At 32.1% G+C, this 72,089-nt stretch overlaps 2 protein-coding genes and 1 pseudogene across 2 annotated transcripts; 2 read left to right on the top strand and 1 right to left on the bottom strand.

Moving 5' to 3' along the window:
• The first annotated feature begins 1,050 nt into the window (after positions 1–1,050).
• On the top strand, positions 1,051–5,567 carry LOC126704682 (CMP-sialic acid transporter 2-like; annotated as a pseudogene).
• A 33,339-nt stretch (positions 5,568–38,906) lies between these two features.
• On the top strand, positions 38,907–53,004 carry LOC126706752 (auxin response factor 19-like). Its single transcript, XM_050406293.1, has 14 exons — positions 38,907–39,534; positions 39,828–39,943; positions 41,194–41,292; positions 41,389–41,445; positions 41,609–41,764; positions 41,838–41,922; positions 42,058–42,148; positions 42,251–42,415; positions 42,578–42,700; positions 43,052–43,127; positions 43,225–43,363; positions 43,715–45,570; positions 45,667–45,857; positions 52,350–53,004. The coding sequence occupies exons 1-14, from the start codon at positions 39,486–39,488 to the stop codon at positions 52,483–52,485; spliced, it is 3,339 nt and encodes a 1,112-aa protein (XP_050262250.1). The 5' UTR covers positions 38,907–39,485; the 3' UTR covers positions 52,486–53,004.
• A 3,022-nt stretch (positions 53,005–56,026) lies between these two features.
• LOC126704681 (putative F-box protein At3g23970) lies at positions 56,027–71,836 on the bottom strand. The gene is made up of 3 exons (XM_050403710.1): positions 71,162–71,836; positions 57,876–58,503; positions 56,027–56,115 (listed from the first exon to the last, which is right to left on the bottom strand). The coding sequence occupies exons 1-3, from the start codon at positions 71,834–71,836 to the stop codon at positions 56,027–56,029; spliced, it is 1,392 nt and encodes a 463-aa protein (XP_050259667.1).
• Between the last annotated feature and the right edge of the window lie 253 nt (positions 71,837–72,089).

Below are 72,089 nucleotides of genomic sequence, written 5' to 3'. Positions count from 1 at the left end.
ATAAAGATGAAAATTTTCAAAATCTTTTTTTTTGACATTTCATTTAACATTATTTATAAATAATAAAATATATAAAAAAGTCCTTAAATGCTTATATTCTTCACACACCATGACTTTTAAAATCTAATGAAAGATTCGAAGAATTTAACTCTCATTTAATGCCTCTATTATGAAAATCAACAGTCAGTAAAATATGATAATAGTAAGAAACGTTATAAATGAGAATATGAAAAAACTAATTAACCACTATTATTATGGAATAGATGTCTTTTTTTTATGCATCTAAGAAAATGAAATGTAGAGAGTTTACTTATTAAGGTATATGTAAAGATTCACATTAAAAAAATATGTAAAGGTTTTTTGAAAAAAAAAAGTAGATGTAACGTTTTTATTAACTTAAGAGACAATGAAAAACCAATTTTTAATTACTACAACCATTGCTACTCTATAAATCACACACAACACTATATTCAATATCCTAAACAACATAGTTAGGCCCTTTTGGATATACACCATCATATTCAACTTATAAATTACAACCCAAATCAATCATACAATTACACAATCAAAGCATGAACATGTAACATGTATTACCTTCTAAATTATTGCTTGGAATTTTCACAAATATTGAAAGAGAATCTCCAAATTTAATTTTTAGAAAACATCAAGACAAGGTGAATTTTATTCTTTTTAACTTCCATAGAAAAAAAAATTACGCACATTATTTCAACCCTTATAGAAAAGAAGGTTTACATGTAGCATGCAAAACGTGTTTAATTGACTTAGAGATGTAAAAATTAGTCAACCAACTATGGTAGAATTAAGGTTTCAAATTTTAAATAAAACAATTCTACAATAATAAAAAATTATTTTGTGATAAATATGATTATGAAATGCATTACTTTTCATTAAATTAGTTCAAATTACAAAATAATAATAATAATAATAATGAGATCACCATAAAAAATAATCACGCGCAACGCGCGGGTCTATGACTAGTTCATAATAGAATCTGAGACAGAGAGAGATAGAGAGACATGTCTTGAAGATATGGAATACACAAAACTCAATGTTCAGGTTCCTTTTCCTCTTCACTCGTATATATTCCATATACCCCATCAATTTATATATATGTTTGTTTTTTGTTTCTGGGAAAAGGATGAAGATGGCAATGGCCGGAATGCTCTTTCAGTGACTAACAATGTGCCCACTTTGGGAGGTACCACCATTGACTGGTCCAAATGGAAGCTCAAGTATGAGTTTTTCTTTTTCTTTTTCAAATTCTAAGCAAAAACCCATGTTGTAATTCAGAGGGATTAGTAAGTAAATTATATAAATTTCGTTTTTTTTTTTTTTTTGTTTTGGTTATAGGATCATTGTGATAGTTGCATTGAGACTTCTTACGAGTTCGCAAAGCATACTTATTGTGTGGTCTAAGAGAAATAGCAAGTACAATTATACAATTACCACTACAAATTTTATGGTAATTAAGCATAATTATAATTTTAAATGCTTCAAAGTGTAATTTATGTTTAACATTCAGTTTGGTAGGTCTCAGGTTCAAATCTTAGCTATCAAATGAATAGATATATGTCATTTTTTTAAGGTAATCAAAAAATGGGTATTGATTTAATTCCTCTTTTTATTGAATTAGGTGGAGACTTTGAAATGAGGGTTATCACTTTTAGCCTTGGCAAGAATATGGAGAAGTGAAGGTGTTACTGAAGATAACAGGTATTCCTTGTTTGTTTTTTATGCTAAGTTTTCATAAAACTTGTGATTTAATGCTCTCAATAAGTCAAAATTATCATTTAGCAAAAACTAAGTTGGAAATGAATTATCATATTCTGGAGAAATGATTTTGTACACTCGATGTGCTTCACATAATGGTGGGTCCCATCTGTAGGACCCACATGTAGAGCTCACTCTGACACCTAGAACTAGGGGTGTTCGTGGTGCGGTGTGGTGCGGTTTTGGGCCATTTTTAACACCGCACTTTACGGTGCGGTTTAGCTAAAACCATAACTGCACTGCACCTTATTTTTGCGGTCACATGTGTTGTGCGGTGCAGTGCGGTGCGGTTTAAAGTTTAGCCAAAACCATAACCGCACCACACCTCATTTTTACGGTCACATGTGCGGTGCGATGTGTAAGATGCAGTTTGAAGTTAGTATATTTTTCAACTTTTTGGCTTTTCCTACCCAGCTCAAAACTAATTTTTACTCTTTATTTTGGTCCAAGTTTTAAACTATTGAGTTAGTTTTTCTTTATTTTGGGCTGGCTTTCCTAATCAACACTTGCTAGGGTTATCAAACTTTTTTTTTTTTTTGAAAACTAGGGTTATTAAACTATTAATAATATATTTAATATATTAATATATAGAGAGAGTGCAGTGCGGTGCGGTTTGTACGGTTTTCTTATTATGAAACCGCAAACTGCACTACATCATGCGGTGTGGTGCGGTGCACTATTACTTGTAGTACGGTACGGTTATGTCATTTTGTGGGCGGTTTTAGTGCGGTTTTTGCGGTTTTTTTATTATAAAACTGCAAACTGCACTGCACCATGCGGTGTGATGCGATGCGGTGCACTATTACTTGTAGTGCGATGCGGTTATGCCATTTTGCGAGCAGTTTTGATGCGATTTGTACAGTTTATGTGGTTTGGTGAACACCCCTACCTAGAACATATCTTATACGCCCGTTTATATAAGACCTATGTAAGACTGATGTGGGGCCCACATATCAGTCTCACATAGGTTGTATACCCCGGGCATATACAGGATTTTAAGAGGGCATATTACACAAAATGATTTCACCATTTCTAAGAAGAAAGGCACATTTTTGTTTCATCCCAGTTATTAAACTGTGTTTTTTTTTTTAAAAGTCACATTCTTATTCCAATCATATCTATTTATTATTGTTTCTTGTTCTGCCTTTGAACTAGGTTGAGAACAACATTGGATGAAGTTATTGTATACCCCATTCCTGCATTACTTTACCTAGTAAAAAATCTGCTCTAGGTTGGTCGTGGTAATCATGTTTTTATTTTTAGTAGTCACAATTCCATTGGTATTCTTGCTTGCTGAAATTTGATTAATGCATATTCTTCGAATTCGCTTTTATGTTGCAGTACTACATCCTTGAGCATGTGGATGCCCCGAGTTATCAAATATTGAAGAATCTAAATGTTATCAGTACTGGCATTTTGTATAGAATTACACTTAAGGAGTAAGTCCTTACCATCATTTACATTGGATTTTTTTCATTTCATAATGGAAAATGTTTGCGAAAGCCCCTTAATAAATACAATGAAAATGAAAGAGTCATAAAAACTCATTTGGTTTACACGTCATCTAGTTGATACTCAGAAATCTTGGGAATGTGAAAAGCATCCATGAGCATGAACATATGTACTAATTCAGCTGCTCTTGGGCTACCTGTCTAAGAATGGAGAGTGAAAGATTAAGGAAAAAAAGTTAATTTAAACAAACTAAGAATTTTAGCCAAACCAATTAGGACTGCAAAATTTTTATTGAGCTTTGCGTTCCAATTATGAATTCTTTCAGGTTAAGCTATATTCAATGGGCGGCTTTAATTTTACTAAGTTTTGGGTGTAGCATATCTCAGATGAAGCCGAGGTAAGGTTTTGCTCACACAACTATATTGTTTGTATTTTTCTACTTTCAACTTATTGTCTGTGCCTTAGAAAATGACATTGTTTTTGCAGTTCTAATGTTTTCCAAACTCCTGCTTAAGGTTGGGTGATGGCCATTGTGAGTTAACCAAAATTTTAGACACTCTTAATACAACAATGAAGAAAAAAAAAAGCGGAAAACATTTTATAGCTTAAGGTTCTTGTTATCATAATGCGGGTGATTTCTTTGTAGGTCATGGCACTCCTAAGTGGTTTGGCAGGAGTGTACACTGAGGTTAGTTTTTTAAGTATACAGTTTGCACTATAGTTCTTCAGAACTACAATTCATGCCTGTCATTTAGTCATTTACCGTTTGAATCCTAACCCAACATAACTTGATCAATGATTGGGTTGAATTTTGTTAATTGATAGATTTTGTAAGACTGATTAAAGTTTTTTAGTAATCCATTGAGTTAAAAAAGTGAAGACTCTCATTAGAGTGATCTAGATAACTGTTCTGTTATTTATCTTGCTTATGATTCACAAGCTATAATGAAAAAGCGTCCTTCAAGAAACATAACTGTACAAAATTTCTCTTTGTACATCTTTGGAATCGGATTTAGCACTGTTGCTATAGTGACCCAAGATTTTGATGTGGTAATGAACAAGTAATTCTAGTCTCTGTTTCTGATTCTCCTCTTACAATTGGTCTATCCTCTACATTTTTACCCTGTGAAGTCATTATTTAAAAAATTCTTTACTGCCTTAGAAGTGAAATATTCTTCTTTTCTGATTAGAATTGAAGAAGTTTTAGTTCAGAAGTTATTGTTTCTTTTGTTCAGGGGATTCTTCTATGGATACTCATTTATTACAGTTCTCATGATTCTCAACCAAGCACTAAGGTATCTTAAATATTTTATTTGGCTTCATAAAATGTAGCTTATTTACATGCTTTAGGCTTTAGCATTGTCGTAAATTTCTCACTCCCAGTAATAAGGAATCCCTCATGATTTAGTAATTTTTTTTAGTTATTCTATAACTTCAATTTGTGATTCTAGGGAATATTATAAAAGTTAATTGACATTATATATCAATATTTCAGCACATGTTAGAAGGGTGCATGGTTATGCTTTTATGATTTTAAAATTTTTTCACATGCTGTTATCTTTGGTCAAGATAGAAAGTTTTCTATCAAACAGCAATAATTATATAAATAAAATCTTGTTACCGTCTTGAAAATCCAATTGCCCATAGACTGATTGAAATGCTACCTTTGTGCAGTGGCCTTGCTGTATCCATGGTAATGAAGTATGCTGACAATATTGTGAAGGTAAGTTGGGAAATGCATTTACGTGAATTCATTATTCCTCAAAATTTGTTTGAGTGGATAAATGCTTCGAGAGTATTTTCTTTTGCTTCTTTGCCTGATTTACTTGATCATTGTACTTTCCGTGTTTAATTTTGTGTACTTGTTGTATGCCCTTTGTGTACATTGGGTGGCAATCTTTTTGATTATCCAGCACTTTACGCAGATAAATTCGTCTTTGTAATTGTATTACTCAAAAGAAGCATAATTTACCATCCTGCTGCAAACATTTTCTGCACTTTGTGATTGAAGTTCCCATTTTTATTAGCTTCCCCATGTTGTGCAGGTATATTCTACTTCAGTGGCAATGCTTTTCACAACATTTGTCTTGTACTATTTATTTGCATTTGACATTTCATATGCCTTCGTCTTTGACACAGCGTATGTTAATTCTGGTTACATGGTTCATTTCCCTCCTATGTATTCTTAATCATATTATGAACATCTCGGTCATTTTTCTGTTAACGTTTTAATTACTAGTTTTTAACTAGTAGTTATGTTTTCTCTTGCTTTCAGCGTGGTGGTAGTCTCTGTATATCTACATGCTATTGGGAAGCAAAGATAAATGCCTCACCTCTCTCCTCCATGATGATTTATATACCTTCATTTTCAAGTTAGGATTAATTCAAGATCAGTAATCGAACAATTATGGTATCCAGTGTTTGCTTCGACATTTTTTTTGTAAAATTACAATAACAAGTTTACTCAAGTGTTGGTATATGATTTGAGAAGCTTCATTTGTGAAACCTTTTTGATCAATTACATCTAAGAATATATTTTGAGGCTTCAGCCTTCATTTTGCTTGTTTTGCCAAACCTGACTTGCTAATTGAGTCATGCTTGAGATTTGGTTTCAAGGTAGGAGTATGAGATGGAAGACTAAAAGCATAAAAATTCAAGCAAATCAATGATAATATTCACAATGGATAATATTGACTGACAACTTGGTGAACTCATCCGAGGAATTGATAGACTTTTTTTTTTGGGAGTAAAACGTTAAGTCACTTTTATTAATGTATATTGCGAAAATCATCACATATAAGCTTTGCCAGAGCAGAGGGGATTCCTCCAACTGCACCATATCAGTAACATTGGATTTAGTAGGCTAATAAAAAGGAGCTTTGCTTTGTTCGACTTTAAATCTTAGTAGTATTATGTTCGAGTGATGCATGGCTTTACTCAAAATTATAAGTAAATATATCAAAAATAGATTAATAATTGCTAATTGATACTTTAATAGAGTTTATTAAATATATTAAAATGTGTATATATTACCCATTTTAAAATTAATATGACTTTGTCACTTGACCCATTAATGCGCAAGCATAATGTGTGATAACTCTTCGCATAATAGCAAAGAAAATTAAGGAAAATCTTGTTACACACTCTCTTTGAAAACATGATTGTAACTTACATGACAATGTGTGATAATCATTACCCAAAAAATTCATACATCCTATCCCTCCCATCTCTCGTTGTGGTAAGTTGTTTGAAATACCATCCCTCATATATCAATTGAGGTATAAGACTACAAGGCTCTTAATGAAATCCTCCCCTCCTAATAAATGGTTGAAGGTGAATTTTTGATGCTACCAAACTTGAGGGAGTTTTTGTTACATAGGCAATATTTTCAAAGCGCATACCAGTAAATGTAAGTATTATGGCAGTGTTTGAAATGCAAAGCTTTGGGACACAACTATACCATCTTTGAAGGCAATTCTAAATTCCTAATCAAAGCAATCTTGAACCCAAAACTTGACTCCCGTGGAAATTATATTAGCAAATATAGATTATCTTTTGGAGGTCAAATTGGCCATTTACCACTTTTCACGGAAATTATTAGTAACATACCACTATTTACAAAAATAAGTAGAAATATATCACTTTTTTGAAACTCGAGTTCATGGAACTCGAGTTTGCTGTGTAAATCAAGTTTTAAATACTCGAGTTTCAAAAAAAAGTTGTGTTGGCGTGGATTTTTTTTATTGAAAAAATGCCACATGGAACTCAAGCTTGGTAAGCTCGAGTATTGTGTTGCATGGAACTTAAGTTTACCAAGATCGAGTTCCATGTGGTATTTTTTCAATAAAAAAATCCATGTTAACACAAGTTTTTTTATGAAACTCGAGTGTTTAAAACTTGATTTATACAGCAAACTCGAGTTTCAAAAAAGTGATATATTGCTACTTCTTTTGCAAGCAGTGATATATTGCTAATAATTTCTGTGAAAAGTGATAAATGGCCGATTTGGCCATCTTTTGGATGTTAACAATATATTATGCTTACATTCTTTTTGTGCTTTTGATTTTTGTTCCAAGGCAAACCAACTTTCTTTCTTGTCCATAACTTAGCAAATTGGGCTTCTATTTGTAAGGCTTGTGGGCCTGTTATTAATTCTAGCTAAGGCATGGTGCTAGATTCTGTGGCTTTGTGGTTTTTTTTTTTTTTTTTTTTTTTTTTTTGGTGGGGTTGTGTATATAATTTAGTTACTTTTTTTTTTAGAAAAGATATAATTTAGTTACTTGCCTAAAAACAAAAAATAAAATCAAATGTTCCTTTCAGACTTAATAATAAAGAATTAATTTGAAAAATGCAACACAATAGGATGAGTTCAATTAGCTGGCTGGCTTGTGACATCCAATCTAAATTGTAATCAAGGGGAAAAAAAAAGAACATGTTGAGTTGGCAATAGTTATATGCATTTAATTCCATTTTGGCTTATGCGAATCCAATCACATCAAAGTCACGTTGTGTTGTGGTGCTTTCTATCAATCTGATCCTCTAAGTGTATGGCACATCAATCATCAGAATGCATGAGAAACTTCCATCTTCACTTGAACACTTTACCCAAATAAATCAAAATAAATTCACATATTCCCCAATTATGTAATGTAATCAAGCTTTTTACCTTTTGCCTCTCGTATGTATATTTCTTAAATTATATTAGGTTATTCCTTTTCACTTTCAGGTAAGACATAAGGTCTTAACCTATTAATAATGCAAAATATTTCCTTTTTTTTGGTTGGGAATCAAAAACAATTCTTTCTTGTAAGAGATCTAAGTAATGTCAATGAATTATAAGATTATTGTCAAATGCAAAACAATTCTAAAGACTGAAAATTTTAATTAAAAATTGTTGTTGCTTCTTGTGATAAGATTCTCATATAGGAAATTAGTGGTATAATTTTTTTTTTCTTATTTTAGACAATTTTACTCAATTGGATAAGAGAGAATAATATAAAGTAGCTTTTATCTTTTATTAATTTTTTTTTTTTTACTTTGAGATAGAATTCTACTCTAGCATTTATCTTAAATATTTAGCATTTATGTCATCAATAAGTTTATAAATAAATAAAAAATTGTATAATTTTTTTCAACCATTGCAGTGATTTATGAGTGATAAATAATAAAGTAATTTTAAAAGTGAGTCCATATAAAAAGCCATAACAACTTATCATTCCATACAAGTTATGATAATCATTTTATCTTCCAAGTAAAAAAAAAAAAAAAAAAAAAAAAAAAAAAAAAAAAAAAAAAAGAAAAAAGGAAGAAAGTAAGCCAAAGTTGGGAAAATGATTTACCTTTTTGCTTCTTTTTCTTCCCTCCACTTTCAAAGAAAGGACCAAAGAAGCACTGAGAAAAAGAATGTGCTTTTTTTTCACAAAGTTATTCAACGTTGTCCCTATGCTACTTTGAATAGATAGAATGAATGAAATATGAAAGATCTATGAACAATGAACATGGGTTAGAAAGAATCCTTATTAATGGGCCACCAGAGAATTGCGAATTGCGATTGTGTGCCTAACTATCGATACGTGTCATATCCAAACTCAGGAGTGCTTATTAATTTTATAACTAGTACTAGTATGACTCGTGTCTTAACCTCTATCACCCAAAATGCAATGCGTGATTTTAAAATACTTATTATAAATATTAGTATATTATGAAATCTTTACGTATACTCAAGAAACTTGTAACTGAACTGGTCAATATTTCCTAGTATTTTAAATGGGAATATCTAGAATTCAAAAGACTAACAACTTACCGGATTGGAATTTTTTAGTGTTTTTAATGGAGATATAAAGAATTCAAATCCTCTCACTTCAAACTATTGATGTATCCAAAAAGTCTTTTCACATGCAATTGCATAATATGTGTTCAAAAGCTTTTCTGCTTTTTCAATTACAAAAATATACTAATATTTTTAAATTGTAGCTTGCATGAAATTATAGATCACATATAAAATATATGTTCTAATTTGAGAGAATTTTAGAATTTTTTTACTTTTAATATATGTATACAAGGGTGGTCTACAGGTCAAGTCAGATTAGGTTTGTGTCATCTTGACACTTGACCTGACCACATCAAGATATAAATTTTTGGATTTGTTGTTGATTAGAATGGTTGAAATCAAACTCAGGTTGCTTTAATTAGGATGGTCGATCAGATTTTGTCATCTCCAACAAATTTTTTTTTTTTTTTTTTAAATTATCATGAAACTAGAAGAAGAAGAAGAAAAAATTCAAAGCCCAGTAGATTCCACACAATTCCTACAAATTAATCACAAAAATCAATACAATGCTAAAATTTCAACAAATATTCAAATACAAACAATATATGTTGTTCGAATCTTGCCAAGGATGCAGTTATATATGAAGATTAACCCTAAGCTAATTAAAGATTAACTCTAAGATGTGCAATACAAGTACTTGTATACCACATTACTAGATGCATTGAATTGAACCTAAACTAATATTTCTAACATCAACAAAAAAGAGAATAGGAATCAAAGAAGCCACAACTCAATAATATTAATCTATGAAAGAATAACACCTCCAATTCACAAACCTATCACTATCTGCATCTCTTTCTCTAGGCTTATAATTATGCTGCTATATATTTTAACCATTCATGGATCCCACATGTCCAAAAAAAAAAATATGAAAATATCATTCTCTCCTATCCACCTTAGACACTCTACAATTAGCCTACATGACTAAACTTTCATAATTGGCTATTGGGCATGACTTTGCTTCACACAGCAAATCTGGTCCATCCACTAGGAGACATGAGGACCTCTAATTTGTAAAGATGTCAATAAGATTGGTTCCTAGTTACTATCAAGAACAAACATGGACCAACATGCTGACATCTTGTTCTTTCTAATTGACCACTTCATAGTTCATAGCCTCTGCAAATTCTATCCAAGAAACTCTATGATTTTACAATCGTTCTTCGTTTAAGGAAACAATTAAACATGGTGTTCCTTCTGTGGAATTCATTGTAATAATCCTGTTTTTGATTATATGTATGCTCTTTCTTTATCAATATAAAAGATATGGTTTCGGTAAGTTTAGTCTTTTGAGGAAAATATATTTCTTGTCAACCAAATCATTCAACATTTGTATATTATCATCCTTTATTGGAAAGAAAAAAAAAAATAGCTTCAATTGCTTTAAAACCTATTATTAGATACTATAACCCATATCATATTTTTGGATTTGTTTAATTCTGCTGATTTAGAGGTTTTTGACGGACCTATACGTGTGAGTTTAATGTAATAAAGAATAAAAGACTACTATGTTTGAAAATGGTTACACAAGGGAAAAGAAAAAAAAAATGTAAATAAACAAAAGTCCATAAATAGGACCAGCCCCAAATTCAGTTTGACGAAATTTTCAGAAGTAATTAATAAGGTCTTATCTCAAAGAATGAAGAAAACAACATGTATTTGTAAATTTCTGAACTAATTAATAAGGTCTTATCCCTATTTGTAAATTTCAAACTATATTGAAAGGTTGATGGACCTGTACAAGTAAGAATAAATGGATAATGTAATAAAGTCATATGTTTGAATGGTTCCACATATGGGAAAAGAAGAAAAAAAGTACACAAACAAATAGGATCAACCCAAATTCAATTGAAAATTTTCAACAGTAATAAAGTCTTATGACTTTTATCTCTAAGAATGAACATAAATTATGGGGACTATTTGTAAATTCTAAACTATATTTAATAATTCTAAACTTTAAAGTTGTGATTCAAGATTCAAGACGGAACTAAAATGTTAAGACTAAGTCCAAATAATAATAATACTAACGCTTAGTTTGTGCTTGTAACATATTTTCTGCATTTTTAAATGTTTATTTCATTGTAAAATCTTGGTTGATCGAAAAACGTTTGTAATGTCTTACCAAAAGAAAATTTTAGTAAAATATTTTCAAAAATATTTTCCAATTTAACAAAGTTATATAATGATTTCTCTTTATCATCACTTTATCAACCATCACTCTAAGATATCAATGGATTTTTGGTAAATGTGCAATTTGTATCTATATTTTTTATTCAACAGTAAGAGAATTTATTAGTTGAAAAATATGGAGTACCCAACTTGATTAAGATAGTAACTAAAAATAAAATAAAACATAAAACCGTTTGTGGTTGAAAAGTTTCAACCACCCCATACATTATTATGAGAGATTCAAAATATGGAATTTAATCACAAATTTAAATTTTGTGTTGAGGTATAGTCTAAACATAGAGCATTTAGATCCCCTAATTTTTTTTTTTTTTTTTTTTTAAATAGAGCATTTAGTTATCTTGCTACTATTTGCAATGTCTGTTTTAGGTATACTTTTTTGGACAAATGTTTTAATAGTATGAACTGCAATTAGCATTTTTTTTTTAATTAATAAATCTGTAATAGCATTTATATGGGCTAATAATAATTGCTCCACTGTGGTGAATATGTATATATTAAAAAGAGAAAGCCACTATCTTCTATCTCCACCATCATATTATTTATGTCAACAATGTTCTCTACCATCACTTACCTATTATTGACCTCACCTTCATCATCACAATTCACAAGCCACTATGATTACAATTTGTGTCAGTATTTACTTTATATAAACTAGCGTAGTCATTTAATAATGTTGTTAGGTTTAAAATTGGCAAATTCAATCGCATCAAAAATATATATATATATAGTTGGCAAATTCAATGATAATGTAAACTGTCAAATGTTTCTATAATCAGTTCATTCTAGTTCACTTAAGTTGAAGGCTTTTTGTACATGAAGCAGGTTAAGAAAAACAAGTCTATGAAGATTCAACTGTTCATAAATTAACCAAAATGTTGAAAGCTAAAAATTAATTCAATTGATCAGGGAGTGTGATGGTGAGCTGTTTATAATGGCCATTTCCAGTTTAGGATGTTTGATAGATGAGAAAGAGAAAGAAAACTCAAGAAAAACATAAATATGAAGGGAGTGTGATGCCACTCTACCTTTCAATTGGCCCCATATCATTGTTTTATAAAATTCCTTCTAAATCATATAAAACATAGCAAAATTACCAATAAATTTGGAGTGCAACAAATTGCACAAATGTGTGAGGTGGCAAATTGGTAATAGCAAATAATAAAGAAATATCAGTGATGGGTCCTTGTTAATCTATGACCAATTCAACAGACAACAAGTGTAAAATTTACTGTGTAAACTGTTATATCTGTAACCTTACTCGTCAAATAATTGAGACACTACAATTAGTCACAGGTGGGATCCTATTATAGGGTAGACCACAAGGAGCAATTGTTTTTATCTACCTCTGGGGGGACATTTTGAAGACATGTAGCATTAGGATTGGGCCCTACTCCTTAGAACAAAGACAACATAATGCTACTTTGTTCTCTACCCACATTATAGCCATAGAAATATAGAATATTTAACTTTCACTAAGAGATTCTCAACCAACCCTGCTCATTAAATGTTTTTCTTGACGGTAAAAAATTTAACAAAGTTTCATTTAAGGAAACATTTTGGAACAGTGTTGCCTTCAAGACACCTTTCTTTATATCAAAGGAAACATCATATATAAGTACACAACCGATCGATTACTTATGAATGTTAATTTAACGTCATCAAAATCTAGCATCTTTCCAACAAACTCAAATAAATATGGATCTTATTAATGAGTATACTAAGATGTTGTTTTTTTTTTTTTTTAATAAGTATGGAAAGATTTAAAATCTATAGCATCTATTTTATAAAAATAATTATTTTTTACTATTATATCAAAACAACACCAAGTTTTTCATTTGTATGGGTTAATTGGAACCTACTAAAGATATAATCATACAAGTTAAGTAATACTGAAAGTTTGAATAAATTATAATGTACTCCCTTTGTTCCAAATTGTTGATCTTTTTATAATTTAAAAAATTCAACTTTTTAATCATTTAATGTGTAGTTTTTTAGTTAAAACAGTACATATTTCCAAAATTACCCTCATTAATTTAAACTCTAAAAAAAAAAATGTATTGACTTTTTAAATAAAGTAAAGGTAAGTTAACAAGAGTCTTATAACTCAACTAGTTGATTCTTTATAGTATTTCTAGAAGAAACATTTAGAGTTCAAATCCCTCCCACCTCTCAGCTATCAATACATACAAAATATATATATATATATATATATATCAGAATTTCAATATAGTTTTGTATTTTGACATTTGTAGAAAGTTTAACTTCATTTTATAGAACAAAATATATAAAAAATTAATTGGTACAATATTAAATGCATCTAACCTTGTGTCTTTAAGCATTCAGTTAACAGAAACAAAAGATTAATGTTTCCATTATTTATGGTATCCCTTGTAATTTGTACCATGAAAGATTTAGGGTAAACGTATGTAAATTTTTTCCTAATCAAACCCAAATTAGGTTTAATAAGAATTGGAGAACCATAATATATATATATATATATATATTTTTAATGTTAATGAGAATTGAGAACCATAATAAAAGCCTGCCATTGAACCTGTTTTTAAATTTTGAAGTTGGTGCCCTTGATTCTGAACCATACTTTTATCACATAACAAGAACTTAAAAACTCAACTTTATACGGCTTCTAGAAGCGGAATACTTGTAGTAAATAGATAAAAATTCTAAGCCTTTATATGGTGAACCTGCGAGTACAAAGTTGAAATTCTTATTGGTTTGGAGTCATCTTGTGATCAATCAAGTTGAAACCACAGAGCCATCATCCGAGTGACATTCTCTGTGGTATCAAACCTTCAAGATGGTGCTTTGGAGTTGGTTAGTGGTTCTTGTTATAAATGTTAGGTTCTAAGTTTAGAACAATTGGCAAACTATGAGTATAAATTTGTTTAAATATAGATTCTTAAGTCTATAGGTATGATTAGATAATACTCAAGGTGCTGCAAATCAGAATACAAGAAAAAAGAAGCTATAGATTTAGGAATTCAGAAACTGCCTTGCTCGATAAGAGAACAAGTTTGACTGATCAAGACATAGATCTGTAGAATTTAATTAAAGTTCAACAACTCATTAAGACCATTAAGTTATTAGGGTTTCAAATCTAATTCTCCTAGTATTTAAAGAAAACTCTAAGGCACGTTTTAAGGATGTTTTAAAAAGAGAGAGAAGTGCATCGTGTGCCTCCAATTGTAGATCTAGGGTTTTTGTATCCAAAACTCTCTCAAATCTTTTATCAACAATATTCTTTGAAGAAACTTAAGATCTGGTATTGTAGAAGTTGCTACATACAAGATCAACTACTGCTAATAGTCTAAAGTTTTGAGTGGGATTTCAGAGTCACAAACGTGAGTGTTTGTGTTCAACAAATTCAGATAGAAGAGTTCATGAATACGGAGCTGCGTGTAGTCACGTGAGTGAGTACTACAAGAGGTAGCTTTAGATTTAGGGAAAAATCTATTGTAAAACTTCTATTCTATCATAGTGAATTTGTTGCCTTGAGAATAGTTTGGGTTAAATCCCTTCCAGGTTTTTTTACCTTGAAACTGGACTATTTCATTAGTTTTCCTGGGTCATTATATCGCTTGTCTTCTTTACTTTTTCACACTTAGTGATTTAATTGTTTGTGTTTAACCTAAATTTGTGAATAATAAACCTAAGTATCAACTTGGTTAATTAATTAGGTTAAACAATTTAAGTGTTCGAGGGTCTAAAAGAACAAACAATAAATATGGACAAGTTGTTCATAAAGGGATCCATGAATAAGAAATTCAGATGTTCTAAAGCAACTATGGGTTGCAATAGTGAGTTCATCTATTGGTTTAGGTAACAAATTTCTTTGTTTTAGATTGTAACTTAATTTCATATAGAAAATTACTTTATTTGGGGTGTGTCGCCCTTGGAATGTTTTTTCGTTTCGAGTTTTTCTCCGATGGTTTTTCACTTCATCATCGAATGTAAAATAGTTACAGGTTTGGTACTTTTGGTTGTGATTAAAAAATAATAGTAAAAAAAAAAAAAAAAAAAAAAGATGCTCAATATGAGCATTGACTTACGTATGGCAGAAGTTTAGGCCTGGCATATACCACCTGAGTAATCTGATTCTCTCCTGTGCAGGCATTTCTTTGGACTATGACTGTCCGTACCTAAATGGATTGTGTGACTACTGTTGTACTCCATCGATACTCAATCGGCTGATTCTTTTGCCGATATCGACATTTCTTGTAATTTTTACAATGACTGTTGAGTTGGGCTGAACCGGTAGCCCACTTTAATTTGTCAAAATACGTGGTGAAATTGATGTAACCTTGTGAAAATTTGGCAGTTTCACTTTCACCAACTCCAAGAAACAAAAGCAAATCTCAAAAAGCTCCATCCATCCCAACCCAAGTTCCAACTCAAGATTTCTTGCATGAATTCATAATGGAAACACTTCATCTCTATTGGGCTCTTCATAGAGGAAGAAAGTGTGACAGATTCTAATAACTATGAATAATTGAGTTCTATGTAATTATGTGTGCAACTATCTCCAAATTAATGCCATAGATGAGACTATCCGAAACCGAGTAGATACATTATTATGTTGAATTGATGGTTTTTTTTTTTTTTCTTTCTTTACTTACAATATGTCTATAAGTAGGGATAAGAGGATTCGAATGATGGTTCTCTCTTCGGAGAAAATGAGAGCACCGAATAATGTCATTTAATCACAATACTCTATACAATTGCTAGAATATTAGTATTTTCTTTTTGTTAAGAGATAGTTTTAATCTATGGTATTCTCTCCTAATCATTTTTTTATCATCAGACCAAAATATCAATTTGTTATTTTGGCATAGGTGGGAATCGAATCTCAAATCTCAAATCTTAGATCTTTAATTCCTAATGATTGACTTTTATCATTAAACCAAGATATTAATTGATTTTTTTTTATATAAGTTAAACTAACTGAAACACTGGAATACTATTATTAATAGTTTTGGCTAAATACATGTGGAAACAAGCATAAGAGTACTAGCATTGGTGGTGTAAAAACCTCTCAATTGCTATTTTAGCTACTAGATCCTTATAAGCAAGTTATATCTAGGTATGTAAACCCAAAAAATTATCCATCCTAGCTACAATAAGGTTGCATATTTGCAACCTTCCTATTCATGAGGTTGTAAAGAAAAAACTACTTTTTTAATCTCTCACACACTCTTTCTTCCTCTCACACGCTCTCTCTCTCTTCTTACTTTTTACTTCCTCCGTTTCAATTTGTTTGTCTTGTTTAAAAAGTTAAACTTTTTAAGAGAACATCATTTATTGTTTCTTGTCTGTTTTATAAAAATGTATAAGTTTACAAAACTACCCTTAAATAAATTTATCAGTTTTTTTTTTTTAAAAGAGTTATTCTTAATGAGGCAACTAAAAAGATGCACCAATTAGATTGATTTTTTAAAATATTTGTTAATTTTCTTTTCAAATAGTTTTGAAAATAAAGTAGGGGTATAATAGAAATATTAGTAAATTAATGACTTTTATTTTTAGAAACAGGACAATATTTTGGGATATCCCAAAATGAAATAGAAGACAAACAAATTGGGATAGAGAGAATATTTTTTTATTAGATAGTTTATATTATTTTATTGGATTATATGTAAAAAAATAAAAACCAGTATATTATTGGATGGATTTGGTAAAATAGATAAATTAGTTTTTGAGAATGTAAAAATATGTGTTTTTTTTTACATCTTGCGTTGTTAGTGCTCAAAAAAAAAAAAAAAAAAAAAAAAAAGATAAAATAATAGTATCTTTGAATATGGGCAATCACCATAAAATTGCGTTGTGATGAGATTGACATTGAAAGGTGATCCAATAAACATTTGATATATTTTAATTGAATGCAAGAATGTTATCATTTATTAGCTCCTACCGAAACCATGTTCTTGCTCCGAAAGTGTCCAATATTTTCAATCGGTATAAACATCCTTTTAAAATATTGTACAGATTGAAGACCACTCTACACATTTGCATGTGCTTCGCGGCTTAGGTACGGCCAGTGTGGGCCATCTATATCCCTGCAAAAGAGGGATATGAAAATGAGGTTCATTGACTATAAGTGCTTCATCATAAATAATTCTTGTTGTTTCTTCATTTTCATTATCTGCACAGTACTCTAGGTAAGAAAATGTGCTACAATGGTCAAAATACTTTGGATTATACGAGCTTTACTGTTTGTTTTAAAAAATAAAGATGCTAGTTCTCTGTTTTTTAAAGAAAAAAAAAATCACATTATGTTTAACTTTTTAAATTAAAAATTTTTTGAGTGCAATTGAAGTTTTGACCATTTTCAACAAAAAGATAATTCAATATATACACTTTGTGATTTTATAAGTGATTTAATTTAATTTTATTTTTAGTTTATATTACAATTAGTCGCATTTTATTTTCTTCTTTTGTGAAACTATTGGACCAGAAGACTATTAGAATAATTATTTGATCATAAATTTAAGAATTTATGCATTATTTAAATTTTATCTTTGAATATTTTATTTTCCTTTATTTGCTCCGAAAGAAATATGGAAAAAAAATGTTAAAAACTATTTTAAAAAATTTTCCTTGAAAAAAAAAATCATATAAGATTGATCCAAACGGACAAAAATCAAGTTAGAGTGAGAGAAATAAGAACCTATTTTAGTCAAATAAAATTCTCACATTTACTTTATTTAACCCATACCTAATCATGTTGAATCCAAACACTTTCAACCGAACCCATTGGATATGTCTAACAGGCTAGGAGCATTCCCATGAGCTCAACAAACCAAAATTTTACAACAACTATAGCTAAACTCACCTAAAATCGATTTGCATCTAGTTGAACAACTTGGGGCTAGTTTGGTTAGAGATTTTTAGTATTGTTGTTTAAAATGATGTGAAAACTATAGTTTAAAAAGTGTTATGAAAACACGTGTTTACGGTATTCATAAAGCAAAAAAATGTATTTGGTATCATGTTTCAAATAACATGTTTTCAGTATGTGAAAAAACATAATGGTATGTTTGGTATGTGTGTGTATTTTTTTTTTTTTTTAAAGTTGACAAGTGGGCCCCCTGGTTGGAATTGAAGAATGAAGCGGGGATGGCAATTTTGCCCCGCCCCGCTTTGACCCGCCCCTCCCCGCTTCGCCCCGTGCGGGTTTTCCCTACCCCGCAAAGGTGGTGGGGCAGGGATAGGGCGAAATTTTAGACCCGCACCCCAGGGCGGGGCGGAGATGGGTTTACACTTTTTAGACCCACCCCACCCCATCCCCACCCCGCCCCGCATTAATAAGGATTAAATTGTAATTTTTTCATAACCTAAAACCCTACTATTTAAACAAAAATATCATTAGCTTATTTTATTCTACTCAACGTGACTCTCTACCTCTTTTTTCTCTCTAGCAAAGTTGGAAATAAGATACCAATTTTAACGTTTTATTTTGTCTTTATTAGAAACAAATTTATATACTATTGAATTACTGATTTCATTCATGATTCATTCGTCTTTCTCAACTTACTTTTCATCATGAACATAATTTTTTTTTTTTTAATGTGGTACAGGTCTGGGCCTGAGTCTGAGACTCTAAATATTTGTGTCTGTGTCATTGTGTGTGTGTGGGCATTTGGCTGTTATAACTTATAAGGTACAGGTTTAAGACTTTGTCTCATTCTCTATGAAATAGTCACAAAATGGGGGGACCTAAGTGTGCTAGTTTTTAAACATGCGTAGGAAAAAAAGACAACCAATACTTCTTATAGTTTTCTTTGTTTGGACACAATCTGTTACTTTATTTTATTTTATTTTTTGGAAGGCTGTTGTCTGCTACTATCCTCGCTTTTTGTAAGTTTTTGGGCTTCAATCCCTTTTTTCAATATAATTCTATCTTCGAAGTCAAAAAAAAATAATACACACTACTTAGTAATTTATAACATTTATTGGGTTCAAGTATATTTTTATTATTGAAACATATCATTTTATTTGAAAAAATGTAATAGTTGTAGGAAATATTAACAAGAAATAAAGTTTTACGGGGTGGGGCAGGGTTTCGCGGGGCATTAAGGGGCGGGGATGGGGCAAGAAAAATCCATGTGGGACGAGGGCGAAAACCCCATCCTTCGGCCCCGCCCCACCCCGCCCCATTGCCATCCCTAGAATGAAGTTTTATATGTTGTCTAATCAAGTGGGCCCCATGTTTTTCAAAATATTTACAAAAGTGTCATTGAGAAACATTGTTTGAAATATGAAAATTGGTAAGAGAAATTTTCCAAATTTAGTGTTTAAATACCTTAAAACGAGCAGCGTAACTCAATCATTCTTAAAAAAACATCCTTACTAAATGCGTTATTTTTTTTAGAATCACAATTTTTAGTGTTTAAACACTAAAATTATTGTTTGGAATTACATATCAAACATGCCCTTGTTAACTAAATTAATTTGTGAATAGTACCTCGATATACTTGGTGAGATACTATTCATCAATACCTCAAACCAAATTATTATTTCTCCCTCTCTCTCTCTCTCTCTCTCTCTCTCTTTATAGACGAGAATGGCGAGATTGTCAAGTCGCCAAGACAACAGAGATAACTATTTCTCTTTTTCACTATTTGTTGCAGACAACATGTTATACAAGTCTCTGTTATGAAGATCCCACATGATCATTGATGCAGTGTATGTGAATAATAAAAACATTCACATCGGTCTTTCTAAAATAGAATAAGAGACCAATTTAGAAAATTAATGAAACAAAAAAAACAAAAAAACCAGGTTGGTTCCCTACACGGCTACACATTCCCTAAAATAACATCTTACATTCTTTTTCTTTTTTGGTTAAGAACATCTTACATTCTTACTACAATGCTTCCTTAAATGTAGGGAAGTACTTTCTTACAGCTCCTCAAAAAAAAAAAAAAAAAAAAAATCTAGGGAAGTACTATACTATTATTCATTCTCAAACAATTATTTTATTTTATTTTTTGTCTCAATGACCAAAATATAGAAAAGTTCAAGTTTTTTTTTTTTTTTGAGAAAGGAACATCATTCATTAAATCATAATAAAATCAAATCTTGATACAAGGCTTCCAAAGCTGATGGGGGAGAATCCTCCAACCAAAACAAATCATAATCTAAGTGCCTAGCATGTTGAGCTAAAACTTGTGCTACCTTATTGCCTCTCCTCCTAATCTTACTAGTTGAAGCCCACTGTAATCCCGACATCAAATGGCGAATATCATCCACCACATTGCCAAGAAAGGAATAGTTAGTCGCATTCGAAGAAATTGCTTGCATAACATTGGAATTATCTCCCTCTATCACTAGTTGAGTAAAACCAACTTCCACAGCAAACTCAATTGATTGCCTACATGCAAGAAGCTCAGCCTCTTCACTTGTATCCACCTTCGGCCCAATAGCAGACATGTCAGGCATGACCTCACCTTTATCATTCCTGATGACCAAAATATAGAAAAGTTCAAGTTTTTTTTTTTTTTTTTTTTTTTTGAATACAGAAAAGTTCAAGTTTTAAAAGTGAGAAAAATAGAAATAAAAATAAATATATAATGTTATTTTAATAATATATATATGATAAAAAAATATATATATATATATATATGATAAAAAAAAATCAGATTTTGGTGTTTTGAAGAACGGTTACTTAAAATAAAATAAAAAGTAAATTCTTATTCTAAAAAAGGAAAAATAATTTTGAGTCTATTTAGCTATTAATTAAATCTAGGGACACAATTTTGCTATAACTTTTTAAGTATTTTTCACAACTTGTTAAAATAATATGTGACTGTTGGGAAAAAAATTATGGATTTATGTAAAATTGATTTTCCATCCTTCATAGTTGACCGCTTTAACAATTTATGTACTTAATTTCCGTCAAAGTTATGTCCCTAAATTTATGATTTACTCAGAATTCTATAGATACCCTTAAAATAAATAAATAAGCATTACTAATTACACACTCCATAGTAGATGAAATTGTAGGTTCTAAATAAAATTTCAGTTAAATTTTTGAAAACTTGTTTTTAAGACACGATTTCATAATTTCAAATTTGGTTCTTGTTGAACACACGACTTGCAAATGCTGTGTGTAAGGCGTATACACTTTACGGCGTGCAACAACAAAAAAAATTAAAAAAAAAAAAAACCAAAAGGAAAAAAATAAATTAAAAGAATATTAAATTTGTAGGGATGCTAATCCCGAGGTTGGTGCACAAATCGGAAAGCAAAGGCGTGCTTTCAAAAAGTGAGCCCCATCGAAAAACACACGATTGCTAAATCAATTCTTCCAAAGTGAGCCCAATTTTTAATATTTTTTAATGTATAGATAGTGCTGTTACAGTGATAAATAGTACGTAAACAGTGATGGAACAGTGCATGAATAATGACATTTGTCTCACCCTTAAACGCGTGAAAGTAAAAAAAAAAATTTATTTTATTATTTAGTTTATTTTCATTATTATTTATGAGTTTTACTGTATTTTTTAGTATTATTTATATACTCTATTGTACTATTTTAACTAACTTTTACCTTTATTTACAGTATTTTCAGCAATAATTTTTCAATTTTAACAAAATAAACAGTACCCAAACACACCCTAAAAGACTAAAGAGCACGTGTCTTCTTTCTCTCTGTTTTTTTTTTCATTCTAAGGGTCTGTTTGTATTCAGCTTCTGCGTTTGGAGCTGCGTTTTGTTCCTTTTTTTTTTTTTTTTTTTTTTGGTTTTCACGCGTTTTGGTTTTCACGCGTTTTGCGGTTACTGTTCAATGAACAGTAACCACAAATATATATGCACTGTTCACAGACCCACAAATTTCATTTTTTATCAATTTTTTCATTAAAAATGGGTCCCACAGCACTATTCACACATTTAAAAATTATTTTGCTACAGTGTTTTCAGTTTTCAGTTTTCAATTTCAGCAAAATAAGTTCTATCCAAACACACACTAAGTTTATGGTAACCAATCCCACACGCTGTAATCCTATAGGCTATTATTTCCACATGGCAATATCTCTATGGGCTGTGACCGTCGCGTTTCCGTGCGTTGGGAATTCCAAGTCCGTTAAACCAGCCGGAAATTTGAGTGCTTACATGCACCGATGCACGCTCACCAACCCCACACCATTCTTTTTCTTTTTCTTTTTCTTTTTAATTTTTTTTTTTAACTTTTTAATCATTAAATAAATTAATAAATCAATGACTTGCCCATAATAATGAATCATCTCAAGTTTTGTCCTGTCATACTCATAACTTTTTAAACACGGACAAAATAATGCTGCTTTGAGATTTATATAAATGCAACAAATAAGTCATACTCTCTTACAATATGACTTGCCTAATGGAATATTTTATTTAAAAAAAATATTTTTACTCATTGATACTAACTTTAAAGAATAGTATTGTTTGTTTACAAACCTGAAGGGGAGTATTATTTTATCAATAGTTTGAGTAGGAATTTTTTGAAATGAAATATTCTTTTTTCTTTAAATCTTAATGGAGGTTGATGCAATGTACCTTGGAATTTTTGTCGACTGTTGAAAAATACAACTCACATAAAAGTTTATAAATTTCAAATATCCCAATAGTTACTAAACACTAGTGTCAAATCCTAAGGTAGCTTTCTCACATGCATCATCTCTATGATAAAAGATACTTAAATAAATCAATGTCTACTCAAAAACTGTTGCAACTCCTCAAGAACACTTCATCATAACCTAAATCCATTATAATTGATACAATTACTAAGATGTCCAAAAAAATTATTAAAATAAGTTATCCTAGGGACTAACTATTTTAAATAATTAGAATAAAAGGAATTTCTAGGGTGCTTACCTTAAAAATCTCAAAAAATCTCTAGTCTCCTCTCACTTGAATCCTTTCACAGTCTTTTGTCTAAGGTTATTTGAGTAAAAAACAACTAATAAATCTAAGGGTGGCTAGGGTTCTAAGTTCTAACCTAGAGCATATATATATTAGTAACAGCCAAAATTGCAAAATACCTTTTTCGCCGAAAATTTCCAGCAAAATGCCCCCTGTCTGAAACTATTTAGGGATATACCCCTATTTTGAAACTCGAGTTTTTAGAAAATCGAGTTTCAATGAAAAACTCGATTTAGTGAAAATCAAGTTTCTTGAAAAAACCAGCATGGAACTCGAGTTCCATGCTTTTTTTTTTCTTTTTTTTTTAAAAAAAAAAGTTTGATTGCCTATAACTTGATTTTCGCCAAGTTGAGTTTTTCATTAAAACTCAATTTTTAAAAAATCGAGTTTAAAACAGGACATATCCCTAAATAGTTTCAAATATGGGGCATTTTGTTGGAAAGTTTCAGCGAAAGGGATATATCCCCATTGTGACCTATTAGTAACCCCATGTAAGATTACAAAACCGCCCTTTTTTATGCCTATTTTCTTTTCTCGTTTTTTTTTTTATTTTTTATTTTTTATTTTTTATTTTTTATTTATTTTCCATGGATATAGATATTACCATTTTAAATGTGTTAGACGTAGTACTAAATTGAAGGGACAACGTTGCACAAAACCACAACATGTGAAATTTAATTAGAATGATACTTGTCATAAAATTAGAGTGCAATCTAAATATAGTTTGGATCCTTTATTGAGTGTCCACTTTAATATATTAAATAGATAGTGTTAATTTATTTTATGTCATATTATAGATTACATGTGTGAAAGTTATAGAGGAGGTTACCGTTGCAAGGGTGTGACTTGGTTATAGGAGTCTTTATATCGCTTTACATGATGCTTGACATGAGTTAAGCTGTTTGAGTAGCGACGCTTCAACAAATGTGTTATGCCTACGATGATAGTCTCATCAAGGCCCTGAGTGGTATACGTGATATTATTCATTATCATCACGTGGAATGAGGTTAATGAGTCCACACTAAAGACCCCATTTTTATTTAGCAAAAAAAAAAAAACAGTTATAGAGGAGGTTACAAAGATAATTTCACATCGGTAATTTCCATTACCAATGTAAAAATAATATTTTGTTTTTATATGTGATGAGAATGTAATGGATATCATCTTATCTATATAACGATGTAAAATGAAAACTTTTAAACTTTTTGTTAATTTTTTTTAACACTGTCACATAAGTTTTTTTAAAATTAAAGTACATATTTGTCCACGTCATCATTCTTAATATATGTAAATTAGATTACATTATACTTTTGCCCATTTATGTTTAGGGTCTTTTCATTTTGATTCTTCATGTTTGAACATTTTGATATGAATCCTCCACATTTGATTTCATCTTCAATTTTGTCCTCTCACATGTTTCTGTGTTAAGTGCAAAGTTAGCTGAAAACAATCTTTTATCTATTGGATTCCATAGGCTACTCAATCTCTCTCAATGCATTCCAAACCCTCTCTCTTTCTAAGGTCTAAATTAATAGATTTGCAAAACTATAATAGGATTTTTCATATTCCGTATTAATGATGTTACTAATCAAATAAGATTTCACATTATTACATTATCATTTTATGGGTCTAGATTTGTCTTTATAATCTTTCTCAAAAAAAAAAAAAAAAAAAGATTTGTCTTTATAATAACTGTTTTGTACTCTACCAATTCTACCAGTGTTGTCAAAAAGAATTAGAACATGAGGAATTTGGTTTTCCCAAAATGGGATTTAATAGAAAAACCAATTTTCTTCCTCATTTGCTAAAGGTAAAGTTATATGCCCAACAACCACGGTAGAATTAACAATAATTGTTTGCTTTTCATATTTTCTACATATTGCATCACTGCCTTAAACTAAAATATAACCAATACTAGAAATGAATAACCTAACAAAATGTTTCCCAAAAGAAAAATATAATTGTTTCCATTGTCATCACTAAAACCTTCAAGCAGAATAAGATACATCCTGTAAGCGTATGCTACTATGATAAATTTCAGTGATGACATCAGGTCCCTAAAAAGTTATTTATTGAAAATATAAGTTATATAACCTATATGTTTTTTAATTATATATAAATTATTTTATAATTTGAGCCTCCAATTTTATAATCCACTCTGCCGTTAGTATTAATGGCTTTTTTTTACTACCATATGCTTAGACGTTGAGAAAGCATAAGAATAAAAGCTTATGCCTTGACACAAGCACACACAAACACATCAAAAGATATAGAAAGAGACATGCATGTTTCTTAAATCTAATACCAAAATCTAAAATACATTTTGTTTGTTTCTTGAGAAAATAACAAGAACAGGCTTGTGTAAACAACTTTTTGCCGATGGATTTCATGAACTTTGACAACATGACTTTCGTATGGTTTGGTAACTTCATGGGTAATGGTAGACACGGGTGGAGACAGAATTTGTAATTGGGGGTGCAAATTTTAATATCGAACACACACGCATGTATAGAAACATATGCATACGTGTTTGATTAAGTATTTTAAATTTTTAGTGAAAAATATCATACTTCATGGGAAAGAGTAAACTAACGCCATATGAAGATTATTGATACAATTCCTCTTTCAAATTTCTTTTATCTATATATATATATATATATATATATTTCATGAGAAAGAAGTAAACTAACACCATATGAAGATTAGTGGAACAAAAGAGAGTTTTATTTAGAGATCACTCTTCCATGAAAAGGTTGTTTTAAATTAATAGGAAATTACCATATATAGTTGAAAATTTTAAATACTTAACTTTTATACCCAAAAAAATATTAATAAAGAAATTTTACATTTATATCATCTTTATGATATAGTTTTATTATCATTTATGAGATCAATTTTTCTTTCTTAAAGTTTGAGCCTCTGAAATATTAAAATTATAAAAATAAAAATAAATAAAAATAAAAATAAAAAACTTAACTTTTCTTTTTAAAGGTAGGAGGTCATAATTTCTTAGGGGCTGGGGTCAAAGTCTTAAAAATAAAATTTTAAATTATTTTTCTTAAGATAAAAATGAAAATTTTAATATCCCCCTCCCATCCCATGTAGCTAGTTACGATGTGACGGTGATGGAAGAAAAAGAGAAATTAGAAACTCTTTTCTTTTTCTTTAATTTTGATAATTTTATAGATTGGGATGAGAGATTTGATCTCAGTTGAAAACATTAAAAAGTACTAAATCTAAAATAAATAAATAAAAAATCTTATACATAAATAAAATTACATCATTTTCCTTTTTTAGTTGGTATGTAACATTAAAGGGGGGATAGCTAACAAACTTAAAAGTAAAAGGTTTCAAATTGGCAATATAGAGAAATTCAAATGAGTCGATTGACAAAATTAGTATCTAAAAAAAAAAAAAAACCAAAATGACAATAACCCAAAACTTGAATAATGCAATTTGTAATTTAAAAAATAGAATAAAAAAGACAAGGACTTTGCTCCTTCAAAGTTCCATCCGTGTGCAATGTATTCTTACGAAACCCATACCGATTATTTCCAAAGCTTAAAAAAAAAAAAAAAAAAAAAAAAAAAACCTTTTTCATTTTTTGGGAAAACGACAGACACTGATCTTCCTACTTTACCATGTGAAGCCAATATTCTCTTGACCTTTACCAAATTCTCCATGCAAATTATACCCACCAACTACTTCAACAACCCAATAACCCCAATACTTTCATATTCAAAGTCCATGCTCTCTCTCTATTTACAAACCCCCTTTTTTTTTCTTGAGAAAAATTCAAGGCATATCCTTGATCACTTTCTTTAATTAATGGAGCACTAGCTTTCTTCTCCACCACAATCCACATCTGGGTATCTTTCCTTTTTTTTCACCTTTTGGATGAATAACAATCCATCCAGGTATGAGGTATCTCACATCCCTTCATTAGCATTGATTGATTGCCAAAATGCCAATGGTGGAGCTATTGCCCTGGTCCCATCACCCATTATCATTTCCTTCTTCACCATTAATCACTGGTTTAAATACCAATTCCTCTACGATCATACATTTTGTCATAACTTTTGTCACAACTTGTTGAAGTGATTGATTGTGAATATTATGAATTACTGCTTTCTCGTAGACCTACCACTTGTTATCACAGTCTACCACTTTAGAATTATGGCACAAAAACTGTGTCTTTAAACTTTCACTACTTATAATTGACTACTGCAAATTTGTTTTTATTCAAAAATACATTATGGGAATGGAAGAATATGTTGTTTAGTACTTGGTGATGTTGCTTAAGACTTGAGAACATGATGATGTAACCCTTAATTATAAAAAGTGTGAAAAGAACCTTCCTATATCATTTGAATAAATTCCATATACCAAAATATTTACTAATTGTATATAAAGTGGAAGCTCATTTAAGAATTCAAACTTGATCTAAATTGCATTCCATTTTTTTGCTAAGTATCCTTTTAATTGTCATGTAATTTGATGCCAAGTGCCTTTAAATTTCTTTCTAAAAAAGAGTGTCTTTAAATTATAAATAGGCTTCAATTATGTGTAAACTGTAAAGTGTCTTTACATGTAATTTAAACTTAAAAATATTAAAACAAATTCAATTAAAATTTATTACACTTCACACCTTGAATGTGCAATATTTCTAATTTATTTAAAACTATATTAAGTCCATCTAAAACTACTTATAGACCATTCTATTTAAATCTTGTTTGAAACCAATCACAATCCATTAAAAACTAATCTAGGTTTCCTTGCAAAAACTTATTAAGTTCAACTATAAATTTGAATGAAATTTGTACAAATTGGTATCTGAAGTAATATGTTTCAAGAAAGCTATTATATTGATTTAATGGCTAGTACGAGATATTTCAGTACTTTTTTTTTTTTTTTTTGCTGAAAGACATTTCAGTACTTTTTTTTTTTTTTTTTTTTTTTGAGAAACACATTTCAGTACTTTATGACATGAAATTTATAACTATACATTAAACATATCAAACAACTGAAGATTTGACCAACCGAAAGTTTTTGATATTTTTTAGTTGGGTGCCCCACAATTTTAGTGGTAATGTAAAATTTAACCACTAAGATAAGTAGACTTTAGTATGCTACTGTTACAACAACAAATTTCATTTAGGATGAAAAAAAAAAAAAACTTGAGTGGTTCATATCATTCAATCATCGCATATTTGTTTGTTGATTCGGTTATCATTCAGATTCTACGGTGATAATTGACAACATATCTTGTACAAAGATGATTTTAATTACTAATTCCACCAAAATAAGCAGTAGTCGGGTATATAGAATTTTTTCCGAATCTACTAATCTAGGACTTGGCTTATATTTAGTAGTCAGTTTTATTGAACATGTTGCAATATATATGGACACGTATCCGTATCGCAACATATTCAGTGAAAGTAATCACCGGACACAAGCTCAATCCTTTATACTGGAATTTTTTTTTTTTTTTTTTTGGCCTAGGAGTAATATTTTTCCTCAAATTTACTTCTAATTATAAAAGAGTATTTTTTACTATAAATCGTGGACCGTAGATCATGCCACATAGGCTATGCAAATTAAGCTGAGCACACAATTGATGTTGGTCAAAGCAGAGGGCCCTACCACGCACCTAATCAGGAAACACGGTGAAAGGGACCCACACATCTTGCATTCAGGAATTAAGAATTTATTAATAATTATTGTATATAAAAAATTCAATAAATAAATCTTTGAATTAAAGAGGCAAGTTTGCATTCATGAGTCATGACCTCCAAATTTGTAAAATCAAGTATGCCCTCTTTGTCTTGTAGATAAATAATATTCTCTCATTAATATAGGGCTTACGTTTTTTTTCCCCTTTTTAGTAACCAAGTTGTATCATGTGGAAAATTGATCTTTTTATCCTATGGTTTATTTGTTTTTAATTTGTAATTTATTCACATGTTTTATAAGTTTTGAACTCACAACCTCACTTTTTATTTTATATTTTTATAAAGAAAGAAAAATTGTATGAGTAAAAGTTCATTGACTACATGTTAACCAATTAAAAGAAAAACTCATTTATTCCAACAAATCTTTCGCTAAAAAAATAGTTCAAATTACTTAAGACTATAATTATCGCATAGGATATAAACAACTTAATTGGTAGAGTCTTATATCAACAAAAAAGGACATAGTTTCTAATTTTAGCTATACTAAAATCAATTGAATTGTAGCATATATAAATGGCATTGAATACCAACATCTCTTTTTATTTTATTTTTTTTATATAGTAGATGTGTATTTTGCAATACAAAAATAAAGGCTTGAAATTTTTATTTTTATCCGTAACCTAAGATTAATATTAATAAAAAGAAAAAGAAAAACACCACATTCTCCCTAGATAGTCCACAAAATCAAAGCTAGGAACAAAGGAGATTGGGATATTTTACCCTAATATTACAATCAAAAGCATTAAGAGAGTTTGAGGCGCTCAAAACATGATTTGCACTCAAAATTACTTATATAGAAATGAATGGAATTATCATTCATTAAAAAAAGGGTTAATTTAAAATAATACTAATAAAAAAGAGAGAAAAAAAAATGAAGAAAACCGACAATATACAAGATGCAGATCCACATCTGGAAATTTATTGAGGGTACAAACTACGATGTGTAAGAAGAGCACAAAAATTAAAAAAATAATAATAATAAAAAGAAAAGAAAAGAAAATGAAATTACTAAATAATAACCTATTATTAATAGAAATGAATCAAAGCAGTGCTGTCAACATCGCATATGCACGTGGGACCTCAGCCGCCGACATGGTCTGCCACGTCAGCAACTAGTGATTACAACCAGAGAGGCAAAGGTGTCTTATAATTAAGTTGTAGCCTTGTGAATAAGTATTAATTAATTCAAAGTTGCTTAATTTCCACTTAATCCAACCTTTAAGCACTCTTATTAGCACAGATATGCCCTGACAGTCCACTTTGCATGTGAGGGCAGCAAAGCCCGGCCCTACATATCAATAATGAAAACTTATTAACGAAAATCTTAAAAAATAATAATAATAAATTTATTATTCATGTGTTTCATTATACTATTTCAGTTACTTTTTAACAAAAAATAATTTCAATTTTAATTAAATAAACTGTTCCCAAACATATTCTTAATATGGTATGAAAAAAAATTGTCTATTTCTTCTTATTAGCGATCTGTTTGTACAATGTATGGATTATTTACTAAATAATTTTTTGCATTGGTTTTAAAGATACTTTTGAAAAGGGTCAAGCAAGATTTTAAATGAAATAAAACAAGAAATGTTTACATTATTTTTTTTGGAAGCTTTCGATAATGGAGTTTCAATTTTAAACAAATTGTTTTGAACAATGAATTCTATTAAAAAAGGGGAAAACTACAAGAACTATGGTTGAAAAGGAAGATATCTAATGGGTACATTGAATTCAACCATACAACTTTTAACACACCATATAAGAACAAAAATTGATTATATAATTATCAATTTTAATTTTAATTTATAATAATTTTATATCTTTCAATGTTTTGTCTAATTATAGTAGTTTTGTTATTGTTTCTAAAGTGTTTATCATTTCATACCAAAAAAAATTATGCTTTCATGGTACGAAAGTTGTTCAGTTAGTAATTAAGTTCTTCATATTATTGCATAGAGGAATTTTGTTCTTTTCATTTTCTTTTCCAAAACAAGAGGTGAAGTGCCATTTAAATCCAAAATAGATTTCTAGGACAAAATGGGCTTCTACCCTTTTAGGACAAAATGGGCTTCTGCCCTTTTTGGACAAACTAATTAGCCTTTTACCCTTCTTTCCAAACTAAATAGGGAAATGTCATTCTTTTGAAAATCGAGTTTCTCAAAATCGAGTTAAAAAAAAAAAAAATTTCTAGAGTCCTATAGTGACGTTTTTAAGGACCTATAGTGACATTTTAAGAACCTATAATGACGTTTTATAACTTGATATCCATGAAATCGAGTTATAGGCAATAAATTGCCTATAACTCGATTTCATGGATATCAAGTTACAAAACGCCACTATAGGTCTTTATAAACGTCACTATAGGTCCTTGAAAACTTCACTATAGGGTTTAAATCGATTTTCAAAAACTCAATTTTCAAAAGAGGGGTATTTCCCTATTTAGTTTGGGAAGAAGGGTAAAAGGCTGATTAATTTGCCCAAAAAGGGCAGAAGCCCATTTTGTCATAGATTTCTAATAATGGAACTGAGAACTGAATAATCATATTTCCCTTGTTTATCAACTGATAAAATATTTGAAATGACACAATTAGCAATGAAAGGATGATATTATGATATCAGCCTAATTTTTAAAACTTTATATTAAAGGTATCATAATATGACTTTTTTTTGCTCAAAAAAGAAAAGAAAGAAAGAAAAAACATATTATAATAAGACTTCCAATAAATAATTTGTTTGCTTTTTGAAAATAATGTGAGGTTAATATTGGAAATTGAACAGCCATTTTTAAAAAATGTTATATATGTAGAAACAACCTAAATAAAAAGGTCAGCCTATGTTTGAGAACTAGGAAATAAGAATCATAAGATGCTATCAAAGCAAGTTTAGTGGTAGGGTCTACCATTTAGGTCAAATCCCACCGTCTTGTTAATTGAAAGTTGGATTTTAATTTCTTTTGCATGTATAAAATTTAAGTGTATATATGTAGAATGTTAAAAAAAAAAAAAAAAAACAAAAAAAACAAAAAAAAAAAAAAGAAAAGAAAAGAAAGAGTAACCCTTAAAAAAAGTTAATGAATTATTTGTAGGGCATATGCTAGAATTGTTAAAGTTTTCTTGTTTTTGAAATTTGAAATGCCATGAACTTATCACTCATTGGACATAATAGTTGCGATAATTTTTATTTATTTTATGGATGGAAAGAAAATTGGTATGTAGAATAATTTAATTCATATATTTCTTTCCCTGGTGAGTGACAAAGTTATATTCTGAAAATGATTATTCAAGCCATTACACATAATCCTTTAGTTGCTGAAGCATGATTTCATTGTCCGGGTTTTTGTTAGGGTTCACCTATATGCTGCCAAAAACATAGTTTCATTTGGGTTGTATTAGTTGAATTGTATTAGGTTTGAGTCTAATTTAGAATATGCACAAAGATGATGAGTTTAGAATCTTTTGTCCATCTCTTTTACGCTGTAATGAGTAATTTGAGTGAAATTTATTTAATTTGAAATTAGACATTTAGCAAGGCTTAAAAATAGACATAAATTTGACTAAATATAGATTTTAAATGAGTTATATATGGCCATTTGGCATAAGTATTTTGTTTGGAGCTACTAATTCAATAGTTAAAATTAAGACTACGCTCAACTCACACTTAAGCAAATTTGCAATAGTTCATTTTTTCTTACGTGTTATTTCTTATTAAGCCCAAATTTTAACCTAATAATATTTGTCAATGATCTTATAACATAATTATTTTTTTTTTCTTGTAAAAGGATAGATATGTGGTTCAATGTAACCGTACTTCTATAATTTGTGTAAAAATGCATATGAGAGAGAGAGAGAGAGAGAGAGAGAGAGAGAGAGAGAGAGAGAGAGAGAGAGAGAGAGAGAGAGAGAGAGAGAGAGAGAGATAACTTGTCTCAACTATGTTAGAATTTAATTTCATCCTTAAACTACTGGTTTTGTAAATTTTAGCCCATAATTAAAAACAATTCAATGCTATTCTTATCAACACTTCCTTTAAAGAAATTATTGTAAGTTGCTTCAAAAAAAGAGTTTTTTTTTTTTTTTTTAAATTTATTTATAGATAATAAATTTCCAACTTATAACGTTTGCTTTATGATGATTTTTATTTATCATCCAACTAAGTCACTAATTGGTTTTTGATAGAAGCAGTATTCAAACCCTAAATCTCTTATGCGACATCATGAGACTTCACTAATTGAGTAGGAATGGCAACGGGTCAGGTTTGAGGTGGGTTTCTTTAAACCTGAACTCGACCCATCACTCGCCTTGTGAAACCCGAACTTGCCCTACTTACTAAACGGGTTTTCTTTTAACCCTTAAACCTACCCAGTCGAGTCCTTGTGGGCCTCGCCCCACTAGGGAACTTCAGGGCCCAATCCGTGGCCCAATATTTAAAAAAAAAAAAAAAATAGATCATGGACTTCAAAATATTTACAAATCTTCACCATCACCAATCAACAACAACCTACCAAATATAAATCTCCAACTAACCGAACATAAAAGAAAAACAACTTAGATTAGATTTTTCTTTTTCTTTTGAGAAAAACCTAGATTAGATTTAGATTAGTGAATTAAGAAGAGGAAAATATATATATATATATATATATATTAAACAGTAACTTGTTTGGAAGGGGGAGGGTCCATTAAGTCTTGGTGAGAACTCATTGAAATTGATCATCCCATCACCGTTTCTATTGACACCGTTGATCATCTTCTTGCACTTTCGCCAGGGAGTGAGGCTGTAAGGCCGTAAGGCTGAGCATGGCCATAAGGGGGGCGGTTGAGTGAGGCCGTGAGAGGGTGGTTGACTGGCAGGGTATCGGTGCGAGATGGGTGAGGGATATGGCCATATAGGTTGTGCAAGATGGGCGAGGGAGATGAAAGGGTTGTGCGAGATGTGCGAGGGAAAACCAGAGATGAGAGAGTCAGAGAGTTATGCTTGTAGCCTTGTGAGTGAGAGAGCTGAGAGATGAAGAGGGAGAAGGCGGTTAAGTTAGGATTAGGAAAAATGAAAATGGAGAGAAAGTTTAGATATTTATACTTAGGGAGTTAGGGTTTTTAATATTTTTTTAATATTATATATGTATACAGGTCAGATTTGGGGCGAATATGCATAATACCTGCACCCAACCCGATGCAGCTACGGGTTGGGTTTTTAAAACCCAAACCTGCCCTATTTGCTTCACAGGTCGGGTCGGGTACCCATGGGTCAGGCAAATTTTTCCACTCCTATAATTGAGTTAATTGGAACCAAACACAAATAGATTAATTTGACTTTGTAGTTATTGATCTCTTTTAATATGAAACAAAAGAGTTCAAATGACACATGATTCAAACTAATTAGACATTCAAGTTTTATTGAGATGTGAATTTGTCAAGAATTCTATCGAGCTTGCGGTAGACCAAGATCAAACTCATCGATATTGTCCCCTTCGGTTAAATGGTAATCCCTGCTAAAGATAAACACAAAGAAAACTATGATGTAGCGACCTCTCGTGAGAAAAACCAAGTAGAGATCATAATGATTATTCGTAACTACAGGAGTGGAGCTGTGGCGGCATTGACTCAAAATATCACATTCCTTCATAGTTGTTAGGTTCTAAAGACTTAGGTATTTATGTATTTAGAACTCTAATGTGTATTGTTGGCAAACCATGATAAAAACAATGTGTTTAGAAGTGTTTTAGTCTTGCTCAAAGTTGTACATTTTATGTAAAGTTGGAATCGAGCTAATGCAGAAAGTATTATGCATTTTGGCCTGGTTCGATCGATCGAAGCTTAGGCTCAATCGATCGAATCTCGGGCAGAATGTTTTTTTCTGCAGATTTCCAACTCAGCCCTAGTTGTTTAAAACAATTTAGAGTTTTCTAATTTGTCCTAAGTATAAAAGGCAAACCTTAGCCACGTTTTAGTGTTGCTCATATTGCTGTTTTTGTAAATTTCTTGTGAGATCTAGAGGAGCTTTCCTTTACACAAACTTAGGGTTTTCAAGGAAAAGATATTATCTAGACCTTGATGATCAATTCGGTTGCTGCCATTGAAACTTAAAGAAAACACAAGCAGGTGTGCTTGTATTTGGTGGCGAATCCAAGAAAGAAGGAGTCCTTGGATTCGGAGCTTGCACGTGGTCGTGTCAGTAAGTTCTACTGGTTGGTAGCAATAAGAAATTGAGCATGGGAGCTTGTAAGTCTTATTGTATGAACTTCGATTCTTTTAAGATAGTGGATTCAAGTTTACCTTGAGGATAGCTAGGTCAAATCTTTACCAGGTTTTTATCGGTTTGGTTTCCTGGGTGATCATATCTTGTGTTATTTATTTTTCCGCTGCTTTGCATGATATGATCTTTGTGATTGTGATAACCTAGATTTTTTAAATTGGACTAAGTAATCACTTGGCAAATTACCTAGGTTAATCCAATTGTATTTTTAAGGGGTCTAAAAACTAACAATAGTGTTGAAACAATAGAAGCCTTAGTAGCGAGAAGAGCACTCATCTTTGCCAGAGAACTAGGGTTTTATTGTAGCATTGAATTGTTTGTAAAATTGTATGGACTAAGTTGGCACAATCAATAATGCAGAGACAAATTGAACTTTGACACATAATTAAGGGATTAGATAGTGGTTTGATCCAAAAATAAAACTAAAAGTTACATTTAGCAAAATTAGGCATTGCCAAGATTATCTGATTAAGTCAAATCATTCACTAGCTCTACAAAAGACCTTCAATGTTCCTAAATGGAATCGGTCTACATAAATCAAATCTTAATTTGATCTTTAACTTCATTTGAGATACATAGTTTCAGATTAGCCAAAAAAAAAAAGATACATAGTTTCATTAAGTTATCATACAATGGTTCAATGATATGCCACACCCTACTAAGGAAATGTAAAATATTCAAATTCATCTTTATATATGATTATATTAAAAAATTGGTAGAAATCACATTTTCATCCCTACATTTTCAGGCAATTCCCACTTTGGTCCCTAGATTTTATTTTTCCCACTTTTAATCCCTATCTTAAAAAACGTTTCCCGTTGTGGTCCCTGTTGTTACATCAGAGATGGAAAAAGCATACGTGTGGCAAACGACAGAATCAAAAAATATTATAATACCCTCCACGTGTCATGGGATGCTCCACGTGGATTTCATCAAGAGAAACAACGATCTTCAAGGCAGACACCTCAGTCTCATCGATGTCTCCTCAGAGGACGATTCCCTCTTATTCAATTCCTCCTTCTCTGAATCACTCCACCATTCTTTTTCAGGTTCTAAATCCACAACTTTCTTTTTCATTTTCGAATTATTGTGTATGAAGGTTTTTTTTTTTTGGGTTTTATGTGTGAGTGAATCTGATTGATCTTGTTGTTTATAAAGAAAGTGTGATTTAGGTTTTTGAAAAACTTTCTACTTCAGACTAAACCTATCCTATGTAAAGAGCAAAAAGTTTTAGATGCCAAATTGATCTTTGTTTTTTACACTGAAATTGAGTATTTTAATTGCTTTGAATTGAGCTCGCTGCCAAATTGATCTTTGTTTTTTACATTGAAATTGAGTATTTTAATTGCTTTGAATCGAGCTCGCCAAGAGAAAGTTTTTTTCATTCAGTGGCTGAAGTCACAAAAAGTGTGTAATTTGTTCTTGATCGTACTTTATTTAGTTGTTTTGAAATGAAATAAAAGTGTTTCCTTTGAGATTCTAGGGCTGCCTTTCCAATGTTGCTTGTTTCGAATTCAATTTTTGGGTCGATAATTTTCCTTCATATCGTCTAATTTGTTTAGCTTATTGTTCATTTGCATTGGTTCTTATAAAATAAGCTGAACAAAAGTACAGTTATCCATAGAAAGAGCAAATCAAATATTTAATTGGATCTAAATCTATTTTGATTTAATATAATGTTCAAAAAATGAGGAACATGGAAGTGTTGAGTTGTTGGAGTATGTGGATGCAAACACATTAGAGGACAAATTAGGGCCACCTGACCAGCTAAGGGTGGGAAAGCCATGTGGAGCATCCCATGACACATGGAGGGTATTATAATATATATATTTATATATATATATATATATATTTTTTTTTTAATTTTGTCATTTGTCTTGCGTGCTTTTTCCCTTTTTGATATAACGGCAGGGACCACAACAGGAAGCGTTTTTCAGGATAAGGACTAAAAGCGGTAAAAATAAAATCTAGGGATCAAAGTGAGAATCGCTTGAAAATTTAGGGACGAAAATGTGATTTCCGCTTAAAAAATTTATAATTCATGCTCTTAAAGAGTTAAAATTTAAGATATATAATTAGAAGTATTCTACAACGACTCTTTGGCCTTTATTTTTATTTTTATTTTATTTTTTGCTTTAAGGCAATGACATATGCGTAATACGTATATATATATATATATATATATACACTCTGTAAATCTAGCAGCAAGCTACTCTCACAAACGTGAATTAATAAAAGGTTGATAAAGGTAGGAAAAAATATATATATATATATTTGCATAATGTTCATAGTGGACAATGATAGTGATGGTCATAACAAGGATCAATATACATAAATAGTTTTCTGCTTGGCTGTTTGTGTTGGTTAGTTGATTGTGAAGGAACTGACCAAAAAATGAATTGAAAAAAGAATGTCAAGGTCGTCATTTGCAAAGAAGCAGTAGGGGTAATTCGGGAATGAAAAAAAATTGTACCAATAAAGAAAATGTAATGTAAAGGATAATGGCATTGACTAATTGACACAATTGAAATGTTTGAAATTAAATTAAAATATAATGTAAAAGATAAGAACCAAATATGTAATTTATCATTTTAAGAATTTAATTAACTAATGCTTTAATGAATTATATAATGTAGTCAAATAACTTTTTATAGAGAGTCAAGTTGCTTTTAGAATAAGTGACATTTATTTATTAGTTTTTACAGCTTTTCAATGCTGTAGGTTTGTGATAAGAACACTCGCTAACAAAAGCCTAATTTAAAAATAATACTCTTAAAAACAACAAAATTTAGTAAATGACACATCTCATGAATCTTTCAATTAATTTTTTTTTAAAATTAATGTTTAAATGATATCTTTGTTAACAGTAGATTGAGTAATGTTACGGTCATAAACTATTTTACAACATTTTTAGAAAATGTTGATGTGACCAACCTTTTATTGGTTTTCATCTGGACCTACAATTAATATAACTTTTTTATTTATCAATAATTACTCACCACATTAATAGTTTGTAAAATATTTTGTAAAATAATTTGTATTTCTAGCATTATTCTATTAGATTTGAAGAGAGAGACTAAATTGACTCATTTATACAAAAATAAATGATTAAATTAACTAAAATTAAATCACATAAAATAAGTTGACAATAAAAATAAAAATGGAGAGACTAAATTGAATAAAGGACAACAAATAACTCATTTATAAAAAAAAATGAATAATTATGTGTTCGTTTGGTAATTTTCTTCAGTTTTTATGTTCTTTAAAATTTATGAAAAAAATTAACGGATACTAAGGAAAGGGTTTAGAAAAATATTTTATGAAAAAAAACTTTTTTGACACATTTTTATATTTTACGTAAAAGTATTATTAACAAAATGCCCAGATTCTTTAATAAAATTAATTTTTTTTGAAAAATTAAGTCTGTTTTTAATTTTTTTATTACAAATTTAACCTAAAAATTAGAAATTTTTTTATACATTTTAATAAATACTATAAAAATAAACTACGAAAAACTACCAAAATGCAAAGACGCTAATCTAATTTCACCATTAAAATAAGAGTGGAGTGAAAGTGAAGTAATAACTGGTTAACTCAAAGAGGTCAACTTCGTATAGAGAGAGAGAGAGAGAGAGAGAGAGGCGTGTGTGTGTATTGAAGTAGTTGTATTATGTAATTGTCAGTGCCATTACCGAGGATAGAGAGAGAGGATATTAAAAAAAGGAGCAGATAGAGAGAGATAAGATTAAAAAGAGAGAGTGTTTTTTTAGAGAGAGAGAGAGAGAGAGAGAGTGTGAAGAAAAAGGGCATTGGGAAAAGAGAAGAGAAGAGAAGAGAAGAGAGAAAGAGAAGAAGAGCAGAGAAAGAGAGAGAGAAAAAAAAAAGTAAAAAAGATAAGAAAGCAAGCAAGCAAAAAAGGACTTGTCTGGAGATTGTAGGGGAAAACTGGGGGCAGAATTTCAGCATTTGGTCTCTGTGAAACTCAACATACACCACCCACAACTCCTCTTTCTCTCTCTCTCTACAAAAAATATATATATATATATATTTATATATATTTTTTCTCTTTTTTGCCCTCACTTGTCGGCTCTCCCTTTTCCGGCGACCTATAGCCTCCATTTTTGACTGGTGTTTCTGCTTTGGTTTTGGTTGGAGCTGATCTGATGCTTTTTTTATTTTTTTCAGCTGAGCTTTTGATTTCAGCTTTTAGAAATGAATCGTTGATAAATTTTTATCCGATCATTTCTTGAAAACCAAAAAGAGAGAGAGAGAGAGAGAGAGAGAGAGAGAGAAGGAAAATAGTTTGGCGGAGAAAGACAATGAAGACGCCGGCGAATGGTGCCACGTCAGCATCCAATTCCTGCGAAGGTCATCTCTCTCTCTCTCTCTCTTTCTCTCTCTATATCTTTCTCTCTCTAGCATTGAAAGAATCGGTGGACCTTGGATCAGATAGTATTTAGTTTGTTTTTGTACGGACTATTTATAAACTTTGTTTTTTTTTTTTCTCTTTTTTGATTTTCTCGGGAAACAAACGGGAAGCTAGTAATAGAGAGAATTAATTAATAAATGATGAGTGCAAAGTTTTGTTTTGTTTTTATTTTTGTGAATTTTAATTTTGTTGGGTGGGTACTGACGAATGGGGAGGGTGACACGTGGCGCAGGAGGAGAGAAGAAGAGCATAAACCCAGAGCTATGGCAGGCATGCGCAGGGCCGCTGGTGAACCTACCGCCGGCTGGGACCCACGTCGTCTACTTCCCTCAAGGCCACAGTGAACAGGTTTGGTATTTCTGCTCTTAAATGCTTTTTAATCAATGCTAATTTCTATTCTTATTCAAATCTATATTATAAAAAATAAAGCCAATAATAATAATTTCTAGTTCTCTATTACACAAAAACTTAAAAAAGACGTGATTTATAGGACTATTCATGTGTATATTATTTAAATAAGTCATGCGACTGTAGATAAATTAGCTAGAAATATTATTAGGTACTGGTGGACTCACCGTAAATTTAATTTATGGGACCCACTTAAGTGTACTTCGATAGCGAGCACTGAATAATGTGTTGATCTAGATATTTGAACCTAAATCGTTGGTAAATTTAATTTGTGGGATCCACTATTATGGGAGGATTGGGTAATAATTATTCATCGTTCTAACCCATTGAACTTTCATGTAATGTGTTAGAATGAGGTTTTTGTCCATTTTATACTTAAATCCCCTGTTAATTCCTTTTTCTTGTTTCTCTTTTCTTTATTGGGCATGGAGGTTGGCTTTGTAGCATATTTTTAGCAAATATTTTGGATTTTTTTTTCCTTTTCCTTTAATTAGTATTTTTATAAATAAAATTAAAACCTTTTTATTTGTGCTGGTGTTTAGCTTCACCTAATAAAGTGGTTTGGTGAAATATTTGTCTTAAGGGATTTTGCTTAAGTGGGTATTTTTGGGTTGGTAAATATCATTTTTCCTTTAGAGTGAGATAATGTCTTTTTTTATTTTTATTTTTTTTTTATGGTTAATTATGTGATACTTACAATTTAAGTACCACACTTTGAGTCTTTGACATTACGTTGGTGTGTTACAGGCATGAGTATAAATTTTTTATTTTTACATTCTTTCATTTATTTTTTTGGTCCGAACTATTATGTATTTAACCATTTTATTAATTTTTAAAAATTTTATGCAACTTATACACTGTTTTATATTTCATCAAAGTTTAAGGTCAAATAACCCTTAAACTTTCTTGACTTGAATTTTTTTGATCTTTATGCATGCTATTTCTTATATGTTTGTATCATAAAAAGAACTTGGTGCTTTCTTAAAAAAGATATCTTCTCTCTGTTTTTTTTTTTTTTTTAAGCTAGTTTGGTATTGCTTATTAGCTTATTTACTTATGTATGGATATTTAAAGCTTCAATTTTTCCAGATACAACTGTACCTTTACTTGCTTTAAGCAAGTCGGTAAAAAGCAAAGTGAAATGAACACTTAGTCTATGTCCTGACTTGAGATTGACATACTGGTTTCAGGTGGCAGCTTCTATGAAGAAGGATGTGGATGCACAAATCCCAAACTACCCAAATCTTCCCTCAAAGCTACTTTGTCTCCTTCACAATGTTACTCTGCATGTATGGCAGGCTTTATGTGGCTTTTTAACTTTTAGCTTTCTAGCAGATTGATATCATTCTTAAGTTTGTCAATTTTTTTCATGTGTGAATGATTAGGCGGATCCAGAAACAGATGAAGTTTATGCTCAGATGACACTTCAGCCGGTTCCTTCTGTAAGGACTAAGGACTTGACTCTAACGGACTAGCATCTTTATTCTGTATCAAAACTGTGTAGATGCCTTTAAAATATATGATAGCATAAGATTTTTGCTAAGCTAAAGAGAAAGTATGTCCATGTTGCGAACTTAATCTGAATCTGTCAAGTTTTGTATTCAGTTTGACAAGGAGTCATTGTTGAGATCTGATCTTGCACTCAAGACAAATAAACCGCAACCAGATTTTTTCTGCAAAACATTGACAGCAAGTGATACAAGCACTCATGGAGGGTTCTCCGTGCCACGCCGTGCAGCAGAGAAAATTTTCCCTCCTCTTGTAAGCATTTCCCTTTATTCTAAAGGTTTACTGCATAGTTTAGAATTTTAATCTTGCTTCTGTTTTTGTCTAGGATTTCTCCATGCAACCACCTGCTCAAGAACTTATTGCTAGGGATTTGCATGATAATGTATGGACTTTCCGCCATATCTATCGTGGTATGTTTTCTTTGCAACCATTCGAAAGCTTAGCAGTTGAACCCTTAAAATTGTCTTTACCTATAATCATCATGTTTTCTCTGTCATTCCATTTCTAAACATCTGCTTCCAACTCTTGGTTTCCCTTCACCCCAGGACAACCAAAACGTCATTTGCTTACGACTGGATGGAGCCTATTTGTTAGTGGAAAGAGGCTTTTTGCTGGTGACTCTGTTTTATTCATTAGGTAATGGTGATGAATTGCAATTCTTTTGATTTTTTCTTTTAAATTTCTGATTTTAACAAATACCCTTCAATCAATGATATGATGTATAATGCTTGGGAGCAGGGATGAAAAGCAGCAGCTTCTATTGGGCATTAGACGGGCTAACAGGCAACCCACCAATCTATCATCATCAGTATTGTCAAGTGATAGTATGCATATAGGGATTCTGGCAGCAGCAGCTCATGCTGCAGCAAACAATAGCCCCTTCACTGTGTTTTATAATCCCAGGTTATTGTCTTTCATTTTCTTTTCTGTAATTTTTTTCCTTGATAAGTGCTTCTTACAATTTTTTAATAAGGTTTTGAGTGCATCCCCTTAGTTATGTCACCTGGATTAATTTTCTACACTCTGAGAAATTAAACTGAACTGAAATATTCTTTGAATGTGCAGGGCAAGTCCTTCAGAGTTTGTTATCCCATTAGCCAAGTACTACAAGGCTGTCTATAGCAACCAAATATCACTTGGCATGCGCTTTCGAATGATGTTTGAAACAGAAGAGTCAGGAACAAGAAGGTAGTTGTATTTGAGTCTTTATTGTTACTCTAGATGTTGACAATGACATTGCATTTGTGTTATCGGGGGATTTTGCTTAATGTTGCTAGTGTTGAATACTGATGAGGGCTTGATGTAGGAAAATAAGATAAATTTCTGTTTATTTCAAATTACAAAAGATAGAGAGTTTGGCACTTGGATCTTTAGGTTCATTATATCATATTCAACTCTAGCCTTGACCTCGAATAGTTGGTCAAGTTTATTAAAAATGAGAAGCCAAATGGCATTCTTGGATTTGAAGAAATTTGGTTTGGAATTTTACTTGAACTGGAAGGATGTTGGTCTTAAAGACAAAAAGCATTTCTTCTGCAGGTATATGGGTACAATTACAGGTATCAGTGATCTTGATCCTGTTAGATGGAAGAACTCACAGTGGCGTAATTTGCAGGTAGAAATTCTAGCATGTTTTTGCTTTTCTAATCAACATATTTACATTATAAATATTGTAGATTATTCCCTGTAATCACTCACAAATCCTTGAACAGGTTGGTTGGGATGAGTCAACAGCTGGGGAAAGGCGTAACCGGGTGTCAATCTGGGAAATTGAACCAGTGACTGCTCCATTTTTTATCTGTCCCCCTCCATACTTCAGATCAAAGCGTCCAAGGCAACCAGGAATGCCAGGTACAAAATGTGCTGCACCAAACTTAAATATTGTTAACACCTTTATTTAAAATTTTAAGTCTATTATTTTGTTGTCATTCATGATTTCAAAAAATAGTTCCTTGATTGGATGGCAATCTTAAATTGTGTTAGGACTTTGACCTTTGAAGGTATCTATGTGGTCTGTTGAATCTTGTATTGTGAGAAATGCCTTAAGCTGATAATTGAAATCTTCAGGAGGCTTCTCATTCTTTTTCTGACATAGTCTTGTAACTTTGAAAAATTAATCAATGGCCAAAACAGAAAAGAAAAGGACACTGCTATCTGTTGTAGTGAGAGGAAAGTTGACTGACCTTGGTTTTACTTTTGCAGATGATGAATCATCAGATTTAGACAATTTATTCAGGAGGACAATGCCTTGGATTGGTGATGATATCGGCATGAGAGATCCTCAGGCTCTGCCTGGTTTAAGTTTAGTCCAGTGGATGAACATGCAGCAAAACCCTTCCCTGGCTAACACGATACAGCCAAATTACATGCATTCCATGTCCGGATCTGTTTTGCAAAACCTTTCTGGCACAGATCTTTCCCGTCAATTAGGCTTGTCTGCACCACAAATACCTCAGACAAACAACATGCAGTTCAATTGCCAGAGGCTACCTCAGCAAGCACAACAGCCTGACCATCTCCCAAAGCCACCGTCCACATTGAATCCATTAGGATCTGTTATTCAATCACAGCAACAGTTAGGTGATATTACTCAACAATCTAGGCAAAATGTGGTAAATCAAACTCTACCTTCAAGTCAAGTTCAAGCCCAAATGCTGCAGCCTCAGTCACTAGTCCAAACTAATAATATCCTTCAGCAGCAGCCATCTGTTCAAAACCACCAGCCTCATAGAAGTGTTAATCAGAACCTGCAGCCGCAGCAGCATCAACAACAGCATCAACAACAAAGTATGGGTCAGAATCAGCAGCAAAACCTTATTCAACCGCAGCTGCCTGACCAAGTAAACCAACAGTTGCAAATGTCTGAAAATCAGATTCAAATTCAACTATTTCAGAAGCTTCAACAGCAGCAGCAGCAGCAATCACTTCTAGCACAGCAGTCAGCTCTGCAACAGCCTGCTCAATTTACACAACTCCAAGATCCACAGAGGCAGCTGTTTGATATGTCGCAGAACTTCTCTAGGCCTCTGACACCCACCCAAATTCTAGAGGTCCCTCAAGCAACCTCAACATCACTCCCTCAGTCAATCCCACATCAGATGACAAGGAATAACAGCCACACAAATATTCGGTTCTCTCATCCACCGCAGCAGCCAAAGCTTCAACATCAGCAATCTGGTGTACTGCCTGAAATATCTGGTCACATGGGACTTCCCCTACCCCCAACAACTAATCAGCTATCTACAGCTGGTAGCAGCATAGTAACAGGAACTGCTGGAGCTGGGCAGTCTGCAATTACTGATGATCTTCCATCTTGTTCCACTTCACCTTCCACAAACAACTGCCCCAATGTGGTTCAGCCAGTGATGAATGGCATGCCCCATCGAAGTACAGCTATGGGGGAGGACATGGCTCATTCTGCTGCCACAATCTTGTGTCCAAGTGCCTTGGAAACCATTTCATCTAATGCTAACTTGGTTAAAGATTTGCAGCAAAAGTCTGATGTGAAGCCTTCATTGAACATCTCTAAGAATCAAAATCAAGGATTTTTTGCTCCACAAACATACCTGAATGGTGCTGCTGCCCAGACAGATTACTTGGACACATCATCGTCAACAACTTCAGTTTGCCTTTCACAGAATGATGTCCATTTACAGCAGAATAACAACCCAGTGTCCTTCAATCCACAATCATTGTTGTTCAGAGACACCAGTCAGGATGGGGAAGTTCAGGCAGATCCTAGGAATAGTGTTCCCTATGGGAATAACATTGAAAGTCAGCTAGGGATTCCCATGAACCCTGATCCGTTGTTAGCAAAGGGCATGACAGGGTTAGGGAAAGATATCCACAATAATTTCTCTTCAGGAGGCATAATTACAAACTATGAAAACTCAAAAGATGCTCAACAGGAACTTTCATCCTCAATGGTTTCCCAGTCTTTTGGAGTTCCCGATATGACATTTAACTCAATTGATTCCACAATAAATGATAGCAGCTTCTTGAACAGAGGTCCTTGGCCCCCCCCACCACAGTTTCAGCGAATGAGGACATATACCAAGGTTTGATGCTTTAAATATAACTTTTCAGCAACTGGTGATATGTTGTCATTTTTCATATTTGCCTAGGATTTTAACTAGGCCAATGCTATCGTGAAGGTTTACAAACGTGGAGCCGTGGGGAGATCCATTGATATCTCGCGATATTCAGGTTATGATGAGCTTAAACATGGTCTGGCTCGAATGTTCGGCATAGAGGGACAGTTGGAAGATAGACAAAGAGTAGGTTGGAAACTTGTCTATGTAGATCATGAAAGTGATGTTCTCCTAGTGGGAGATGACCCTTGGGAGTAAGTACTTCATTCCTTTTCTAATTAGAGGAGTCCCTCTTTTGTGCATGCACAAACAATTGTCTATGATTTTTTCCTGTTGACAAGCAGTTCAAAATTGTTTTACGTCTTTTGGGCTGTACATCATGATGCAGGATGAATAGGTTTGGAAAACAAAGTAAGTACAAAATAAAGGGGTAGGATTTTAAGTTCAACACCTAGGGTTTGCTCGACATCAGCTTCAAGCAGATAAAATAGGAAAATTTATAGAACCTTGGCATCGGCACCTAGGGCTCCTTGGAGTTAGCCCAAGCATGATAGGAACCTAGGAATCAATACCTGGGTTTGCTCGGAATCAGCACCAAGCACTGGGAAAAAATTAACTCCAACCCAAATTTAATAACTTTATAGGGTTTGCTTACAATACTGCATATTATGGCCTTTAAATAGACTTCATAATTACATCATATAAGGAAGGGAAATAATTTCTAACCTACCAAGGAAAGGAAAAAACTTATAATCTATTACATTAAATGCAAAATGAAAGAAAATTAAATCCTAAAAGTCTCATCATCCATCATCCATCAACATCAATCATGATCAATTAGGTCCAATAAAATCAATCATTTTTAATATAGAACTTTTGGTGTCCACACAGACCACACCACATCAGATGGGTTGGTATTTTACATTTTAATAATTACCCCAGAAGAATAGGAAGCAAAGTTATAATTCATATACTTTACAAGCTAAGGGTGGCCACCCCTAGTACTCCTATTATTTCAGATTTTAAATTAATCAGCCTTTTGTTTTATGGAAGGCAACAGGTCTTTTAGTAAGATTAAAGACTTTAGTTTCATTTTTCCGTACTTTTTGTTGCTTTTCCATACCCATTGCCACTGACCATCAATCTGTAGGGAATTTAACCAAAAATCCCAACCTGTGAGAAACAAAATAAATAGAGAAAACACACGCTAAAGAAAAATAATCACACGCACAAGACAATATTTACGTGGTTCGGCAATTTGCCTACGTCCACGGAGTTGCAGGGATTTCACTATTATCAGGGAAAATACAATAGTGCACAAGAACACTCTCAAGAAACCCAAATCCCAATTACACCCTAGCACTCTCTCACATAAAAAATAATAATAGAAGCTGGCTGCCTCTTTTTTCTCTATTTTCTCTCATGCGGCTAGGTTAATTGGAATCACTCTTTTTCTTTTAATCTCACACGGCTACACCTGCTTGCACTTAATACAATATATATATATATATATATGTATATGTTAAAGTCGGTAGAGACAAAAAGAAAAAAGGTTTCCTATTACAAATAGGATTTGGCAACTAAGGACCGACGTGGGCTTGTGGCAATTCAAGCCACACGGCCCACTTCAACAAATCTCCACCTTGGCTTGAATTGATCAAGCTACATGAGCAAACTCCTCCATCAGCTCCACCTTAGCCCTTAAGGGCTCACAAGCTGCAAACATCAGCCACAATCCTCCATAACATAGTCCTTCATCCCTGCAACTCATCCTCCTGTCCTCAAGCTAGAAGACCAATTGAAGCTGCGCACAGCTTCAACTTCTCAATAGTAACACCCTTAGTCAACATGTCTGCCGGGTTCTTAGATCCACAAATCTTCTCAAGCATTACCAGTTTATCTTCAACAAGGTAACGGATAAAGTGGTATTTTGTTTGTATGTGCTTCGACTTTGAATGAAAAACCGAATTCTTGGCAAGAAAGATTGCACTCTGACTGTCACTGTGTAGAATGCCCATCTCCTGCTTCTTACCCAATTCTTCTAAGAAACCATGTAGCCAAATCATCTCCTTTCCAGCTTCAGTTGCTGCAACATACTCAGCTTCTGTAGTAGACAAAGTAACAATCTTCTGTAGATTTGAAGCCCATGATATAGCTGTACCACCCAGAGTAAAAACAAACCCAGTAGTACTCTTTCTACTATCAATATCACCAGCAAAATCAGCATCTACATAACCCTGCAGTTTCAAACTTGCACCTGTGAAGCAAAGACATGTATCTGATGAACCCTTCAGATATCTCAGAATCCACTTGACTGCCTCCCAATGCTGCTTTCCAGGCCTACTCATGAATCTGCTCACAACTCCCACTGCATGTGCAATGTCTGGCCTTGTACACACCATAGCATACATCAAGCTGCCAATAGCTGAGGCATAGGGCACCTTGCTCATGTGGTCCCTTTCTTCTTCTGTCTTCGGTGATTGTTCTTTGCTTAGTTTGAAATGACTACCCAAGGGTGTGCTCACTGGTTTAGCTTCATTCATGTTGAACCTGCTGAGAACTTTCTTCACATACTCTGACTGTGAAAGCTTCAATGTACCATTAGCCTTGTCTCTAATGATTCTCATACCAAGGATTTGCTTTGCAGCTCCCAAATCCTTCATTGCAAACTGTTTGGACAATTGCTTCTTCAGATTATTAATCTCCTCAATGCTAGACCCTGCAATAAGCATATCATCCACATACAACAGTAATATGATGTAAGAATTGTCAAAAAACTTAACATAGCAACAGTGATCAGCTTCACATCTCTTGAACCCAATTCTGTGCATAGAACTGTCAAATTTCTTGTACCACTGTCTAGGAGCTTGTTTTAGGCCATACAAGCTCTTTCTCAGTTTGCATACTAAATTCTCTTGTCCTTGAGCAATGAACCCTTCTGGCTGAATCATGTAAAGATCTTCCTCCAAGTCACCATGAAGGAATGCTGTCTTCACATCTAACTGCTCAAGATGTAAGTTTTCTGCAGCCACCATTCCCAATACCAGTCTGATTGTTGACATCTTCACAACTGGAGAAAATATCTCTGTGTAGTCAATGCCTTCCTTCTGCTGGAATCCTTTAACAACTAATCTAGCCTTGTAACGTTTGCTACCATCATACTCATTCTTTATTCTGTATACCCACTTGTTGTGCAAAGCCTTCTTTCCTACTGGCAATTCAGTCAGTTCCCATGTTTGATTCCCCAACAAGGAATCCATCTCATCTTTCATGGCTAACTCCCACTTGCTTGAGTTTTCATCTTGCAAGGCTTCATCATAACACTCTGGCTCACCACCATCAGTCAACAGGAGATAATTTAAAGTGGGTGAATAACGCTGTGGAGGTCTAATGTTCCTGGAAGATCTGCGGACTTCAGCTACAGGTGTACTCAGATCTACCTGTGAATTTACATTCTCCTTATCTTCTTCACCCCTTTTCTGGACAGTACCTTCAGTCAATTCATCTAAGTTGACAAACTCAGATTTCTTTTGATCTATCCCTGTAACATCTGGCACTACAGTTGACCTGTCCTTGTACATAACCTGTTCATTAAATATCACATTTCTACTTCTGATGATTTTCCTGTTTTGTTCATCCCAAAACCTATAGCCAAATTTCTCATCACCATAGCCAATGAAAAAACATATTTTAGACTTTGCATCAAGTTTACTACGAGCATCAGAATCAATATGAACATAGGAAACACAACCAAAAACTTTTAAGTGTGAAAACTTTACCTCTTTACCGCTCCAAACCTCCTCAGGAAGTCTGAACTCCATGGGAACTGAAGGTCCTCGGTTTATCAGGTAAGCTGCAGTGCTAACAGCATCAGCCCAAAAAGTTTTTGGTAGTCCAGCATGCAACCTCATACTCCTAGCACGCTCATTGAGAGTTCTATTCATGCGCTCAGCCACACCATTCTGCTGTGGTGTCCCAGGAATGGTCTTCTCCATCCTAATTCCTTGTGCAGCACAATACTCACTGAACCCTCCATCTATGTACTCTCCTCCATTATCTGACCTCAAACATTTTACTTTCAAACCTGTTTCTGTCTCAACCATGGCCTTCCACTTCTTAAAGGTTTCAAATACATCTGATTTATTTTTCAGAAAATAAACCCATACCTTTCTACTTGAGTCATCAATGAAAGTGATGTAGTACCTTGAACCTCCAAGGGATGCAACCGGAGAAGGCCCCCACAAATCAGTGTGTACTAACTCCAATTTTTCAGCCTTTGGTGTCCTGCCAGTTTTCAAGAAACTCACCTTTTTCTGCTTTCCTAAGATGCAACTTTCACACATGTCAAAATCAATGGACTTCAATTCTGGTAGTTTTCCTTTTGACAACAGCATCTTCATCCCTTTCTCACTCATATGACCAAGTCTGCGGTGCCATAGGCTTGTATTAGTACTTGCATCAGCAACTGCAATTGTGTCTCTTGGACTTGAGGTCATGTACAGAGTACCAGTCTTCTTTCCACGAGCCAATACCCTAGCTCCCTTTGTAACCTTCCAAGTACCACCAACAAATAGTATTGCATGTCCTTCATCATCAAGTTGTCCAACAGAAATCAGATTCCTCCTTAGGTCAGGAATATGTCGAATCTTCTCTAGTAACCAAACAGACCCATTGGGCAACAATATTCGAACATCTCCCATACCCACAACATCCAAGGCTGAACCATCAGCCAAATACACCTTACCAAAATCACCTGCAACATAATTATGTATGATTTCTCGGTGTGGAGTGGTATGAAACGAAGCTCCTGAATCCAAAACCCAATCATCAAGTGGACTGTCTACTGCAAGAAGTAATGCATCCTGTACCTCTTCTGTTACAGCATTAGCTGAATCATCTTCATTCTTCTTCTTAGGACTTTTGCATTGATTCCTAAAGTGACCTGTTTTCCCACAATTCCAGCATTGTACTTGTTGGCCTGATCTAGATTTACTTCTGTTCCGATTAGAATTTCTGGATTTTGATCTGCCCCGATTTGAATTTCTGTTATTACCTCTGCCTCTTGTCTCAAGGTTTAGGGCAGAACCAGATCCTGAGGATTCACCTGCATCTTTTCTGCGAATCTCCTCAGCCAGAATTAAATCTCGTATATCATTGTACTTGAGTTTTTCCTTTCCTGTAGAATTGCTTACTGCCATCCTCATTGCCTCCCAACTGTTTGGCAAAGAAGCCAAGACGATCAGAGCACGAATCTCATCATCAAAATCAATTTCTACAGACGATAATTGATTTGTGATAGTATTAAATTCATTCAGATGTTGTGCTACTGATGCATTCTCTGCCATCTTCAGATTGAACAGTTTCTTCATCAAGTGCACCTTATTGTTTGCTGACGGCTTTTCATACATACCAGACAAAGCCTTCATCAGATCTGCTGTGGTCTTCTCCTTTACAACATTGTGTGCAACAGACCTAGACAGAGTTAACCTGATAACTCCTAGTACCTGTCTGTCAAGAAGAGCCCATTCCTCAGCCTTCATAGCCTCAGGTTTTTCCCCTAGAAGCGGTTGATGCAATTTCCTCCCATAAAGGTAATCCTCAATCTGCATCCTCCAATACGCGAAGTCTGTGCCATCAAACTTTTCTATTCCAGACGCCTTTCCTGCTTCCTCTGCCATTGCTCTCACTTAAACCTAACCCTAGGCTCTGATACCAGTTGTAGGGAATTTAACCAAAAATCCCAACCTGTGAGAAACAAAATAAATAGAGAAAACACACGCCAAAGAAAAATAATCACACGCACAAGACAATATTTACGTGGTTCGGCAATTTGCCTACGTCCACGGAGTTGCAGGGATTTCACTATTATCAGGGAAAATACAATAGTGCACAAGAACACTCTCAAGAAACCCAAATCCCAATTACACCCTAGCACTCTCTCACATAAAAAATAATAATAGAAGCTGACTGCCTCTCTTTTCTCTATTTTCTCTCATGTGGCTTGCTCACTAGGTTAATTAGGATTTCTCTCTTTTTAATCTCACACGGCTACACTACAAATATAATATATATATATATGTCAAAGTCGGCTGCTTTTTGGAATTGCTATTCCTTGTGAAATTCGGTCAAAAGAGACCAACTTAAAGTGGACGTGGGCTTGTGGCAATTCAAGCCACACACGGCCCACTCCAACACAATCCCCTCTAATCCTGAATCTGATTTCTGTTGATTTCATTCATTCTTTTTTATCTAATGCTGTTTCCTGAGATGGGAAATTGCTGCAGATTTATGCCTAGTTGTGGCAAATCTCCTTTGTGTTCGGGAGAACACAACTTTTTGTCTATGCTTGTTTGTTTCCGCATTCTGTTTGTGGAAATGATCATGGCATAATCTGGTACTTCTTTCAATATTGGCATTGTTTTCACAGCAGGAAATAATTTGTCGGTCGTATTTTAAGTAACGTGAGATGGTGCTCAGTTTCATTGACCTAAGGAAATCCACTTATGACATGGAACATCTAAAATCAGAAGTATAGGAGCCTTGTCAAAATTTATCTCGTCGTTGAATGTGCATTAAGCTATCTCCTAAATATTTTAATCGGACTTGTAAATCTCCAAATTTGTCAACATATGATTGAATGTGCATTAAGTTATCTCCTAGATATGTAAACCGGACCTGTAAATCTCCAAATTTGTCAACATTGTTAGTCTGCATCTCTTAAATTTTTTATATTTTGTGTATTTCAGAGAGTTTGTGAACTGTGTCCGCTGCATCAAGATCCTGTCTCCACAAGAAGTCCAGCAAATGAGCTTGGATGGAGATTTTGGAAGTGGCGTCCTTCCAAACCAAGCCTGCAGCAGCTCAGATGGGGGAAATGCTTAATGTAGTCTACCTAAATCCTAACGATTCTTCTTCCAGGTTGGGAGCTTATAAAGTTCATAGTAATCTCATCATAGCTTTCAATATGGCATGTAATTGCCTGCCACAACTGGATTTCCCAGTCACTCATGCACATTGAAGAAGTGAGCGAGCCTTCACCAGTTTGAGTGGCTCTCTTCTAAAATTTTGGCACGTTTCAGAAAGCATGACAGAGGGCTGGGAAACAGGGGAAAAAAAGAGAAGTTTTCTCTCCAGGCAGAATACTCTTATTGGCCTGAGTTTTGTTCCAGGAGGGTGAATTTCCAGACTAGTAAAGAAGCCACTGTGCTCATCCATATGATGCTTTTGTAAGATCAGCACTAAATTAGTTTGCCTAAAGATATTAGTATTTGAAATTCTGCCACTCGGGCACTGTAAAAAGAGAAAGCATGAGATTGTAAGGCCTAGTTTCGAGTGTATAAATTTGTAGATTTCCTCAATCCTTCAATGAAATTGCTTAATATAAAATTTGGGGTGTGAAAATGTGGTTCTGCTGTTTCCTGCAAGTTCCAAACCAACGTTTGTCTTCTACATAACGGTCCTTGTATTTTTGCAAGTAATCATGTCAGAAAGAAACAATAATAATCCCACAAAGAGTTTTCACCATAATCAATCAAAGCTTCAAAAGAGCAAAAAAAGCTAAAATGACCATGGTGGATTACTGAATTTCCTAAAGCATGCAGGCAGTAATACAAAGGTCTTACATATAATCATATGGAGCCTTAAGTGGATTCCCTTGTTAAGTTTCAGGTCATTATTAAAGGTGCAATTATTCCTCCCATGCCAAAGATGTCCACATGGCAGAAATTAAAAAATTACCTGAAGAACTCGCTCTTCTTTCAAAATGATAAAATTGATAAAATTTGGCAATAAATTTGGTTTGTAATCAATAATTATAATGATTTTTGAAAAATTTACCATTGTGCTTGTTCTTTATTTTGTTAATACACAAGTTAATTGGATGTTATATACTGTTCGATCTATAATTTTTTTTTTTTATGCATAATTTTATAATTCAAAAACTAGAAATTTTAATATTTGATTGATGACATAGTTATTGAATTTTGATCTTTTAGAAAAATTTTCAAGCATAATAGATACAAGAAGAAAATATAATCTAATGATAGATTTGTCAAAATTCACATTTAATAAAAAAAATATTAAGTGGATTTGTATCTATTGGCTACAACTAAGTTTGTAGCCAAACTTTATCCCTTTAAAAAAAAGGCTAGAACTTCCACAGCTAACTTCGACATAAACCGGTAGAAAAACTAAAGATCACATCTTGTTCACAATTAGTGACAATTTTTTATTCTTATTTTTGATTTATGTAACACCAAACAATAATAATACACAATTACGTATAGAGAAATGCTATATCCACAACATTTTCACAACAAATCCTATGTGGTAGGTTGTTGCTTGCTGTTAGTAGTAGGCAACAAAGTAATTTCAATTGTAGATTTAAATTAAAAACCTGAAATAACCTACCAACTAAGATTTGTTGTGAAAATATTATGAAAATGTTGTGGACGTGACACCTCTCATTACATATAACACCAATTGATTAATGATGTCCTACCTAAGATAGCTGTCTGCACCAAAAAAACAGGAGCTATTTTCCCTACCAATTGCTCTTAAGGAGAAAACTTATGTTTTTATTATATTTTTATAAAGATAGACTTTGCATTTAAATCAGTTTGGAGAAAAGTTTTCACAACTCATTATATGATAAATTTTTTTTTTTGATAAGACTACGTGATAATTCAAACCATCATCTACATGTACTTTTTTGTTATATAACCTATTTAATGTACTTTTTTTTGTTTTTTTGTTTTGGGGTTATATAACCTATTTAACGTGTTATGTGACTTATTTAAATAAATAAATATATAAATATTTTTAAGCTAATCACATTATCTCACATTCTTGACATCAAGTTTTTTCTAGTTCAAAATCAAACAATAAGACAACCAAGACAACCAATAATACATGAATATAAAAAAAATAACCTTGAGTTTTCAGTTTGTATATATTTTTCACCCAATCCAATGCACTTTTCATTTATTTTTGTTCACCCCACTAAAATTTGTGAATTATAGACAACTCTATTAATTTTGTAGATTCCATACCCAAATCAATTTCTTGATTCGTTGTTAAACCTACATTGTTTTAGATATATATATATTTTTTTAAATTTGTCAATTTGTTTGGTTTTTACTGAGATTTTTCCCCCAACCTATGTTAATTAGGAATTATGTGCTAAATTTATTAGTTTTCAATAACTTCGGGTCAAACCTTTATTATGGTAATCATCATATGGATTTTCTTTATAGGCCTCAAAATTTTTTATTGCGCTAACCTTAATTAATTACTAGTCTTTCATAAGGGTTGATATATCTGTGTTATAATTTCTAAATTAAAAAAAGAAAAACCATGACAGTAGTGTTCAATACTAAATAAATCAACATTAAACATTTACCAACATCCATAAAAGTAAAGATTTGACAACAAAAATCAGTTTAAAACACCACAGATTAACAAAAGAGAAACCATAGCAAAAAGCAAGAAACCAAGTTCCAAGGGTTGGAGCTAGCCCAAGCTCCATTATTTATGCTTCCCAATATCCATCCCTAGCAGCAACACCCTTCTTGGCAACATTTACCAACATCCATAAAAGTAAAGATTTGACAACAAAAGTCAGCATAAAACACCACAAATTAACGAAAGAGCATCCATAATACAAAGCAAGAAAACGAGTTCCAAGAGTTGGAGCTAGCCCAAGCTCCATTATTTATGCTTCCCAATATCCATCCCTTGCAGCGACACCCTTCTTGGCAACATTTACCAACATCCATAAAAGTAAATATTTGACAACAAAAGTCATTTAAAACATCACAAATTAACAAAAGAGCATCCATAATAAAAAGCAAGAAAACAAGTTCCAAGAGTTGGAGCTAGCCCAATCTCCATTATTTATGCTTCCCAATATCCATCCCTAGCAGCAACTCCCTTCTTGGAAACATTTACCAACATCCATAAAAGTAAAGATTTGACAACAAAAGTCTTAGCACAAAGCAAGAAAACAAGTTCCTAGAGTTGGAGCTAGCCCAAGCTCCATTATTTATGCTTCCCAATATCCATCCCTTGCAGCAACACCCTTCTTGGCAACATTTACCAACATCCATAAAAGTAAAGATTTGACAACAAAAGCCTTAGCACAAAGCAAGAAAACAAGTTCCAAGAGTTGGAGTTAGCCCAAGCTCCATTATTTATGCTTCCCAGTATTCATCCCTTGCAGCAACTCCTTTCTTGGCAACATTTACCAACATCCATAGAAGTAAAGATTTGACAACAAAAGTCAGTTTAAAACACCACAAATTAAAAAAAGAGCAACCATAATACAAAGCAAGAAAACAAGTTCCATGTTGGAGCTAGCCCAAGCTCCATTATTTGTACTTTCCAATATCCATCCCTAGCAGCAACACCCTTCTTGGCAAACACCTTAAAAGGGACTCATGTGAGAGAGGTCACTGTGCTTATCAATTACACCCTCCCCACCATCAAAGACGCTACGTTCTCCAACTGTTATCCCTAATCCAGACAAGAAATATAAGTGTCAAACATGACATTCTCAAGGTCTATATTGTAAAAAAATAATTACTAATATATGATATAGATAAAATAAACATCTATTAAATTCTAAACATGCACATGATAATTATTGAGAAGTACTTGATCTATTTCCATGTGAAAATCATAATAACTTTGGATAATCAAGAAAAAAAAGAGGTAGAAATTCCTTCTCAAGAAAAAAAAATTTTGGGGGGGGGGGGGGGAGTAGAGCCATAAATTCCTCCAATTTGGAGAATTAAAAAAGAGGTATTAGGAGCAGTAAGATACACTCTAAACTACTTCAAACCCCTCTCTTTTTGCTCCTAAACCACATGCAAACAGGTTCATCAAAACAAAACCCCTCCCCTTCCCTCTACTTTCTATCCCCCTTCATTTAAACAAACTGTCAAGGGTGAGATACCCTTCAAACCCCTCTCCCTCTGCACTATTCTTAAAAAAAATATCCAAATAAGGTTCATGATGAAAACAAACCCCTCCCCTTTTGTCTACTCCCATCTCCTCCTTCATCCTTACAAACTGTTACGATTACTTTAATTTAATAGAGCAATCAAATACTCTAGATAATGCCTAAAACTTAGTCAATCTACTTGTTTGCGTCCTAACAATTCAACAACAATAAATGACAAAAGTAGACATCCGTACACATCATCAATTTCATGTCTTAAATATGGATATGCTTAAAAAATTGTTAACAACACATGTGAAATTATGGACATTGTGGGTATTAAGTCTATATTAACGAATGTATACAAATATTTTATCTGACTATTAAATAGGTCATATGATTGAAAGTACACGTTAATTGTCTTAAGAATTACTATGTAGTGGATTTGAAAGACATTTCCTCCAAACAAGGGATTTTTTTGATTTCTTATTATCGGTAGTCTTTCTTTTCTTCAGTTTTTCCTTCCTTTTCCAACAACATAAAAGATCGGATAGAGCTTATATTGTACTATAACAAACAAACAGATTAAAACCAACAAAATAGTAGGCACAGTAGGATACTGGAGTGATACCTAATTAGAGATCCGAGGTTATGTTAAAATTTATACTTGAAATTTAATTGTTGAAGCCTGAAGGATAACCCTAAACTTAGTTTTGCAAAGGAAATAGTGTTCAACCTTATTACAAAAAGGTTATAGTGCTCAACCGAAACTACTTTTGCGCAGGATTAAGGTGCATGTAATTAATAACAAATTGGAATGCAATATCAATAACAATATTGTTTCAAAATGAGCGTACCTGGCATAGATCTTAGGTTGTAAAGTCAGAAAAACTTTGAAACTTTCCCGGATAATTCATATACTATGGAATTGAACTTTCTCTTCTCACATAATATTGAATCTCAATGATTAAATTCATGATAAAATTTACCATTTATGTGAGATGAATGAGTATACATTATTGCAATAAGTCTATATAAGATTTGGCGATTAAGAGATGAAGAGAGAGACACACACGCATATATATAGCAAATACTTGTTGCACATTAGCATGTACGGACATGTAGCCATGTAGGTGAGCAAAAACTAAAATCGTGAGGTAAAGACAATTTTTAACTTGAAAATCATGTATTTAACTCATGATTTCAATTGTTTGTACATTTGTGTAATCACTCCTCTCTCTCTCTCTCTCTCTCTCTCTCTCTCTATATATATATATATATATATAATAGTAAGCATTTTTTTAATAGTATATAATATGTATAAAGAGTGTACCTTTATGCAATTCTGGAACTGGGGTTGGCCACCACTGAAGTACAAACTGGAAGGCATTTATCATAGCATCATAACATCCAAATTGATCCTCAGCAAAATAATGAACCACATCCGTTTCTTCAGTGTGTCCATTCAACAAGACAATGCGTTTTGACTTCCGCAAATATAAGATCATTGGATCAACTGGGTGAGTAGCTATCACTCTCAATAGCTGATTACTTTTGCACACAGGAATCCTTGCCACCAAGGACCATTTCCCAGCAATGTAGTCCTCGTCCTCGAGGAATTCCCATCGGTGAATCATATGTTGACATACCTCTTCACATATAATCAGGCACTGCAGACGCCCTTGGCACACTGATAAGCATTTGTGTTGATACATTCCATCTGGGTCATTTGGAAGATCAATGAGACGACATTTACCATGTTCATCATTAGGATCACAAGCAAGAATCTTTCCACTGTAATGGTTCACCCAATGCACGACATCATTGTGGGCAAGAATTGGGTGTGTCTGAAACATGGTAACATCAGCCACATCTTGAAGACCTTCACAGTGCACTATAAGTTGTTTCCATTCACTAGTGTCGGAACTGAATATCTCCACACAGAGTTGACCTGCTCGTATCTTTGGGAGGCCAAAGCATTTAAAAAAAAACCCATTCAGAAATGAGAAATATACTAGAATTTAAAACTAAATAATATGTGAAAAATAAAACTAGCCTGGGCTGGAACTAAAATTTCACGAATGAGAGAGTCAGAGTAATAACAAATAACTAGAATTTCAAGAATGAGAGGTCAAAGTAATAACAAATAATAAAAATCTTACAAATTTAAGGATATATAAGAAACATGAAAAGTTAGGGGGCCAATCAATATTAGCAAAATATAAACTTTTCTAAAAAGAAAAAAATAAAAAAGAAAAGAAAAGATATAAATGCGTTTTTACTCAATCATTTATGATGAACTTGAGACTCTTTTAAATTAAAAAAGAAAAATCACCTATGATTGATTTGGTAGTAAATGTGAAAACACTTTCCCTTTTAAGGTATAAAATCAAAAAATTGGTTACGTGAAACCTAACTTTGAAAACAACTATATAGTTGAAAAGTGTTTGTTTCATAATTAACTTCAATGGTGAAAATCCAATTCTTGAAACCTGCCACATAGGATTTGAAAACAACAATTTATGACTGAAAGTGTTTGTTTCATAATTAACTTCAATGGTGAAAATCCAATTCTTGAAAAGTTTGATGCCAAAGCTTGCATGTCTCAGAACGTGAAACTAACATTTATTCAATATTAAAAAAAAAAAAAAACGACAGATATAAGTTTTCAACAAAAAAGAAGAAAATATATAAGTATATTTCTACTCAATCATTTATGATGTATTATGAAACTTGATGTTCTTTAATTTTTTAAAAAAAAATCATTTATGATTTAATTTGGTTGGAAATATTGCAGTGATTTCCCTTTCAATATATGAAATCCAATAGATTTCCCTTTCAATATATGAAATCCAATAATCCGTTATTAGAAACCTAATTTTGGCAATATGTATGACTAAAAATGTTTGTTTGCGAGTAAAAATTGAAAGAGAAAATAAAAGTACAACCATTCTATAATTTATATAACATGAACAATGAAAGAAAAAAAAAAATCATATTTATTATCATTATATATCCAAATTTTATTTTTAATAAAAACCAATTAGTAAAAGAACAAAAAAAAAAAAAAAAAACAGAAATGCCGACAAAAAAAAAAGTACTCAAAAATCCATAAAAACAAGGAATATGACATTGCTCAAAACTCAAAGTCTCAAATTTTTAATTTTGGATTCCAAACATCAAATAAAAACAGTTTATTTACTAGATTATTTTGGACCAATTTCAATTTGGAAGGTTTAATTTTTCATTTGGGAGGAATAAATAATTTTTTAAAATTTAATATTTAAAAGATATATATATAGACACACATGTGAACAAAAGAAAATATTTAAAATGATAATTTCTTAATACATTTCTTCTTAATCATTTGTGATATATTATGAAACTTGACTTTAAAAAAAAATAGAAAAAATAATTTATTATCGATTTAGTAGTAAATGTCACAATAATTTCATTTTCAGTTTACAAAATTAAAAAATTCCATTAGAAAAATCATAGTTGCAATAAAGACTACAAGAATAAATAGAAGTTGAACTATGCAATAAATAAAATAGCATGGAAAATAAAAGTTGAAAGTCATATTTATTATTACTATATGTCTAATACTCTTTGTACTAAAAGATCAATTAGCGTTGTCAAGTAAAATTTTTTTTTTAAAAATAAGGCACAACACAGAGGCAAAATATAAAAAACACTCAAACAATTCTTTAGATGAAACCAAACATGCACCATGGCATCTCTCGAAACCCAAAGTTTCAAACTTTTAACTCTGGGTCCCAAACATCAACCAAGTATACTATAATGGCAAACACAAATATCAAGTGATTATTGTATTTTCTAGATATGGAAGGTTTAAACTTTAATTTTGAGGTGCTATATATGAATTTTTTGATGTAATATGAATTTTTTGATGTAAAAAATAGATATAAAATGACTACTTCTTAATACATTTACTCTCTTTCTCAAAAAAAAAAAAAAAAAACATTTACTCTCTATATAATTTGTGATATTCAAACATTTATGAAACTTGACTTTTTTTAAATCACAAAAATTATCTATGATAGCTTCGGTAGTAAATATCGCAATTAGTGCTGTCAAGTATTTAAAAAAAGAAAAGAAAAGGAAGATCAAAACACACAAGCACAAGATAAAAAGTACTTAAACAATCTTTTAGATGGAACCAAACAACGCGACATCTCTCATAATTAAAAGAATCAAAATTTTAATTTTGGGTCCCTAACATCAAAAAAACTCTAATGCCAAACACGAATAGATCAAGTGACACTTAACCATTTTATTTCTTGATATGAAAGTGTTAAGGATATATTTTATGTAATTGGTTAATTATTTGACAAAATGTATTTTACTTGTAATTGGATAGATCTAGGATAGGTTTAGTACTTCAAGAAAAAAAAGTTTAAGTCAAGTATTAAACTCATGAAGATTGGACTAAGAAACAAGTGAAGAAAAACTGTTCATTAAAGCTTGACAAAAATAGTATCTATCGAGATTTAAGAACGAAGATCGACAGAAACTAAATTTGTCGAGATCTACGAAATCAGAATTTTCAGATATAATTTTTGGCCCTAGTTGACGTGTATGTGTAGGATTTCTTTTCTCACAACCCTAGACATATATAAGACTTGTTTTGAAGGCCGTTATACAAGGAGAATACATGCAGAAAGTGACCTAGTGCTTTATTATCTGTGCAAGAAGTTACTGCGTCTTTTGTGTCTTAGGGTTTTGTAACCAAGTACTTCTTGATTTTCATTGTTAATAAAGTGAAGAACTTTGCAGCCAACAATATCTTCAAGTTGCCAGAGTTAGTCACGTATTGGGATCCGTGTAAAAGGGTGGCGTTCGTATATTGAAGAGTTCAGAAGTTCTGAAACGGTAGAAAGTTTCTACTGTAAGTTCATCTACGAGAATTGTAGAGTCTAGGGACAAAGGATTTGTACTAGCTTTGAAACTTCTCTTTATTATAGTGAATTGCTTTTCGTGAAGGTTTCCCCCTAAATTTTTTACTGTGAAACTAGTTTGTTTAATTGGTTTTCCTGAGTCATCATATCTTGTCTTATTTACTATTCCGCTGTGCATGATATTGACATGATATTGATGTTTGTTTGTTTTAACAAAGTTTATTCATAATAAATCTAATTAACAACTTGAGTTTAAAACTTGTTAATTCTATCAACTGTGTCTAAATTTTCCAATAAATGGTATCAGAGCAGGTACACTCTGATTGGATTAATTTCCTAAGTGCAATTCTTGACTTCTATTGTCATGGAAACTCTTGATTGTGTTGATTTGCGTGATCTTGTGTTGAATAATGATAATGATATTCAAGATGCCGATTGTAAGCTTTATAATTTTTGTATGAAATCTCTTAAATGGTCCACAAAATTAAAAGCTAAGTTTAAAAAGGTCAAACTTGAAAGAGATAATTTGATTGCAAAATTGGATGAAGTCAAATAATTTGAATGAGAATTTTAAAAATCAAATTTCATCTTAAGAGGACAAAATTAAGAGTTTGGAAGAGCAACTAGTTGAATCTAAAACTGAAGTTGAAAAATTAACTAGTGTCAAACTTCTTGTTGAGCCTAACTCAAAGGAAAAAAGGTGTTTATATTCCACCATTTAAAAGGAATAATGAAGAGTTGAAGGCTAATTTTGCTAGGATAGACAAAGGTAAAAATTCTGATGTTAACACTGAAGTTTTTAAACCTATGTCTAAAACTCCTTCTAGGATGAAAGAAAAATCTGAATTTGTCCCAATTTGTCATCATTGTCATATTGTTGGTCATATTAGGCCAAATTGTCCTAAGTTGAGGTCTTTGTCAACTTCTAAGGTTAGACTTCCTTCTAGGGTGCCGAGTAGTTCCAAAACTACTCATGTTTATCATCATTGTGGTGTTTTTGGACACATTCATCCTAATTGCTTTAAGTTGTATCCTCAAAAGCAAGTATCCAAATGGTTACAGGTTCTCTCTCAAGGTTCAACACCGTTGTTTAGAGAGTTATTAAAAAATTTAAGCTTTTTAACTCAATTTCTGGAGAATTCTAATTCTTCTATGTCCTTTAGTAGACATACTAGGATATGTGTCTTTTCATCTTCACGGCCAAAGACTTGCGCTCTATGGTGAGAAAGGAGTTTAAGACTTAATTGTCTTTTCTATTGTCCTCTGCTTTAATTCTTTCTATTTAAAGTAGGACTCTCTTTATTTAATTTCTTATTTGCTTTTGGAATCATACTTTCATGCATCTGCATCTTTTTTTCATACTTTCATGTTGTTTGTATGTTTTTTTGTTTTGGTTGTTTAGTCTTCTTTTTTTTTTTTCAAAAAAAAAAGTGAAAAAAAGTGTGTTTGTGTATGTTGGTACTTGTGTACCTTAGATGGTTATTGAAACAAAGTTTCTAAATTTTGTATCCCTTGTAGTTTAGATGAGCATCTCAATGCACAACTAAGCAAGTGAGCTTTGTGGCTTGTGGTTGTGATTAGTACGATTAAGATTGTCTCTTATATTGCATACTCATGTCACTTTTTTTGACGGGAAGGACTAGAAAATCATAAGAGAAAGACATAAATAACCATCTCATTACTAAAGCCTGCCAATCATGTATAACATCTGTGTGTTTTGGTATAGCAAAATTGTGATGTTTTGGCTTGCATAATTAGGTATTTCTTTTCTCTCTTATATGCTCATGCATGCTATGTTTAAAAGAAAAATATGCAAAGAAAAATAAAAGCAAAAAGAATTAAAATGCTTGCAACCATGTATCTTGACGGTGATAGTCTCCATCAAACAATTATGATTGAGTGTGAGTGTATTAGATGTTCTCATATCTCAGATCGTTATAATATGAGAAACTTATGCACACTTCTTATGTTGTCACACACAATACACATACTCTTTGCTACTTTTGATACATGTGCAAGTACAATGTGTTTTGACCATCATAAGGGATACATGTGTTAATATATACTTGCTAAACTGTTTTAACTTGTTTTTGAAATATAAAATTGGTTAGACTTTTTTAGTGTGTTTGTGGATCTAAGAATGCTTTGCATCTAGATTTGAGCTGTGTTTGAGTGCTTAACATGCTACTTGGATGCTTGTTTGAGTAGCTATCTTGTTGCATTCATCTTGTGTGTTTTTTCTCCCTTGGAAAACCTTGCTTTTGTCTTCTCGATAGCTGCTTGATACCTTCTCGACAGCATCTTGATAGCAGCTTGACACAAGTTTCTTCTATCTAGATTTTTAGATTTGACCTCGATAGTTTCTCGACAGCTAGGTTGATCCATCGAGCAAAATTTCTATGCTCTCTGTTTGCTTGATACATTCTCAATAGATTCTCGATACATCGAGATTTCTGGGTAGCTTCTTGATAGATTCTTGACACATATCTCAATCTATCGAGGTAATTTTATGTGCACTCTGCCAGCTCAATAGCAGCTCGACATCTTCTCAATCTGTCGAGACCCTTTTGCATGCATTGTTTTCCACATGTTTTGCATCTTTCTACTATCTTGTCATCCATAGCATCTTGTTTCATTACCTTCATGCATTTATATGGATTTCTTGTGTCCCTTGATCATCTTAGATCATTTTTATGTTTCACAGGTGAAGCTTTATAGCTTCATGTATCCTTTGTCAATTATGACAAAAAGGGGGAGAAAATGTGGTTTCTTTTTAAGATTCTACATGTTAGGGGGATAAATACATGCCTTTGTAAGGGGGAGTTGTGTTTCATCTCATTAGGGGGAGTGTTTACCTCCTTGTTGTTTTAAGAGCTTTTTTTAGCTTTTTGTACACCGGTCTTGTGACCATTTTTACATACATTGTGCTTATATTTGATATATATATATATATATATATATGATGTATGTCTTCTTTACCTATCTTTACATGTGTTGTTTCTTCTCTATCTTTATACGTATGTTTATTTATGTATGTAATCTTTATTTCTGTTTCACACATGATGTCTTGATGAGTTTTGTTTAAGTGTTTCAGAAAGACAGGTTGTGAAAGTCTATCATGCTGTGAACTTTTTTCTTGCAAAGTTTTTCAAGAATTTGTAGTAGGGATATATTTATTTTGTAATACAACAAGTGGTTATGAGTTTTTAAGACATTTTTCATGATTAGTTGTTTTGTTGTGGTTTTGTCATGGATTGCCAAAGGGGGAGATTGTTAAGGAAATATTTTATGTAATTGTCTAATCCTTTGACAAAATGCATTTTACTTGTAATTGGGTAGATCTAGGATGAGTTTAGTACTTCAAGAAACAGGAGTTCAAGTCAAGTATTAAAGCTATGAAGATTGGACCAAGAAACAAGTGAAGAAAAACTGTTTATTAAATCTCGACAGAAATAGTATTTATTGAGATTTAAGAACGAAGTCGACAGAAGCTCGACAGAAGTTGAATCTGTCGAGATCTATGAAGTCGGAATTTGCAGATCTGATTTTTGGCCCTAGCTAACATGTATGTGTAAGGTTTTTTTTCTCACAGCCTTGGACATAATAAAGCTTATTTTAAAGGCCGTTATACAAGGAGAACACATGCAGAAAGTGACTTAGTGCCTTATTCTCTATGCAAGAAATTACTGCATCTTTTGCGCCTTAGAGTTTTGTAACCATGTACTTCTTGATCTTCATTGTTAATGAAGTGAAGAATTTTGCAGCCAACAACATCTTCAAGTTGTCTGAGTTAGTCACGTATTGGGATTCGTTCAAAAGAGTGGTGTTCATATATTGAAGAGTTCAGAGGTTCTGATGCGGTAGAAGGTTTTTGTTGTAAGTTCATCTATGGGGATTGTAGAGTTTAGGGACAAATGTATTGTACTAGATCTGAAACTTCTCTTTATTATAGTGAATTGCTTTTCGAGAAGGTTTTCCCCCAGGTATTTTACTGTGAAACTAATTTGTTTCATTGGTTTTCTTGGGTTATTATATCTTATCTTATTTACTATTCCACTGTGCATGATATTGACATGATATTGATGTTTGTTTATTTTAACAAGGTTTATTTATAATAAATCTAATTAACAACTTAGATTTAAAATTTGTTAATTCTATCAACCGAGGTCTAAATTTCCCAACAAAAAGATTTAAACTTTAATTTTGAGGTGTTAAATATAAATTTTTTTACGTAAACTTTCATATACATATGAACAAAAACAGATATAAATTGATTGTTTATTAATACTTCTCAATCATTTGTAATAGATTTATACATTCGTACTCAATCATTTATGAAATTTTACATTTTTCTTTTAAATAACAAAAATCATCTAAAATAAATTCGGTAGTAAAGGTTGCATTTATTTTCCTTTCAACATGCAATGTCAACGAATTTATTAGAAAAATATAAATAGAAGTATAACTATTCTTGAATGAAAATAGCATCAATAATGAAACCTTTTATTTTGAAGGACATGAACAACAAAAATTGAATATATTCGATTCAATCTCAAGAAAAAAAATATCTAAATATTTTTCTTACTAAAAAAGCAAATAGCATAAAGTAAAAAAGTAAAAATAAATAAAACACCCAAGCACAAAATAAAAAGCACTCAAACAATCTTAGATAGAACCAAACAACATGACTTCTCTCAAAATTAACAGTCTCAAATTTTAACTTATGGATCCCATCAAACAAAATTTAATGCCAAACACATATAGATCAACAGATCGTTTCTTTGAGAAGAAGAAGAAGAAGATCAAGTGATTGTTGACCACTCTCAAAATTGAAAATCTCAAATTTTTTACTTTTGGGTCCCAAACATCAAACAAACTCTAATGCCAAACATGTATAGATCAAATGACGTCCGTTAACCATTTTATTTTCTTGATATGATTTTTTATTAATACTTTTCAATCACTTGTAATAGATTTATAAATTCATACTCAATCATTTATGAAATTTTACTTTTTTTTTTTTTTAAATCGCAAAAATCATCTATAATAAACTTGGTAGTAAATGTCGCATATGTTTCTCTTTCAACATGCAACGTCAACGAATTTATTAGAAAAATATAAATAGAAGTATAACTATTCTTGAATGGAAATAACATCAATAATGAAACCTTTTATTTTGAAGGACATGAATAACAAAAGTTGAATATATTCGATTCTAAAGAAAAAAAAAAGTTGAATGTATCTAAATATATATATTTTCTTTACTAAAAAAGCAATTAGTATTAAGTAAAAAAAAAAAAAAAAAAAATCAAACACACAAGAACAAAATAAAAAGCACTCAAACAATCTGTTAAATGGAACCAAACAGCATGACTTCTCCCAAAAATAATAGTCTCAAATTTTAACTTTTGGATCCCATCAAAGAAACTTTAATGCCAAACACATATATATAGATCAAGTGACTGTTTCTTTGCAGCGAAGAAAAAGATCAAGTGACCCTTGACCGCTCTCAAATTTTTTGCTTTTGGATCCCAAACATCAAACAAACACTATTGCCAAACATGTACGGATCAAGTGACCCTTGACCGTTATATTTTCTAGATATAAAAGGGTTAGTTTTTAATTTTGGAGAAACCAAATATAAATTTTTTCACCTTTATATTAACGTGTATAAATTTATATACACATTTATAACATTTAAAAAAAAAAATTCAGGGCAGCCATGGCTTCTATGGTCGATACATACCTGATATAAATCACCAGGAGTGACTCGCACAACCTTGAATCGAGTATTAATGGTGTCCATGTCATCATAGGAAGCATAGCATACAAATCCAACAAGGTTATATTGTTGAAAGGAAGGGGGCCATGGAAGAAAGACCCAACTCCCGGTGAGTGGATTGCAAACATAGTAATCCTTTTGATACCAGAGTGTTGTGGAGCACAACACCAATCCATTACTCGATCCCAAGTATATGGTGGGTTTTGGATTGGAAGGAAGAAAATTGAAGAAAAAGTTGGAGGATCTAAAATTTGAGTCCCTTTGAAATTGTTTGAACTCAATTGGAAATGGTTCAGGAGAGTAACACTGAAAGAACAGTGAGAAAGGTGGTGATTGTGATGGGAACAAGAGTTTCATTCTTTGGATAAAACGTTGAGCAAATTGGGGCCGAGAAATCAAATAGCCCCATCTCTTAGAAATGCATTTGAAGCGATGTGCTGGTTTTAGAGGAAGTCTATGGAGGATCTCTAGTAGCAGGTCATTTGAGAGGTCATCAAAGGAGGTTTGCTTGATTTCTGATTTGGGTTTTTGGTTAGGTGAGGCAATGGTATCCATGGCTGAGTTGGGTTTTTTGTTGGGTGAGGCAATGATATCCATGGCTATGGGGGACTGAAGAAACTCAATGGGACAACTCTGATATATATAACATGCAGGAAAGTAACGTATATCCCTATCCAATGAAAACCCCAGGTGAGTGCGGTGTTGTATATCCCCGTAATACAAAATAAAAAATTGAAATAAAATCCAGAAAAGAAAAACATACAATTTAAAAAAAAAAAAAAAGAAGAAAGATACTAGATACTGCCAAACTCACAATTACTACTATCTAACTGCCCCACTTGTGGTAAGGAAGAAAGAAGAAGAAAATGGAATAACAATGAAAATGTATCTGGACACTGCGAATCTTGTATAAATTTCCATATTTGGGTTAATTTTTTTTTTTTGATAAGAGGGTTTAATTTTTTCCCCCCTATATTGGTCCATCGAATTTTAAAGCTTACAATTTAAGCCCCCAAATTCCTCAAATTTTCACTGTTAATCCAAAAAAAAGATGTTGTTTTGAACAATATTTTTTGAAATAAAATTAATAATTTATAAAAGGTGGAAAAATGATAAGACATAAAAACTCTTAGGTTATGTTTAGTAGCGGTTTTTGTTTTCTATTTTCAAAAACTTGTTTTTGGGAATATAAAGAAAAAATAATTTTTTTTTTTTATATATTTGAAATCAAAAACACGTTTGGTTAGTTGAAATTAAAAAAAAATAGTTTTTTGAAGAAAAAAGAAGAAGGAAATACTAAATATGTTGTTACTAGGATTTGAACTCTAATGTTAACTCATTAAATGAGATAGATTCATTAAATCAAATGCGTGTTTTAATTGACTTTTGAAAATTAGAAACTAAAAACTGAAAATAGCCTTTTGTATATTTTTAGTTTCCTTCACAAATTGAGATTTGAAAACAATTTTTGTTTTTTGTCCATTTTGGACTGTCAAATAAGTTTTTTAGTCTCAAAATAGAAAATTATTTTTGAAAATAGAAAATAAGGGGAAAACATAGTTACCAAACATACCTTTTATCTTCTTCTTTCTCTTTTCTGTCATAGTTTCAACTTGTACAAGAGTAATTATACAATATTCCTCATTAAACTATGAATAATAATTGTTATATTCACTAATCTGATATAATAATTGATCCCACTTATTAAATTTATTATTCATGTGAAAAGAAGGAATACAAAGTTATTGTAGTCCCAAAGTATATAGGAGTATAATTTTTCTACCTATCCATCCACACCAATGTGTTTTAAGAAGATCATCCTCTTTCATACTATCAAATCTAGAATCTGGTATACTCATGGTAACTCCAAACGCAAAAACTGATCAGAGAGACGGACTAGAGCAACGACGACGTATAATGGTGGGTGTATCGTGAAATACTTGGTTTTATTTGAAATGATATTTGGACTACTTTTCTGTTGGGTATGTGACTATATGTGTATGTGTTTGGCTGTGACTCTGTGAGAGCTCATTGGTATGTGTAGGATATCATTACATATGAAGAATTTTATGGTGCCATAGATTAAGGTTTTTGTGTTTGTCAATTTTGTGAAAAAAAATCGTGTAACTAAATTTGGTCTCGCAAAAAATTTCACATGTGATGAAACCAAATTTCCGAGTAAGTTACTTGTCCACTCGCAGTTGTCGAGGGCCTGTCCAATTATCTTGCAAAGAAATGCGATTAGATCAGAAGGGCATGGATCTCCGATGCTGAACTCAGAATTCTGGATAAAAGTGACCAATTGGAAAGGAAGAGAAATGATTTATGCATTTCATATTTTGGCGGTATTGGTGGGAGTGCATTATATACTTTCCCTTTGAGTGACCGTTAGCAACCCTATTAATGGGATGGTTATGATTCTATAACGCTTGACACGTTTAATGATTGGCATTCAAAGTTGTTGGACAACGGTCATTGGTTACGCTAGCTCATAAATTCTATTAGTTATTGGTTTTTACTTAATGTGAGTCTAGAACGATGGATAAAGTTGTCTATGAACTTGAAAGACCTTATTTTTACATATGCATTGACATAGCTACTAGTCTTTTTGCATAAATTTGAAAGCTTTAGCATTTAATCAGCTAGTTTGCACCTCATGGAAAATTTATTAGAAAAATATATATAGAAGTATAACCATTTTTGAATGGAAATAGCATCAATAGTGAAACCTTTTATTTTGAAAGACATGAACATCGAAAGTTGAATACATCCGAGTCTCAAGAATTTTATTTTTGAATATATCCAAATATTTTTCTTACTAAAAAAGCAACTAGGGTTGTCAAGTAAAAAAAAAAAAAAAAAAAAAAAACCAAACAAACAAGCACAAAATAAAAAGCACTCAAACAATCTTTTAGATGAGCAAACAGCATGACATCTCTCAAAATTAAAAATCTCAAATTTTAATTTTTGGGTCCTAAGCATCAAACAAACTCTAATGCCAAACACGTATAGATCAAGTGGCCATTGACTGTTTTATTTTCTAGATACGGAAGACTTAAACTTTAATTTGAGGCGCAAAATATAATTTTTTTAATGTAATATATATATATATATATATATATATATCAACAAAAGAAAAGATATACAATAATTTTTCTTAATACATTTATACTCAATCATTTGTGATATATTTATACATTCATACTCAATCATTTATATAACTTGGCTTTATTTTTAATCACAAGAATCATCTACGATAGATTCGATAGTAAATATCACATTTATTTCCCTTTAACATGCAAGGTCAATGTGGAAAAAATATAAATAGAAGTATAACTATTCTTGAATGTAATAATAGCATTAATAATGAAACCATTTATTTTGAAGGACATGAACAACGAAAGTTGAATATATTTGATTCTCAAGAATTTTTTTTAAAAAAATATATCTAAATGTTTTTCTTATTAAAAAAGCAATTTGTGTTCAGTAAAAAAAAACACACACACACATAAGCACAAAATAAATAAAAAAAAACGCTAAAACAATCTTTTAGAAGGAACCAAACAACACAACATCTCTCAAAATTAAAAGTCTCAAATTTCAACTTTTGGGTCCCAAAAATCAAGCAAACTTGAATGCCAAAGAAATATAGATCAAGTGGTCGTTGACCGCTCTCAAAATTGAAAGTCTCAAATTTTTTACTTATGGGTCCCAAACATCATATTGCACTAATGACAAACATGTATGGATCAAGTGACTGTTAACCGTTATATTTTTTAGATATAAAAGGGTTAGTTTTTAAGTTTGGGGAAACTAATTAAATATAAATTTTTTGATCTAAACTTTCACCTATTTTAGTTACACATTAATAACATTTTTAAAAAAAATTTGGCCATGGCTTCCATGGTCTATACATACCTGATTTATACCGCCAGGAGTGACTCGCACAACCTTGAATTGAGTATTAATGGTGTCAATGTCATCATAGGAAGCATAGCATACAAATCCAGCAAGGACATATTTATCGAAGTAAGGGGGCCATGGAAGAAAGACCCATTTCCCAGTGAGTGGATTGCAAACATAGTAATCCTTTTGATACAAGATTGTTGTGGAGCACAACACCAATCCATTACTCGATCCCAAGTAAATGGGGGGTTTTGGATTGGGAGGAAGAAAATTGAAGAAAAAGTTGGAGGATCTAAAGTTTGAGTCCCTATGAAATTGTTTGAACTCAATTGGAAATGGTTCTGGAGAGTAACACTGAAAGAACAGTGAAAAAGGTGGTGATTGTAATGGGAACAAGAGTTTCATTCTTTGAATAAAACGTTGAGCAAATTGGGGTTGAGAAATTAAATAGCCCCATCTCTTGGAAATGCACTTGAAGCGGTGAGCTGGTTTTAGAGGAAGTCTATGGAGGATCTCTAGTAACAAGTCATTTGAGAGGTCATCAAAGGAGGTTTGCTTGGTTTCTGAGTTGGGTTTTTTGTCAGGTGATGCAGTGGTATCTATGACTGAGTTGGGTTTTATGTTAGGTGAGGCAATGGTATCCATGGCTGAGTTGGGTTTTTTGTTAGGTGAGACAATGATATCCATGGCTATGCGGGGACTGAAGAAACTCAATGGGACAACTCTGATATATATATATCATGCAGGAAAGTAACGTATATCCCTATCCAATGAAAACCCTAGGTGAGTGTGGTGTTGTATATCCGTGATACAAAAGAAAAATTTGTAACAAACTCCGGAAAAGAAGAACATACAATTAAAAAAAAAAAAAAATACAAACAAAATTACAAGATACTGCCAAACTCACAATTACTAATATCTAACTGCCTCACTTGAAGTC

The sequence above is a fragment of the Quercus robur genome, chromosome 11 (genome assembly GCF_932294415.1).
Source record: "Quercus robur chromosome 11, dhQueRobu3.1, whole genome shotgun sequence".
Taxonomy (NCBI): domain Eukaryota; kingdom Viridiplantae; phylum Streptophyta; class Magnoliopsida; order Fagales; family Fagaceae; genus Quercus; species Quercus robur.
Note: the sequence above shows the minus strand (reverse complement) of the source record. Positions and strands in the feature narration are given on the sequence as shown.

Coding starts and splice junctions, on each gene's coding strand:
- LOC126704681 (XM_050403710.1), bottom strand. CDS start 71,836: ATGGATATCATTGTCTCACCTAACAAAAAACCCAACTCAGCCATGGAT. Junction 58,504..71,161: donor CTCCTGGCGGTATAAATCAG/GTATGTATAGAC, acceptor GGCCTCCCAAAG/ATACGAGCAGGTCAACTCTG. Junction 56,116..57,875: donor AGTTCCAGAATTGCATAAAG/GTACACTCTTTA, acceptor TGTCTGGATTAG/GGATAACAGTTGGAGAACGT.
- LOC126706752 (XM_050406293.1), top strand. CDS start 39,486: ATGAAGACGCCGGCGAATGGTGCCACGTCAGCATCCAATTCCTGCGAA. Junction 41,446..41,608: donor CACTTCAGCCGGTTCCTTCT/GTAAGGACTAAG, acceptor TTTTGTATTCAG/TTTGACAAGGAGTCATTGTT. Junction 45,571..45,666: donor GAATGAGGACATATACCAAG/GTTTGATGCTTT, acceptor GCTATCGTGAAG/GTTTACAAACGTGGAGCCGT.